The 68,960-nt window shown below is 34.8% G+C and overlaps 3 protein-coding genes across 3 annotated transcripts; all 3 read right to left on the bottom strand.

The window, feature by feature from the left end:
• Positions 1-8,244: 8,244 nt before the first annotated feature.
• On the bottom strand, positions 8,245-8,661 carry LOC145265258 (uncharacterized). Its single transcript, XM_080121041.1, has one exon. The coding sequence runs from the start codon at positions 8,659-8,661 to the stop codon at positions 8,245-8,247; it is 417 nt and encodes a 138-aa protein (XP_079977167.1).
• Positions 8,662-12,579: 3,918 nt separating this feature from the next.
• LOC145265257 (S-crystallin SL20-1-like) lies at positions 12,580-37,018 on the bottom strand. The gene is made up of 7 exons (XM_080121040.1): positions 36,849-37,018; positions 24,764-24,945; positions 20,345-20,440; positions 17,193-17,308; positions 16,073-16,126; positions 14,621-14,728; positions 12,580-12,744 (listed from the first exon to the last, which is right to left on the bottom strand). The coding sequence occupies exons 1-7, from the start codon at positions 37,016-37,018 to the stop codon at positions 12,580-12,582; spliced, it is 891 nt and encodes a 296-aa protein (XP_079977166.1).
• A 14,223-nt stretch (positions 37,019-51,241) lies between these two features.
• LOC145265684 (S-crystallin SL20-1-like) lies at positions 51,242-65,750 on the bottom strand. Its single transcript, XM_080121744.1, has 6 exons — positions 65,536-65,750; positions 61,819-61,914; positions 59,781-59,896; positions 57,904-57,957; positions 54,833-54,940; positions 51,242-51,552 (listed from the first exon to the last, which is right to left on the bottom strand). The coding sequence occupies exons 1-6, from the start codon at positions 65,666-65,668 to the stop codon at positions 51,388-51,390; spliced, it is 672 nt and encodes a 223-aa protein (XP_079977870.1). The 5' UTR covers positions 65,669-65,750; the 3' UTR covers positions 51,242-51,387.
• Between the last annotated feature and the right edge of the window lie 3,210 nt (positions 65,751-68,960).

Below are 68,960 nucleotides of genomic sequence, written 5' to 3'. Positions count from 1 at the left end.
CAATTGACATCAAATGAATTTATCATAGTTCTTCTAAAATAACGCAGTGCTTCTCGTTTTAAGCATCTATTAGTTTATGTCGTCTGCAATGTAATTAAACATTTTCTTGGGACAAACGTTCATAATCCCCTGCATGAAATTTCTTCTTCGGTCCTCATTGTGATCTTTCCTGGCACCGGCAACCAGATGTAGACCCTCAGCGATCCCTAAATAGGGATCTCTTTGTCATATACGGGTCGATCCTCGGTCACGGACCCCAAGGTGACCTGTGATCGTTCTTTGCAGGGAATTCCTTGCAAGATCTCTCGGCACAGCAGGACTCATTGTTCGATTCAGTCGAAGTCGATTTCATCTTCGGGTTAATATGCCGCTGTCACGCTGCAAGTGTATAGATTTTCATGCATGCAAACGAAAGACTCAGATATATCTATTCTACTTGGTTTATTCAAGTTAGATATACAAAATATGATATAAACTTATATACAATTGTTCAGTTGTTGATTTCTTGACAAAACACTATTGAGTCACAATTAGATTTAATTACTCTCAGTTTTGCGGTGGTGATGGATGTGAAGCGAGGGGGCCGACGACTATTCGATTAGTATTAAGTTTGCTCAAAACTCAGATCCCACTGCCGATTCTGCGCGCGGGAACTCGCTTATGTACAAAGGTATCGGGGTAGGTCTGGCTACCGCCTAAACCAATCACCAGTAAGTGCGTCATTGCTTCTCGATTCTCTGCATGTATCTGTGAATCTGCGCACGTTCTCAATTGTGTTTCAGCCACTCGGTCTAGTATTGTGCTCAGAAACCAAAGGTCCCTGAGTTTAGGCTCGCTGGCATCGGAAATGACATTATATTTCGTTATGTTTCTAAAAATTATATCAAATTGTCACTTTCACCAAACAATCAGATTTATATGCCGGTTTCATAAGAATAATAAAATATATATCTTAGTTCTTGCTTTAAGCAGGGTCGACTGCTGTTGCCCGGGCATACAACAATACTGAACAAATTGCAGCTGCCCAGCATTCTCAAAAGGTTCGGGAATCCCAATCTTCCCCAAATGGGGAGCCCTAGCGCTCCCGGAGACGGTCACGTCACACTCGTCACGTTGTTCACTTTTTTATCGCTTTCCCTTCTCTTTGTCTGTGGTGACGTCACATTGTCGACTGACTCGGTTATTTGCATATGTGTAATGCGGCTGCTGCTACTACTAGTGGCTATGTTACAAACAAGCGCATTCAAGTGCAGCGGCGATTGGTATATGACAAAGTAACAGGTGCACATAACCAATTCTTGTCAAAATCTTGCACGTGAGCGGTCCTGAGAGAAGCAAACAGGTCAGGAAGCATTTATGAACGACTGTGCAGCCTTATATATATATATATATATATATATGTGTGTGTGTGTGTGTGTGTGTGTGTGTTTGTGTATGTATATATATATACTTTTTATTTCTTTTAAGATTAACATGAAAATATCACTGCACATTCATGAGAATGTTTCAGCAATGATTTATAAACAATTAGACATCATTAGGACATGTTGCTTTAACCATCAGAAGTCTCATGATAATTCTAGTTGTTTTTTAACATATAATGTAATATATATATATATATATATATATATATATATATATATATAAATTTCTGATTCAATGAATTTAAAAAAATTATGACGTAAAATGTTTGAGTTTCCTATCAAAGGTTTTTATTATTATATGTAAGACAAAGAATACATTATAAATATGTTAACTCTTTATCTGATAGGGTTTAGATATCTACCATCTCTTCAGATGAGAACATATTATAAAATAGCTATAATGGTATACACCCTATTTGCTAAAGTCAGTATGGGAAATTATTATTATAAAAATATATTAAAAATTGAATGAATCATTAAAAGTCATAGAGTAAGAAAAGTTAAGGAAACAGATATAAAAGTTTACATCCAAATTACACGGTAAAATCCGAAGCGACTGTTCTTGAAAGCAGTGTGGTAAAATTATCCTTACTGTATTTTGGGTAATCCGCATCACAAAGTAATTATCCGAGTTGGACATATTCCTGGAATAACTTTTCTTTGTTGTATAATGGGTCAGGTAAAAAGTTATTTTAAAATAGGTATGGTGGTTCTTTTTTATCAATAAACCTAAAGTATTAAGGGAAGTAAAGTTATAAGCCTAAGTAGAGAAAGAAAAAAGAAAGAAAAAATAGTAAAGACAGAAAATAATAATGAAGAGATAGAGGGGAGATACATATAGAGGGTAGAAGGTGAACTAAGTATTCGAGGTCAAAAAGACGTTTTAAAAGTTGGCAGGCCGCGAATGTAGGTCAGGGTGGGCCCAGATATAGGAAAAAAGCAAGAAAAAGAAACACAATAAGAACAATAAAAAAGAAAAAAAAGGAAAAAGAAGCAAATGAAAATCTTAATTTTTAATCTGTTTAAATCAATTAAAATCCAGCCAACTCAAATAATATAATCTAATGCAGACGGTACTATTCTTGTTTGTTTTATACGTATTGATAATATTCTTTTATAAGAAAATTAAACTGAAATTTATGACTATAATAATCTGTGTAAGTAATTTGTAAGATAAAATCCAGGCGCATTAATAGAATGTGTTGTGTTAATTTTATAATTCTAATGATAATATTTTACTGTAAAATAATAATAATAATAATAATAATAATAATAATAATAATAATAATAATAATAATAATAATTAACTGGAAATACTTTATATATATATCTATATATATATATCTATATATATATATATATATATATATATATATTTTTTTTTTAAAGCCAAAAACAATGCGGAGGAAGACCGGAAAAGATGAAGTAAAAAAGAAAAACAAACAGATGTAGACGAGTATGGTTGAGTAGAGGAGTGTCTAACCTTTATTAGACTATCATTCTTCACTTCAGTGTATAATTATTTGTAACCAAGTTGCTGGTATGTCCGGTGTATGTAAAGTCCGTTGGTGGTGTGGAACTTTGATTAATTTTGAGAGAAAGGTACCTCTCGTTTTCAAAATAGAAGACAAAAGTGGATTCAACATCGCGGAGAGAGCGTGGGCGTCCTGCAGAAATATTTTATGTTACTTATATATTTATTGTATTATTTGTGTTGTAAGCTTTGGTTATATATTTATATATATGTATTTTTTAATTTTTTTATACAATATTGCATAATTTATTATTATTATTATTATTATTATTATTATTATTATTATTATTATTATTATTATTATTATTATTATTGTTACTGTTGTTTTTTTCTCTCGTTTATCCGATGCTGTTGTTGAAGTTTTTATGTATTTATTTATTTTTTGTGTTCAGTTTTTACTTGTTTTTTTAATGTTTTTATTTTGTTTTACTTTTTATGTATCTGTATTCGTGTGTTGAGAAGGTGATAATACTCAGTTATAATATGATAGTTATGATCCTCTGTCTATGTTACGTGTATAAGCGCTTATTTATATATTTTATTATTGAAATATGTAGTGCCGGCTAGATTATTGTCACCCCTCTAGTACGAACCGGGCTCAACGTTGCTTAATTTCGGTGATCAAACGAGAACCGGTGATCAAACGAGAACGCGATTATGGCATATCAACGCGCCTGCGATCAATGATTCAATATACCTCCGTTCGCTCAGGAACTCAGCTACGGTGGACGGCTGGTATTTGCTTCTGATATCAGAGAAGATAATCACCCTCGCCCTCCATCCAGGTAGGAAAAAAGTACACACGAAATTTTAACTACTTCCTAACATAACCACATAAGGCGCTGTTATGAGGTCGTTCATTGGATGTACGTCTCGTTACTACCGGCATTGGTTGGTCAGTTTTGTTTTAATTAGGCCGAAGTTAGGAAACTTCACCTCGAATTTGATTATCACGCCGAAACACACAAATTAGAGGGGCAATTTAAGGTTAAAACAAAATAACCAGTCTGGAACAGTAGGCTACAACAAAAAATCTTAAAACTCGGAAAGGAAACATCCCAGATATCTGCCTTTCTGTTATGTGACAGTCCAGGGGAAAAATTAAAAAAGAAGATGAATAAACTTAAAACCGACTATTCACTTCATAACCAAGTGCAGCTAAAAGCTAAGGTAGCAGAAAATCAAAATTAAATAAAAGCTTTAGCTGCACAAATGAAAAATAAACAAAAGATAATGGAGTCCAAGTCATTGAATAGGTCGCTTGACAGGAACCCAAGGATGGTACACATAAATTTAATTCAAGAGGAAATCCAGGTTAATTCGCCACCGTCACAGGAAGAAGTGGATCATCCTGAAGGCCACTGTATGAGGACCCCAAACAACACCAAAAGGAGGAGTGTATGCATACAATTAAAGAGTCTGTCAAGGAAAAACAAGATATGCCACCACTAAAAATAACGAAAGATTCTATAAAAAAAATATCACCCACTTTAGCAACTTTAAAAGCCCAGGAATTGACAAAATTCCAAATTTCTGCCTTGAAAACTCAGGGAACTTCATGAACATTATGCGCAGACATTTACTGTATTGTAAGTGGCGAGGAAGATCAACCAGAGTGGTTAACTCTTAGCAAAACGACTCTGATACCCAAGAGCCAAGACACTCACTTGGCCAATAAATACAGGCCTAGCTGCTGCCTCCCAACCACATACAAGTGGTTTACAGGAATGATTGAAGATACAATCTATGAACACCTGGCTGATGGCAAATAACTTGAAAACGAACAAAAAGGATGTACCAGGAATAGACTTGGTACAAAGGATCAACTTCTTCTCAACAAAACCATCCTCGAGGACTGCAGAAAACGTCAACGGAACCTGTCAATGGCTTGGATAGAATATAAGAAGGCATTCGATAGGGTGCCTCACTTCTGTATACTGCGATGTTTGGAGATATATAATGCCCATGAGAACATAAGGACATTCCTTAAAAACAAATGACTATGTGGCAAACATCAATTGCACTACACCACATGGAAGGGACAATACAAACTTCAAATCTCAGTGTCCAGCGAGGTATATTTCAAGGTGATAGTCTGTCACCACTGTTTTTCTGCCTTACTATTGACCCACTCAGCAAACTCCTCAAAAAATGTGATGCTGGGTACAATCTTAGTAAAGGAAGGAACAAATAAAAAAGTAAAAGAGTACATCATCTACTTTTTATGGACGATCTCAAACTCTATGCAGAGACAGAAAACAGCTTGTCTCTCTGATAGAAAATGTAACGACTTTCACAGAGGATGTCTGCGTGGAGTTTGGGTTTAACAAATGTGTCAAATGCACAATAAAAAAAGGAAAAAAGACGACATCTGAAAATATTCGGTTCAATGATGGCTTCATTGAAGATCTAGGAAAGGATGCCACATATAAGTACCTCGGTATAGAGGAAAATGTAACTGTGGAGCATGAAAAAATGAGACATAAGGTGGAACAAGAATACACATCACGCTTTAAAAACATCCTCAAACCTGAATTAAACCCGAAAAACAAAATAAATCAACTATTAATGAATTAAATCCGAAAAACTGCCATAAATCAACTTGCAATCCCTGTCATCACATATGGGTTTGGTATCATTGACTGGCCTCAATGCAATATCAATAGGTTAGATACAAAGACCAGGAAACTCCTAACGTTACATAAAATAATATATCGAAACCAATGTATGGACAGGATATACCTATCACGAAAAGAGGGTGGCCTCGGTCTCACTGAAAGAAACCATGCATATCGAACCGCCATAGTAAGCATGCGACAGTATATTAAAAGCTCAACAGATATGTCAATAGAAATAGTGAGGGACCACCATGAACGCCTACCCCAACAAAGCTCAGTCACAAAGGTATGCATACTGGAAAAATACTGCCGAGGTATATGATGAACTAGCAACACAGGTTGCAAGAAAAAAGAAATGCACCGAAATCGAGGTAGACACAAAAAATAACAAAGATGGGAACAACATAAAAGAGCAGGAAAGTTCCTAGAGGAGCTTAAACAGGAATATATAGACAAAGATGCTTCACTCCAATGGCTCAAGAGCGGGAGACTTCCATTTGATGAGGAAAGACTCATTTTAGCCAGTCAGTATCAGGGCTTACTCACAAATGGATTAAAAAGATGGCGAGCGTACAAGCACATGGGCAATTCCGGTTTTGCCACTCAGCAATTGAGAGTCCAAGCCACCTAATGTCTGCATGTCCAATCTTATTGGTGGATGGCCTTTACACTGCCCGTCACAACAAAGTATGTAAGTACCTCCATTGGAAGATCTGTGGAGAAATGCAACTTGACAGAGCAACGAACATTTGGGAACATGAACCACCACCAATACCATCAAATGGAAAAGTGATTGTGTTCTTCGACAAAAACATACAGGAGGGCAGATACGTAAAAGACAAAGCTATCAAATCAGATATTGTAATACGGAACAAGCCTGAAAGAACTGCGTTCATTATCGATGTCATAGTTCCAAATGATTTTGGCCTTAATAGAGCTGAACGAGAAAATATAATAAAATATCAGGACCTAAAAAATGATCTAAAAACTACATGGTCTCTGAAGGAAATAAACATTATACCGGTTGTGATAGGAGCAACTAGTTTAATAAAAAAGAATCTTCAGAAATACTTAGAAGCAATCCCTGGAAGACCAAGCTGTAACGAGATACAAATAGCAGCCATAAGGGAACAGCATCTATTCTTAAAAGAGCCCTCGGATATAAATTTAAATCATAACAGAATCAAGTGTTAGCTCCAGGAGGGAGTCCCTTGATATCTTAAAACTTACTGAAGTTAAATAAAAAAAAAATAGAAAAGTTAAAAACAATCACAAGATTCGTGGCAAAATGACTGAGATTTAGCTAGGTCTCGGTATAGATCACCCCCATCACTCCTTGCGGCTTATGTGAGCTATTATTCTGGGTTCATGTTTCTTTACTAAATGTATTTCGATCTCTAGACCCTATAATCTGATTTGGTACAAATGGAAATCTGTCTTCAGACAAATAGTTCAATGCAGTTAACTCAATGTAATTCCCATTTGATAATTATTTTTTAATCTTTATTTTATTAATTTATTAGAGCAAAGATTCTGTCAAAGAGCGGCCAGGAGAAACCACCAACCCCGACGTATTTCATAAAAGTTAAGTTTTATTTTTTTTGTTTTGTAATTAAGATATCCTTCATTTCTAAGTGTAGTAATAGTTATTTAAGGATTTATTAAATTGAATGGTCATTCAGATTTAATTAGTTGGAGCACCTAATTAGTGTAATTTTATACAAAATGAATGAACTAAGAACCGTGACTTACATTAAGTCAATGAAGTAGTACGTTACTGTAGTTGTGTAAAGGAATGAAGACGTAAAACAAACCTCTTTCCAAGGTTTTATTGAACAAAATTCACAGATACGAAAGAGAGACAGAACTCAGTCTTTTAAAGAAAAAGGAACGCGTGCAAAATCACGTGGCAAAAAATTAAATTTGCATATGTTTTTAATAGGAAAAACAAGACACTGTAAATGAAAATATTTTAAACAATAAAAACAAAATAATTTAAATGAAAATATAACTATCTCCGCCACTTGTAAAAGAGATTGTAAATATTTTTTTTGTTTTATAAATCCAGTCGCTAGACTGGTCTGCGGATTTTGTTAGATCGACATGGAATTATTTCGCTATTTGAAGGACCGGTGGTCCTCTGGGAAGGTTGGTTCTCATGGTTCTGGCAATTAAAGGTCAATTCATCTTCTGTATTAGGTGTAGTACTAACAGGACTTGTTTCGGTCAACTGGGTCGGGTTTCCATTTGCAATGTCGGGTTGAATATTTTAGTAGGATTTTGAGGTCCATAAGAGGGTGGAAAGCGGGCTAGATGTCTCAGCGTTACTGAATCTTACCGGCCATCATTATGTTGTATTCTTGCAAGTGTAGGATAAGTTTCGCGGAGTTCCACTACCTCGACAATCGGGTCATATTTACTCCTGTTGCAAAACCGTTTTAATAATACCGCCCCATGGCCACAGAGCCAAACAGGTAAAACAGTACCAGTAGAAGAGCGCCTTTCAAAGTTGAACATGCGTTAGTGCGGAGTTGCATTTGTAGTAGTGCACAGCAGGAAGCTAATAGCATTTAAAACATCCTGTAGAACATCCTGCCAAGCGCTAATGGGTGATCGTCTAGATTCCAGAGCTAATAACAGTGTTCCAATTAATGCCGCTGTAGCGATATCATTGACTATTGCCTGTTGCGTTGTATGAAGTAGTGTTGCTAAATCCAATTCCAAGTGGCGTCAAAAATGTTTTGAATTCTTCCGACATAAACGAAGTTCCTCGATCGGAATGGATAAATGAAGGGATTCCGAATATGGAGAAAATATTTGTTACGTACTGGATTGCGGTTTGCGAAGAACAATCATGACAAGGGAAATCAAAATGAAATCGACTGTATTCATCGACGACAGTAAATATGTAACGATATCCCGTCGGAGATACAGGAAAAGGGCCTTTGTAGTCTATGGAGCGACGCTGAAAGTGAGCAGTAGAACGGATCAGCGTAGTATTAGTAGAATCGAATTGAGGTTTTATTTTGCCACGAGTCGTACATTCAGATGCCACACGCCGGACTTCATCAATTAAATATGGCATATTTCGTGACATTACAAAATGTCAAAAGCGCTGTACTTTAGGATGTACTAATGAATTGTGTAGTAACTTTAGTTCCTCCAGGAAAGAAGCAGCAGCACCACACACTCTCGATAATGCATCGGCAACATTGTTCTCACTTCAGGGACGGTGTTTTAAGTCGTATGACAACGGGAGAAGGTTCATTGTAAACCGTTTAATTTTATCATTTTTATTTTATAAGGTTTAAAAATAAAATATACGGCTATATATATATATATATATATATATATATATATATATATATATATATATATATATATATATATCAAAATCTAAAGTCGGAAAGAATAGTGCTAGCTCAAAAACACACCATTAATGCCATATATATATATATATGTATATACACATATATATATATACATATATATATATGTGTGTGTGTGTGTGTGTGTGTGTGTGTGTGTGTGTGTGTGTGTGTGTGACATTAACGGTGTCTGTTTTTGAGCTAGCAATATTCTTTCCGGCTTTAGATTTTGATGGGAATTGGTCAAAAGAAAGACCATATAAATACACATATGGAAACATAATATTTTAGCCTGGGAAAATTGTGGCGCTTGATTCCCGGGGTGTTTTAAGGATAAAAAGCACCCGTTCTTGGTCTCATTTTTTTGTCAAAAATTCATACTTGTGTCTAAATAGGGGGTTCAAATTGTACAGAATTCAAATAAATGCATCGGTTCTCATAAAACAGTGTCATTTGGCTGTTTTACCCTGATTTTTTACATCAGGCCAGGGGTGTAAATGGGGAAAATAGCCCTAATCAGCCGTGGGACATAAAGTTTTTGGCTTGTGTTTGTTTGCGTGTAATAATTATAAATTAGTTTTTTGCTTTGTGTTAGATACTTATTGCACCCACTGTATAAATTATAAGCTGGTTAGGTAAATAGAAATCTTTGATAAAAGATAAGTGTTAGTTGTGGTTTATACTGGATTTATAAAACACATAATATAAATAATTGGTTTTAATAGGAAGTTATGTCTTGCTAGTAATATCCGATGTAAATTGTATTTAAATATGGAGATGTATATGAATCCTGAAATATAGTAAAAGTTAAAATAATCATTCGACGATCACAGAATGAATTTTGAAGAACACTATGCGTGTAGGCCTACCCTAGTAATAAAACAACCAATAATCGGAGAGTTTTTTACACAAGTTAACCTCTCTAATTTGTAAGCCAACCTGTTTCCTCTCGTTCTCACCAGCCATGTGGCACGCATTCATTTTACTAGCTCACTACGGCACACGCTTGCAGGCGCTCGCAACATTGTTCCGTTTTTTTTTTTCGCTTTCTTTTCTCTTCCCTTCCTCCACTGTTACGTCATCTCCCGCAACTGCGTGGTTATTTGCATATGTGAGATATTGCTGCGTGTGCTGCTCCTGCAGCATACACGTAAGGTTACAGATTATGGTAGAAAATATGTTATTTGAGTTCGGTTACTTTAATATAGGAATTTAAAAGACGTATAGCAATGTTAAATTGAGTTTTTGTGGATAATTATTGACATATTGGCTAAAATTATTAATGGTATCTAATCCGTTTGTTCACATAAAGAAAATATCCCTCTATCTGCAGTAGTGAGTTGTTTTTATTAATTTTATCGCTAATACATGTATAAATAGATTAGTAAAGTTACGCGCTACTTTCTTGTGGTGCCCATTGTTCATTTTTTTTAATTAAGGGAAACATCACTTTAAAGGTCTTGAAGCTACTCTAGCATAAGAGTTAATAAGTAGATAGTGATACAGCACCCCTGGTAGTATTGAACTTGAGCAGGACTTAATTATTTTCGAGGACGGCTCAACAGGAACTTATTAACATAATATTTGAAAATGACCCTGCTGTAGTTAACCGAGAAGTAGTCTCACAGTATTGGGCTCTAGAGACTGACAGTTATAGGAAAGAAACGTTAATTTAATTTGCTACACTTATATTTCTCTTGGCATAATCGGAAAAACAAGGAGCATGAAAGGAAGTCCAACGTATAGCGGTTTTAGAGGGGAACTATTAAAATAAAAAATAATTTTACATTTCGGGACTTCTATACTCAAAGGGTCTGATTAACATATGTACAGAATATTGTGTTAAATTGAGCCACATGGAAGGAATATGTATTTTATCGTCAAGTTTGTGTTTTTTTTCTTAATTTTGTTATATATCGAGTGCTTTTCGGTAAGTGGTATTCCTTTATTGTTTACCCATGAGTTCGGTTATCGGACATTTAAATATCATTCATCCTCGATTTCTAACCTCTGAGGACATACCAGAAGTTAGTCAAATTATGATACGTAAATAGAAAAAAAAACCCTGTATTTCATAAAGAAAAATATTATATTATTGGAAAATTGAAAAAAAATATAATCTATTATAATAAATAAAATGTTTATTAAAATCATTTTTTACATGGTAGTCACCACTTATCAAGGCCTGGAAGCCACTCGGAGATAAGGTTTATTGCGTGTACAGTAATCAATGGGATAATGTCGTAGTGATCGTTAGTAATGGAGATTTGATAAAGTGTCTTACTTAAGAGGGCGGTTTATCAGGAATCTGTTTATGTTGGACATGAAGACATCCAAGTTCTAGTCAGGTGGGAAACAGGCAAACGGAACAGAGTTTCACAGGCGTTCACTTCTTAGAAAGATGCTTTTTTCATGGAATCTACGTTTTGATTTTAGTACAGATAAAGAACGAAAAAAAATATTAACAGTGGTTTTAGCTAGACGGGTGTTTTTCGTGAAAGATTGGCGAGGGGGCAGCGATTGGAACTCAGAGGAGCATTTGCCATGGAAATAAGGATAAAACAAAGACAGGCTCGCAACGTCTTTTCTGTTGGGGAGAGGTTGCAGTGAAGAGAAAAGGGCACTCCTCACCAAGCCACGAAGTCTATTTTGTACTCTGTCAAGACAGGATAGGCTGTTTGTAGCAGCTCCTGCCCAGATGTGGCAACAGTACTCTATCCTTGGACGTCACTCGTCTGGTCTTTCAACGTAAAAACTTAAACTTTAATATCAAGTAATTTTCAAACAGCGGATTTCCTATTATTAATAGCTAGCTTGGGTGACCAGCGTTGCCCGGGTGTTGGTAGAGTGTGTTGAGTAAAAAATAAAAAAAAAGTGGTAGTAGGCAAGCAGGATCGAACCCGTAACGCGAAGGAGGAAAAAAGAGGAACAAATAAGTGACAGCTTTTATGTTGTGTCCATCGTCCATGTAAAAAAAAGCTCGTCTGAGAGTGAAGTAATCAATGTTTACGCCGATTTTTCGATATTTGTCGTCCGAAGGTTCAAGTATCAAAACGATACCGACTCTTGAAAATCCGTCGCCTCTGTCGAAAGTTTTAGGCAGGCATACAAATATACATACATGAATACGTATATTTAAACAGACAGGTGAGATTGATATTATAAATAACGTATATTGTTTTCGTGTAATTTGTCAGTTAAGACTTATAGCATATCAACGTCATATTCTGAGTGTTTAATTGAAATGAAACTCGTCGATGAGGGTCTTATTCAAACGTTACACTTTATGTGATATCGTAGTCTCAGATGTCATAACATGCTTAGTGATTTCTCTGTTCTTCTGAACTAGTAACTGAAAATGGAAGACATAAAGGTGAATAGAGTGATGAGGGAAAAATGTTACATTTTTCCCCAGGAAACGCCCTGTTGCCTGCTAGCACAAAGACAAAACAAACAATGTTTTTAATGGGTATATTTTTTTATTATTATTTAAATTAGATTCGATGTTAGCGCATACATTTGCAGCAAAGACTTACTAGATGTAAGGTACCGGATTTGACTTACATAAAAAGGGGGTTCTGTAAACCGCAAATGATAATAAGACAAATCGCAATGTTCGGTATGTCAGACAATTTCTACCACATGGTGTTGCAACGGCTCTTCAGGTAACTGCAAATCTTAGGATGGCTGGAGAATCGATTGTACAGGCCCATCATCCTTGGGTAGTTGCTGAACATGTTAGGGTAGTCTCTGTACATATTTTCCATACAACAATAGAACATCATGTCACACCACATCATCTGAAAGAAAAGGAACAGATAAAACTATTAAGGAAATTTCATATAAACACCATTTTTATTACAAACAACCTTTAATAAGGTTGGATCATCTAGATGTAATCTAATGCGATCAATAAGAATCGTTAGGAATGGTAATCTATCTACATACCTAGAAAGGTTAGTTTTTTCTCTCTCTCAGATTGATATTAAAAACCTACTTTTTTCTATTGGAATTTATTTGCTTACAGACGAGAGCAAAATGTGACGCGAGGTCGATTCTAATCTGGGGTAAACTAGCTCACCACAAATTAGCTCTCTGGAAGTAGGCAGACATAAAAAAATTACCTCAGTAAAGAGGGTAATCGCTCCATTGACCAAGGACAAATAAAGTTTAGTGCATAATGACAACAGATACTACACTGCGATCTGAGCCCGAAGGCCAGATACGTTTTCTATTTGCATTTATTTGCTTCCTCACGAAGGAGAAATGTGACACAAGGTCGTTTTTAATGTGGGGGAAACCAGCTCTTCAAAAAGGGGCACTCTGGAAGTAGGCAAAAATAAAACTTTCCTTAGTATAGAGGCCCCTCCATGACGAAGGGCAAATTAACTTAAGTGGAGCATGAGAACATATACTACATCTATCTAATTAATTCATGTTCTGCTACAAACCAGTCAGAAGCCCGAAAGCCGGATACGTTTTTTATTTCCAAAATTATTAAACAATTTTCGTAATATACTGTCAACGATATTCTAATGACTACATGAACATTAACTAATTTGCATTTCCTATTCAAAATAACGAACATTCGTCAGTGAATTATTCATTTTTTGTATTGGATTATTGTCTTTAGTTTACTATTCCGCTGAATTCCATTTATGCATAGTTTCTACGTTCTAGTACACACACATACATACATATATATACATCTGTGTATATATATGTGTGTATATATCTGTGTGTGTATGTATATATATATATACTTATATATACATATATATATATGCGTTTTATTTTTTATTACCGTATCTTTCTGTTAAGTTACAGTATTGTTTCGGCTACACGGCCGTTGTTTTGGAGACGGCCAAAAAAAAAACGGCCGTGTAGCCGAAACAATAATGTAACTTAACAGAAAGATACGGCAATATAAAATAAAACGCATATTTGCTCTACAACAGTGTTGAGCACTTTCTTCAGTTATTATTAATTACCATCTCCACTATATATATATATATATATATATATATATATATATATATATATAAGAGATTTTGGTAGTGTGTATGAAAAGTCTCTATCAAACTCCTCTCTGAATAGTGTGTCTCCAAAGTTGAAGTATGCTCGGTCTTTCGGCTTGTCTGATAATAAAACTTTTCAATGTGCGTGTTATGTTAGGCTTATTAAAGCGTTAACTTTAGTCCAACTCGCCTGTTCCTTTATTTCATATGATTTTTTCGATTATTGATTATCGATACTTAGCGAAGACATTCTAATATAAAACCTATTTAAGAACACCGCTAGGCACATAAAGTATATCTGTATGAATTTTAAATAAATTGGCCCAGCCGTTTAGGAGTCTATTAGGAAATAACTCTTACACACGCAGACAAAGTTTTTTTTTATATAATAGTATATATTTATATAGATATATATATATATATATATTTCTCTTCATCTGTGAGCCAGAATTTTGTAAACGTGTTAAATACATTGCGACATTTGTGTCATATCAGAATTATCAGAGATCTTTTATATACGTTTATAAATTGAAAATATTGAACTATTAATAAATAATAAATTAACAACAAAGTGGATATAAAGACCAAAACTCGAGACCGACCTTTATTGTCTATTGTCACATCTAATAACTGTAACCCATATAATGTATTAACTTACCTGGTCACCCATGAACCACTGGCTGCCATTGTTTCGCATGCACAGGCACCTCTCCATGAAAGGCATGATCCTGTTAAAGGTGTTCATGTATCTCCAGTACATGTAGTTCTGCAATGAAAATGAAAATGTTATTTAAAGTAAATTTATTCGTTGCATTGGGAGTTCAGGTGAATAAAGTTGTTGCATATCGTATCAGGTGTACAAGAAATTTAATAACACGAACTTAACATAGGCGCACGCTGGCTAAACAATAAAAACACACCGTGGGCCCAGTTGACATGTATCATTGATATAGAAATTACAACTCTACTAAAATATTTCAAGACTAAGTAAAAGCCTCTCCGTTGTTAAATACTGTCTCTAAGAGTGTGGCTACGTTGACAGCAGAGGCGAAATCCCATAGTTGACGTTTACATATTGATGCGTGGGAATCTTAGATTAGTGTAACTAGCCTAATCGCAACCCAAATGCCTGTCTTTATCCAGACTCCAGAAATCACAAGAGGTTGCTCTCAAAATAAAATCATTGATGATGACCTGTGTGACTACACTTAGGGAGTAAAAATAATAGTAATAATAAAATGATGTTGCAATATTTTTTTTAATTATAATGAGGTATAATCCCGCACAGTCGGGAGTTTCTATTTATAAACGATGCTGCTAGGAACTGACGAATCGCATTAATTCATGTTCTGCCACCAACCAATCAGAAACCAGAATTGCTCCATAAAAATGAAATCTTTTCTGTAGCAACTTCTCATATGTTTTCTTCGTTTCAATACGGGAAGAATATTTGCTATGTGGCTTCCAACTCAAGAGCTATCTACAGAGAACCAGTTCCCTCCAGGACATGTATAGAACATCTAACCATCGGAAACTGTTCTAAAACTAAGCATAGCTTACAACTCTAGAAATGATATACCTGAAAAAATTATGCATGGTTGCCTTACACTCATATTGGCTGTTTCAAAGAAAATTGAGTTAATATTTTTTCTATATTCTTAAATTATAAAAAAGCTCATAAATTTGTTAAGTAATGAATATTATATTTGAACCCCGACCGAATAGCCATCTTCGTAAGAACATCAATGAGTTATCCCTTAAAAACTATTTGACTTTGTACTTCAAAACTCACCGGCGTTTTAAAAAGAAGATAATTCTCACAATATTAATTCTTATGATTTTAATATTACAATATGTATATTTGGAATGCAGCTACTAAATATATTATTTTCCGCAAAATAATGAGGTTATATAAAATCTGGTCGCATCATAAAATGATTAAAGAAATTCATGTACAGATCATCGTAAATTATAATTATTAAACGTGCCATAATCTTTTTGTGTTTTAAAATTTAATCTGTGTATAAATATTTTTAACAGTTCCAAAAAATTATCAAGAAATGATTCGAAAATTTTTAAAACATAAAGAAAAATAAAGATTTAAACTCACATCGTAGTTGCTGCAGTTGCCTTCTCCGCCAAAACCGTAGTCGTTCATGTTGTACTAGAGAATGATAAAAAAATGGTAAAAATGGCAGGCATATATATATATATATATATATTTGTTTTTTTTTCAATGGCAGGCATATATATATATATATATATATATATTTGTTTTTTTTTCAAACAGTAATCTACGTACATACATGTATCAAGGTATCATCCTCTCTTCAGCCTACAACCATGTGTATCACAGTCACATTTAGACTATTGTTATAATCTCCTTTAAATTATATATATATATCAGATGAATTCTTCAGATTAAAAAACATAAAGCAGTGCGAAATATTCAAATGGTTATGTTGCCTAGTATATTAGTTAGCTAGCACATATTAACGATGTGTTCGTTTAGATTTTTGCAAAAATAATAGTTGCGTTCAACGATTTATTTATATAAATTTAGGTTAAACTCATCAAAATGATTATAGAATGATACTAAATCCGTATCTTCAGAATCCTAATTCTATCTTTGATGAAATCGAGTATATAATTTGGATTCCAGCAAATACCATGAATTTTCGGTTTAATGTGTCATAATAAAAATTTTACATGGCAAATTTTATTTAATTTATGTGTAATATTTATAGATAAATTTAATTGGAAATCGATCTTTCAAATTTCACATTTAAGATTTAAGCTATATTAGTTCTGCTAAAGCACTAAAACTGGTTCCAAGATTTAAATATTTGAAATAATGTGAAATTAAAAAAAAACAGAGTAATCTAATATCTTATATGATTGAAATACATTAAAGTAAACATACCCCACATTATGATTACTTATGTCTATGAGCTGTGTGCAAAATTGTATATTATCAGTTAACTAGTTCAGAAGAAAATATTGTACTTGCAGATGCATAGACATATAATTATGCAAAACTTATATATATACATCTATATATATATATGTATATATATATGGATGAACTTATATATATGCATATATATATACATATATATGTATATATATATATATATATATATATATATGTATGGATATCTATAAGTTTTGCACATACACACATATGTAGGTTCAGAGTTAATATTAACACGATAAAATAATCGACTTACTCTGAAGCGTCCATTCTTCCAGTGATAGTACCTCATGTAATCGTGCATGATTTCATAGAAGCAATCGCTGATGTAGTCACATCTGAACATGTCCATGGGGCTCTTGGGGTAGAAATCTACAAAACAATATTAAGTATGTGTTTATTCGTCGAATAAAATAGTGTTTGCTCCCTTTATTATAATATATTACGGATAATCATCGGTGATCAAACATATACGGCTATTCATGTTTAGAAATCTTTCTATATCACATGGAATCCAAATGATACATCATATGATTTGTATAGTAATAAGCCAAGGTAATTTCATGTTCGTGTGTACGTTATCACCTTTCACACATGTTTTTATTTTAAAAAGAGATCGGATGATTGCCGAATATGCACGAATTATGCATTTTTAAATAAACATCGCTCCAGAGAAAATAGGAAGCCACTTAAAATAAAAAATAAATATAAAATAAATAAATAAAAATACTACTTCAAAGTGAGAAACTTGCCAAAAGGTGGGGTTTTTTTTAGGTATTACTCAAGTATATTTTAAAGGTAAATGTACATGTTAACGCAGCATTTTTTCTCTTACGCATCCCCCTCGCTGTTCTCTTATATCCCAATTTCTTAAACGTCACTCGCAAAAATTCAGAAAGCGATCACGTTTTTGTTTAAACGGTTAATTAAAAAAAATAAGTAAATAAATAAGTCTTTTGGGACGCTGATATTAAAGCTAAAAGTCTTTTCATATCAGTTTGCACTCTGGAGACGAATGCGTGTTCGAGATAAGTGTATTTTAATTTTTATGTTTAATTTCTAATATTAATAACTACATTCTATTTCAGAACTTAATTTATATTTTTATCTCCTGATTGTTTTATTTAATGATAGTGTTTTCTCGTCATAAATGTTTATTATATCTACCAAGTTGATCTTAAGGATAGCATACTCAACCATTTTATATTTCTCTCAGACCACCCCCTCGATTTCTGTTTTTTTTTTTCATTTTAAGTTGAATTTACTTATAACGGCACTAGTTAAATTTCAGAAGACCCCGCCCTCGCTGTTCTCTTATATCCCAATTTCTTAAACGTCACTCGCAAAAATTTAGAAAGCGATCACGTTTTTGTTTAAACGGTTATATATATATATATATATATATATATATATATATATATATATATATATATGTGTGTGTGTGTGTGTGTGTGTGTGTGGATGTGTGTTATATATGTATTTATATTTGTATATATATTTATATATATGTCTTTATATGTATGTATATATTTATATATGTGTACATATATGTGTATATATATATATGTATATATATATATATGTGTGTGTGTGTATATATATATTATATTAATCTATCCCAAATTTTCTCAAATTTACACTATTAACGATTATTATGATATTGTCCCATTGACTACTGTACACTTTTAACCCTTATCCTCGGGTGGTTTCTGGGCCGTGGTGAGTGTTGGCGCTTATGTAAAAAAAAAGCACTGACTAGAAAGTAAGATATATTGGAAAAAAACTCGGACTTAAAACATATATTGCGATTACATCAGCAAGATATTGACAGACGTGAATACGGTTTGCGGAAGCTGGAAAGGATCAAAAACAGAATTATGATTGGTTGTTGGTTGGTTGTTTTTATTTTACGGCATATCAACCCTTTTAAGGTTATTTAATGCCGAATCCAAAGATTCAGAAGAACATTTTTTTTTAATAGAATATATTTGTTGTTTTCAAGTCGGTTTCTATTTAACCCATAGTTGGGGCCCTAACAGATACTACCACTCCGGACAAGATGGATCTGGGATCAATGGCAATTAAAGAGTGGCTCAACACTCCCCCAAAGCCCGCAACCACTGTATATACTTTATCCAGGACCACAGAATTATTAGACAAAAATTACGATTTTATTTAACGAAATATGATTTAAATGTAAATGTATATGAAAATATCCAATAAATTATTGTATAAAATTATATCTTTGGAATATTTGCGCTAGGCGCCCATAGAATGGACGCTTATTTAAGCACAATATTATACAACAGATGAACAACAAAAGTAGAGCATTTTTACGGGTCTCGCTTGAAATTATTTGTCTGCGACATTAAGGATTATATTTTTCTAAAAAAAAATGTTTTGTCTCATGGATATTTTATATGAATTAAATATGTGGGTGAAAAGAAGTTTATGTGAGCTTAAAGTTCTCTGCCCCAAACAAAATAATAAAGATGGAATAAAACAAAATGACACCTTCTCCTCGTTTAAAACGCACCACATTTATTTTTCAACAAAAATGACAAGATGAACAAGCAAAGGTCAGATCGGTAAGAGTTCTTGAGAATCATTATGATTAAAATGATCAAGGTAAGTGAAAAAATCATTTGATGAGTTATTAAGATTAAAAGGTCATGCTAGATGAAAGTCCTTCGTTGAGATAATAAGGTTACAATGTGAAAGTCTTTTGTGAAAATAATGTCCTTATTTAAGGGTGAGTGCTTTAACTGGCGAAGTTCGCCTTATTCAACAGTCCCATGAGGAGAGCGGTCCTTTGTTATTAATTCTTATAGAAAATATATGGGTGCGTGTGTTCATAAGTGTGATTATAGTTTCAACAGATTTTAAAACAACGATGAGAAGAAAACGTGAGGCATGTTCTTGTGTCACGTTAGAGTGAGAAGAAAGGAAGAAAGAAAGGAAAAAGAGTGGAAGAAGAATAGTTTGTTGCGTTTAAATACTTTTTGAACCAGTTCCAGCACAAGATTGTTGGTATTTGTTTTTTTGGAAAAGTGTTAAAAGGGCAATCCTCTTAATTTTCTCATTGGTCGCTTGTGTCACGTGGTATTGTTTTGAACTATGTCCGCCAGAAATATGTCCATTTTACTTTTGTTGTTGTGATAAAAGCGTGTGGGCGTATTATGTCGTTGGTGGAAGAACTTTTTTGTGAAAATGCGCGTGGAAATTAAAATTAATAAACGTTCGTATATTTGCGCCAGCGTGTGTGTGAGAGTGAGTGAGTGAGTGACAGTACAACTATTATATGACGCAATGTTCTAGTATAAATTATTTTTCCTTTTTTTTAAATAAAATAGGTCCATTAAAGCAAATTAAATAATCTATTAAAATATATAGATAACATGTACTTACTGTATTCACGGGCCAAATACCTGCAAATGGCCATGGTCTCAGGCATCCTCATGCCACCGTCCATCTCAAGACAAGGGAGGTAATTGCAGGGGAAATCTGTAAAAGAAAACAATATTCAAATATATTCGGTCATGAGATGCTAACTTGTTATTTATCTGGAAAAAAAAAGTTTCTAATATGCTACATTTTATTAAAACAAAAAAAGTAAAATCGTCCAGTTAATAATTGTGGGTGTCTAATTTATAGTTTACTAACAGGAGGTTCCCGGGGTTGCCCGGTAGTTGATATGCTTAAATATGATATTTTAATTGATGCAAATTTCGTATTTATCACTATCCAGTTAATACACTGCTAATTATTTCACATTATTTTATAGCCAGTATATAGTCATGATTTAAAAAAAAAAAATTATGACTATTTTACTATTAGCTAAAATCGAAACCGAAATTATAATTTATAACGCTCCACCCTGAGACGTTATGGAAATAGTCATTGTCAGCTCGATAAGTAATAAATAAAATAAAATAAGATTAAAAAGTTAAATCGACGTAAGCTTGCCAATGTTTTAAAAATTTCTTCCAATTTTAACACATATTTTGACCAGTTAAAACCCCCCAAAAACTGTTCACAAAACTGAAATAATTTTAGCTGCCCCACGGTGCCCCACGCTGCCCTGTCTTGGAGGAGATACGGTTCGAAAAATTGAAAAAGAAAGAGAAATAGACAGACAAACATAAAGTTTGTAAATTGACCAGTGTGAGTTAGATAGCGAGATAATTTTTTTTTTTGGGGGGGGGGGTACTGAGTATAAGTGCCGACCTACTGATCGGCGTAGCTTAAAGCCTAAGTAGATAAAAACACGTCACTTCCGGCCTAATGCTAGATGGCATTCTTTCATGCTGAACCCTGAATCAATCGAAATGATCAACCAGAACCAGAACCAGAACCCACACCATGAGTTACGTACAGTGTAGCTAAGTAATATATGTTTCCCTGTCTCTCTCTCTCTCTCTCTCTTATCACACATAAGAATTCAATTTGTCCTTTGTCTTTATTTTAAATAATTCCGGTTTAGAAATCTCTCTCTCTCTCTCTCTCTCTCTCAATATATATATATATATATATATATATATATATATATATATATATATAGTATATGTATGTGTATATATACACACGCATATATATACATATATATACGTATATAAGTGCATATATATGTATATATACATATCTCTCTATATATATATGTATATATACACATACATACGTACACACAAATATATATAGAGAGAGCGAGAGAAAGAGAGAGCAAGAGAGAGAGAAAGAGGGAGAGAGAGAGAGAGAGGAGAGAATGATAATATGTTCGCCCTATAATAGACGACATGATTTTCATTCTGTTTGAAAAGAACATGGGTTTTCTTTTACATGAGTTTCTCAATTATAACGATGAGAAAGGAAGTAAAATATATGCAAACCAGTAATCGTATACTTACTGATAAATAACCTTTTATTTATTGGCGTTTCTTACACACGCAAACCAAATATATATGCATTTATATATATATATATATATATATTAATTTTATTTATACAAACATTAATGGCTACATATGTGCATACATGTTTCTGTAATCACCCACGTTGGGGGATTACGTCTTCAGGCCAAGAATTACCGTCGAAAGTCTTGGCCTGAAGACGTAATCCCCCAACGTGCGTGATTACAGAAACATGTATGCACATATGTAGCCATTAATGTTTGTATAAATAAAATTAATATACCTGCTCTGTTCACTCATTGAGCACTATTTTGGTAGACACATGTTGTTTCATTGGATGTACTTCTAGGAAACTAAACTCTACTGGCTATATATATATATATATATATATATATATATATATATATATATATATATATATATTCCATATTTTTATATTTTTATAATTTTTATATTTTATGACTAAAATTCGTGAAATTTGTTGGGTTTTTTTCATCTAATGCAGTAACCAGTAAATGCATAGACATGCTAATATCTAGCATCCCCATCTGATTATTTTTCTAACAGGTTTGCTCTGATGAGGATAATTAGTATTCTTTGAAATCCCGCAGATTTAGGATTAAAAAAAAAATTTTTTTACACAGTGATCACCACTTATCAAGGCCCGGAAGCCACTCAGGGATAAGGGTTATTGCAAGTACATTACGTTAGTGTGGAGATTTGATGAAGTGTTTAATTAAGGGGGCGGTTCATTAGGAATTTGTTAACATTGGACTTGAACACATCCAAGTTGTAGTCCGGAGGGAAGCAGGCAGACGGAACAGAGTTCCACAGGTGTGCAGTTCTAAGAAATAAGGATTACCTAACACACCAGTTTTGGAGTATTCTACCGAAGAATAAAAACTTCTATATTACAGTTTAGTTCTCACTATATATATATATATATATATATATATATATATATATATATATATATATGACAGAGTGAGAGAGAAAGAGAGAGGCAGTGAGAAAGGGGGAGACATTTGACGTTGGTAGGCAGAGCGATACAGACAAACAAAATAAGGCGGTCTAAGTTTGCCATATTGTTATAAAAAAAAATTAAACTATTAGTCGAGATGACCCAAAATCAAAAATACATCTTCAAACGATTCTTGACGGAGAATTCGTTACTCTTGTCTCTATATTTACGCCGGTTATAAGAAACGTGAATATTTGTCATTTTGGAGTGGTTTTAAGTTAGTTGACTATCAAAATATTGAAAGAGTTCTTATGGTTAGAGTGACTTCAACTTTCGGCGACGTCTTGCGCCTCTATATTCATATTGTACCTATTTACTATGCCTCCCCACGGGACAGAGTTAGACACCAAGGTCGTTTTTTAACGTGGAGAAAAGATACAAAAATAAAAAATGGTCTCAGTCGTGAAGGACTGATCCTCCACCGAAAGAGAACAAGAAATGGAAGTGCAGCATCTGAAGAACAGATACTACACTTTGTTTATTTATTTGCTTCCCCACTGAGCAAATTAGGCAGGAGGCCGTTTTTTAATGTGGAGATAGGGGGAGGGGGAGGGAAATGGGGATCCAGCTCCCGAGAGGAGGGAAGTGGGAGCCGGATTAGAAACTGTTGGTATGAAGGGTTGCCCCTTCAGTGACCAAGGTCAGATATGTGGGGTTTTGTATTTATTTGCTTCCCCACTGAGCAAATTAGGCACAAGGCCGTTTTTTAATGTGGAGACTGAGGGAAGGGGGGAGGGAAAGGGGGTACCAGCTCCCGAGAGGTGGGAAATGGGTTGCTGGATTAAGACCTGTTGGTATGAAGAGTTGCCCCTTCAGTGACCAAGTTTAGATACGTGGGGGTAACCCCACATATGGTCTTTGCTAGTCATAGCTGGCCTTTGCTAGTCATAGCTTTGCAGCATCTGCCGGAACAGATGGTATTTATTTGCTCCCCCACCGAGCAAATTAGGCACAAGGCCGATTTTTAATGTGAGGAGTGAAGGGGAAATGGGGACCAACTCCCAGGGGAGTAGGGGATCTGGATAGTGACAATTGGTATGAAGAGTTGCCCCTACATTGACCAAGGTCTTATATGTGGGGTCGCCCCCACATATGGTCTTTCCTTGCAGTATCTGCCGGAACAGATGGTATTTATTTGCTTCCCCACCGAGCAAATTAGGCACAAGGCCGATTTTTAATGTGAGGAGTGAAGGGGAAATGGGGACCAACTCCCCGGGGAGTAGGGGAGCTGGATAGTGACAATTGGTATGAAGGGTTGCCCCTACATTGACCAAGGTCTTATATGTGGGGTCGCCCCCACATATGGTCTTTCCTTTCAGTATCTGCCGGAACAGATGGTATTTATTTGCTCCCCCACCGAGCAAATTAGGCACAAGGCCAATTTTTAATGTAAGGAGTGAAGGGAGGGGAAAGGGAAAAAGGGGACCAGCTCCCGAGAGGTGGGAAATGGGAGCTAGTTAAAGGTCAGGTATGTGGGGTTGCCCCCACATCTGGTCTTTGCTTGCAGTATCTGTCGGAACAGATGGTATTTATTTGCTCCCTCACCGAGCAAATTAGACACAAGGCCGATTTTTAATGTGCGGAGTGAAGGGGAAATGGGGACCAACTCCCCGGGGAGTAGGGGAGTTGGATAGTGACAATTGGTATGAAGGGTTGCCCCTACATTGACCAAGGTCTTATATGTGGGGGCAACCCCACATATGGTCTTTGCTTGCAGTATCTGCCGGAACAGATGCTACACTGTGATCTTGACCAAAAGGCCAAGTATTATTGTAACTCATCTCTCTAATGACTAAACTAATGATTAATCCTGTTTTTTTTCCTACGACATTGTATGCTTTAACTTAAATAGTTCTATAACTTTCTCCAAAGAAATTAGAAAATATTAATGCCCCTTACCATTCCTGCAACGATCCCAATCGGAGAATTCGTATCTCTTGTCCATGTATTTGACGCCGGCCATATGGAACATCATACGCATGCACTCGGCACGGCCGCGGCCATTGAAGTAATGGAGGGTGTAGTTAGGCATGGCTGGATTTGTTGTTGAACTTCTTCGAGCAACTGCAAGTTCGTCTTTGCTGACAGCGACACGAAATCTTCTGTATTTATACTCTCCAGTTAAATTAAGTTGTTAGTGCCAATTCAAGATTACCTGGCAGACATTTCAAGGTTCTCTATACAATTCTATTTAGTTAACAATGTCAGTTGCACTTTAAGTTTTCAGTTTACAGCTTGAAGTAGATTTTTTGTCTAAGTGTTTTTCGTTCAGCATTAATTAACCTGACACTGTTAAATAGTTACAAACTATCTATTCTATTTTTCGTTATTAGTTCACACAAGTTAACACGTTTGTTTTCTGTTATTACTCGGTGTAAATAACAAAAGACATTGATAATCAAGTAACCTTCTGTTTCTATGGAAGAACTGGCAGGCCACCCGGCGTTGCCCGGTCGTAAGACACGATTTAATATCAAGTTTTACTTCAAGAAGATTACGTATTTATTATTATACTAGCGGGGGTACCCGGCATTGCCCGAGTGTTTGTTTCCGGGACGGGGGGGGGGGTTAAAAAATGTTATGGTAGGTAAGTAGGAAGGATCAAACCCGGAGTAATGAGTAAAAGTAGGAAAATACGGTGTGAAAAAAAACCAAAAAAAACTACTGCAACGTTAACAGTTCGGCCACCAAGAAAAGTCCATTCCAGTTGTTTAGGAAAAAAAAAAAAAAAAAAAAAAACGACTACGGTAGGTCGGCGCGAACGTGAAAATATAATGTGAATTGTCCAGCACGCTAACCACTACGCCACAGAGCACTGCAGCTTAGTGATTTTAAATAACTTCACATGAAAGAACTACGAAGCCAAACCGGTGTTCTCTTCTCAACTGTTCCTTGTGAACGATCCCCAAACGGTGTTAAATGGTGGCAGGGGGAGGAGGAATTTATTAGAGAGAAAATATTTTACCACTTCCATTGATCTTAACCGATTTTGGCCGTGACTTCTCAGCAGAAAAAGTATAGAAATCTAAGATTATCGAGGAATTTGAGAAATAATAAGCCTATAACACACCTCAGATATTGTTCTATCGTGTGTGCATATTATATTTGCATGAAATATCTTGATTTTTAATCCTATTAATGTCAAAATCCGACGGGAAAAAATGAGTTCATTTTATTTATATATATATATATATATATATATATATATATATATATATATATATATATAATAATATATATATATATATATATATATATAGAAGAAAGAATAGAAGAATAGAAGAAGAAGATAGATAGAATAGAAGAAGAATATATAGATAGATAGAATAGAAGAAGAAAGAAAGATAGAAGAAAAGATAGAAGAAGAAGAAGAAGAGAAGAAGATAATATATTATTATACAGTGGCAATTCTCTAGCGATTGTTTTATTGCACCTCATATATAGTAATCAGATTAAAACTTATATTTATTATATGCATATATATAACATGAGGGGCATCAGCAAGAATCGAATTCAAAACATACATATCTCCACCCTCATATCTTTTTTATAACATTTTCATCCCAAACAAGTCGCATTGTGATTTTGATGTAGGGAGCTATTATCAGGGACATAAGTTACTCGAGTACTATGTAGGGAGTTGGGCAGCAAGATGTCGATACAAGTTACACTTGAATTTTTCAATTTCAGTACAGTTGGGGAAGCAGGGACCCGAAAGGGAATTTCAAAGTCTAGTAGTTCTGGGGAAGTAACTACTGGAGTACAAAGCTCTCTTATATATAGGGATATTTACTGTGTAGAGGTTGGGATTTAGCTTCTTGTCGGGTTTGTCGGGGGTATTTATGTCAACGGGGTACAAGTGCTTGCAGTTCGTCGGACCATTCACCATTAAAATATTTATAAAACAGACAGAGGGATGTAGATTTTCGTTGATGGGATAGAGGCTGAAGCTTACATGACAGTTCCGGACCTATCAGGTTGGCGACTCTCTTTTTTCCTCTGTATGTATATAATATATATATACAAGTATATGAAATGTGTGTATATATATATATATATATAGAGAGAGAGAGAGAGAGACAGAGAGAGACAGAGAGAGACAGACAGAGAGAGAGAGAAAGGAGAGAGAGAGTAAGAGGAAGAGCAAGAGTAAAAAGAGAGACAGAACGAAAGAGAGGTTTTGATGGAATAATTGACATTCTCGATTCCGATACAATTACCGATTCTGAACTAAATTACTGATTGCAAGACATTTTATCATTCTGATTCCGATTCTTTATAAAACTCTAACTCTTTTACTATAAAGTTTTTATTTTACTGTAAAAATACATGAAGATATTTTCTCAAGCGTAAAAATACACTTTTGACGGTGATCTACGATTTTTTTGTTTTACTGGTTGTTTAAAACCAATAAATATTTATTATTTTATCCCGATTACTAACGATAAAAAAATAGTTTTAAATAAAATCATATAAAAACACAATTATAAGAATCGTTTTTGGCATAAAAATATAGGCACATATTCCTCCGACGACCATACTGATTCCGATACCCGGAAAAGTTCTGATATTCCGATCTCGATTCCGATTAATCCTTTCAACATTAATATATATATATATATATATATATATATATATATATATATATATATGTAAAAGTACCCGTCGTTGACTAGGTTCAAAAACAGACTACAGAAAATGGATTCTGATTTATGAAAGTGTGATAGGTTATGAAAAGGAAGAGTTGTAAAGAGATAGCTTCGAATTCGGGGGTATTAAAACCAAAGCCAAATATGATGAATTAAAAATAAAATAGATAAACCCCATCATTTATTATACCATACCTCTTCACACTGAAACACTTATCACAATATTCTGTAGATCTATATTAAAAAACCTTGTTAAACTTTGTGACATATTTCCATTTTATGGAGTTCAGGCGTGAACGAACACCCCATAATCTTATTATACCATATTTCTTCAAACTGAAACAATTATCAAAGTATACTTTCGTAGATAGATATGAAAAGTCTTTATTAAAGTTTGTGCCTATTTCCATTCTATGGAGACCAGACGCGAACGCAGACCCCACAATTTGATTATACCATCCCTATTTCAGTTAAAACGTACTTATCAAAGTATTCCGATGTACATCTATATCAAACACACTTGTAAACTTTAAAAAAAAATGTTTGTATTCATACTTTGTGGACCAGGCAGGTAAGCAGATCCAACAATTTTAATGAATCATCATTATGCCAGATCAAACATACTCATTCCGGTGTCTCCATACAGCTTCTATAATTATATGTGATCAGTTTTCTATAATAGTCAACCATATAGGAGCCTATTCGTGACCAGACACACACACACACAGACGTTCAGCTTTAGATATATAAGTGCTTTTTACCTAAATGCGAGTTGGGAATAATTTTCCCTTTTAACCAATTTGGTACCCCCACATGGGAAGCGGTGTGTATATATATATATATATATATATATATATATATATATATATATATATATATATATATATATATAATTTTTAACATATAATTATCCACTGGCACGTGTTTCGTCGTCTACGACTCATCAGACTGACTGAATCTAGCGAACTCGAATCTCGCTAGTTTCAGTCACTCTGATGAGTCGTATATATATATATATATATATATATATATATATATATATATATAGTCTTTGAAGTATTTAACCTTTAAAACTATACAAAAAATATGTTTTATCATTCGTTAGAAAACCATTTAGTCAGTAAGTCATTTAATCACCTGCAATCATTGCATCAACTCGCTCTCGAATTTACTATAGTACTAATAATTTCTTTTTTAAGGGATCATCAGTTGTTTACCATGAAACACTCTTTCGGGGATTTAAAAACAAAACAGTATATTACATCATGGCTCCCCAGCAGTGTTGATCAAACACCACCACCCTTAATCTTAGGAAGAAGACATGTTACAAATATTTGATCCAATTTCCTATTCTTAATTGCAACTACTAACCTTTTCATACTATAAAAATGGATTTCTTACCTGTGCGATTCATCAATTTCCACATTTAAAATGGATACATTTTTTAATTTTTTAATTTATCAGTCTTTTATTTATAAGATTAGGATTAATCCATTTAACTACTTATCACCCCCACTATGATTAGTATTTAGTATATTTACATTATTATTTATTTAAAAATTAGATATATAAAGGTTAAAAATATTTTTACTTATATACATTTTATTATTATTATTATTATTATTATTATTATTATTATTATTATTATTATTTTTATTAATATAAATTTATTATATGTAATTATAAATACATTTTATACATTGCTAATATAGTTTTGGATTTCCGTAATTAATATAGTCTGGTTAATCTTAAACGATTCAAAAGCACCAGGATAACGAACAAATGCTTTATTTAACTGTTTAAATATTTTATTTTTATCTCCACCTTGTTTTATCATCCTTATTACTAAGCTAGAATCTGGTGGTATAAAATCTGTTAATTTTAAAGTAACGCGAGCTATTCTCAAAAACTCTGACATAATGGTTCCATAAAACATAAAAACAGGGCAGGTGCTATCTTTATAGGGCATACGTACTATTTTAAGGGGAAAACGTTTCTTTTATATACAGGGTATCCGTAACGTTACTATATATTCTTACAAAAAATATTTATTTGTAACAAAAGAAATAAAAAGAAATAACACCTTTATGTTTATAAAAATCTCAGAAAATACACGTGTTACATCCGAAAAGACTGTAACAATCAAGGCAAACAATTTCTATGACAAATATTCCTGTGCATTTTCTGTTTTCCAATATCGCTTCAAAAAAAATGTGCGCTCTTCCAAAATTAGCTTGCGTGGAATGCTTGATAAAAGAAGCCTGTAAAAAATAAATATTAAGTATTATTACAAATATAATACAATAAAACAATAAGACTGTATAGTTACGGACACCGTGTGTATATATATATATATATATATATATATATATATATATATATATATATATATATATATATATGTATATATATATATAAAACATAAACAGATGGGACAATACACAGAATATTACGACCAGTAATATTTTGTAAATTCTTATAATCACAGGTGTCCATACAAGCTGATTGTTGGATAAATCTATCCGGAAGTGTATGTGTGTGTGTGTGTGTGTGTGTGTGTGTATATATATATATATATATATATATTTATTTTTGGTGTCTTTTCAATTCAATAGAACTCCTCCTAAATTTGCTGATGAGGAGACCGTGCTTACCAAAAAAACTATGTATAATTATTCTACGTGACTTCATGTATACCACAAATAAAAAGCACGGATTTCCGAAACGATCGTACAGATAATTGACTTTGTTGTTGTTCCTTCTTATGAAACTGATTTTTAATTTAATTAAATTTTGATTGTTAAAGTTAAAAAATTTTAAAACTTTTAAATTATAAATCACATTACTTAATATATATATATGTATATATATATATACACACACACTTCCGGATGGATTTATCCCCACTATATATATATATATATATATATATATATATATATATATATATATATATATATATATATGCATATATATATATATATATATATTTAATAATTTATTAAATATATATGGCGATTAAGCCACACTGAATATTCGGCGTTTCATCCAATCTAGGATTCCTCAGGCTTATGCGCGAATTTTGTGGTTGTTTATCGTTTTTATCTGTGTGTATATATATATATATATATATATATATATATATATATATATTTTATATGTATATATATATTTATATATATATATATACTTGCTGTACCCGGCCACGCGTTGCTGTGGCTCTGTTTGTTAAAATGGAACACATGTGAAAGTAGAGAAAAGTTTGATTCTTTTTTTCAAGAGAATGTACACATTATTTATTTTTTTAACAGATGTTAATAAAATAAACAGAAAAATACTTCCATCATTTATTATGCAAAAAAATAAATAAAATGTTGATTTAGTGTTTCAATATGCTTATAAATTACGATAAAACTTGCTGAGTATGTACTGTTTTACGGTTGTTGTAAAAATGGAACGGAAACTTAAATTTCGCTTCATTTTAATCTTTCTTAATTTTTTAATTGTGCCCCCCAAACGAATATAATCAAAACAGTAACATTCAACAATTGTACTTTATGTATATAAAATACAAATTGGGTGTTTGTATTACTGTACACATAGATTCGAAAAAGTTGTCAAAAAACAAATATATAACAAATAAATGTTATCAAAGGAAAGATAAGTTACTTTTCTGCCAAACTGGATATATTTTTTGTGTTTTTATTCAATTTAACATATTTATTCAGCTCGAAAAACATACAGTGTTTACCGATGTATTCGAAAATTCAAGATGGCGTCTCACACCCTCTTTAACACCGTAAGTATGGAAAAAGGTGTTATAAATAAAAAACTATACAAAATACTATTAAAAACCCGCCGAATATATGTCAACCTATGTCACGGTAACATATATTGAGCGAGTTTTTAACAGTATTTTATCCGTTTTTTTTTTTATGTATAACATCTTTTCCCACACTTACCGTGTTAAAGAGAGAATCAGACGCCATCTTGAATGTTCCAATACATCGGTAAACACTGTATGGTTTTCGAGCTGCATAAACATGTTACATTGAATAAAAACACGAAAAATATATCCAGTTTGGTAGAAAAGTAACTTATCTTGCCTTTGATAACATTTATTTGTTATATATTTCTTTTTTGACAACTTTTTCGAATCTATGTGTACAGTAATACAAACCCCACAAAATATTTATTAAAAAAAAAATTAAAAAAAAAAAAAGTTAATAGCGAAAGGGAAATAATTCCATTTTTAAACGAAAAAGTCAGTTTACCTAACTTACTGTATTAATGTTTTTTTTTTAAGCAAGAAAAAAAAAAGGTAAATATCCAGATACGCTACTACAGAACACCGACCACTCTAATTTGTTTTTTTATAGGTAATAAATGATAACGAATCTGATAGTCAAACTTGGGGCAAATTTACCGTTTGCATGGTATTTACCCCTGAACCCACGAACTTCTTTCCACCATTTTGCAGCATCCGTTTATGCTACGCGCATGCACGCTGTAGCATAAACGACGGCTTCACCAAGCAAACTATATTGGGGGGAGGGGATTTTTTTTTCCAGGACATAGAATTTTCTAATTTTCAAAATTACATTATAGCGCTTTTTGGGTGGAAAATTTAAAATTAGCTGAAAAAGAAATAAAATAAGAAAAGGAAAGCACACCAAGTTGGAGTAGGGAGGTAATTTATCTGGGTCTTTTTTTTTTACCTGGAACATCGAATTTTCAAATTTTCCGTAAGTAACGCACCGACATTTACCAATTAGAACACCATTTAACATTTTCCGAAGATTTAACTTTGTACATTGGGGGCGCGAGCGGGGGGAGGGGGGAGCGCGCGCCCGAACATCACATCCCCCCCAAAAACAAATTAGAGTGGTCGGTGTTCTGTAGTAGCGTATCTGGATATTTACCAAAAAAAAATATTTAGGTTTGGCTATAAATTCCTAAACTCATTTCACCTTAAATAATTTAGGTGACTGAAATAGGAATCTAATCGAATCTTTAATTTCCTGAATAGTATCCGATAATTCATTTTTCTTCGAGTTATATCGAATACATTAATACGGAGTTTAGGGGCTTTTTTCGTAATGTTACTGTAAAAATTATTTTTATTGTTACAAATTACGATGCTTTAAAAAAAGCAAAAATAAATTCTTGCGTTTTTTATTTACTACTGAAAACCATAACTTTAGTAAAGGTATTTTTTGTTTAAACAGAATAACACATTTTCACCAAGAGTTAAGTAAAAATAATTAGTTCATTATATTCTGCGATCATTATTTAAAAAAATACTGCAATTTTCATTAAAATTCGTTAATTTCCTGATTTTTGGTGAATTTTTAAGTAAAGGGAGGAATCAAAATGTGTATACACTTTGAGCGTCGGCATTCATTTTTCGACCACGTGTGGTTAATTTAAATTAAAGTTCAATCACATGGTTACATTATCAATAAACCTATTGAAAATTTACCATATTGTAAACACATTCTGTTTACATTAAGCCTGTGGTGTTTTTTTAGTGATGCAATGTTGTCAACTGAGATTAAAAAAAAACCCGCGAGATCAGGAGAAAGAAATGTCCAGAAAATCGCTAGCCAGTTTGGCAGAAAAGTAACTTATCTTGCCTTTGATAACATTTATTTGATATATATCTGTTTTTTGACAACTTTTTCGAATCTATGTGTACAGTAATACAAACCCGTGTACAGTAATCGGGAAGATTGGAATGCCCCCCCACCTAAAATGTACTTGGAAAAATCGATTTTATAGTGAGATTTAAGAATGGTTAGTCGAAAAAAAGGTGAAAAACAAAACAAATAATCAATAAATAATTGTTTCCAAAGGCAATAAATGCTACTTTTTTTTACTTACATGAATGAGTTTATTTGATGTTTTAAAGTATTTTCAAGCAATCTAATGCGGGTGTATCTGGGTGCCAAATACCTCCAGATTTTCTAGAATTTCCCGCTAGATTGTAAACGAAATCTCCAGATCTAGCAGGAAAACCGCTAAATTGTAACACTGGTCACGTGACAGGAAGGGGTAATAAATAATTGTCCCTAAATAATAAAAAAAAATCGCCTCTCGGTAAAAAGAAATCCACCTATTTATCATAGAAAAATTAAGTATAATGTTATAATTAAAAAGGAATATATAAAAACACACATGGATATAGTAAACATATTATACCAAAACGTGGAAGCCATCCGTCCAGTGGTTTTTTAGACAATTAACTCCGAACGAACCAACATTTACATGTATATATATATATATATATATATATATATATATATATATATATATATACATGAATTCACGTACTATCTTTTTTTTAAAGATGGAATCGTCCGATTGGCAAATACAAGATTCAAGCAAGCAGGCAAACCTGGTATTAATGGCTATTATCGATAGTCCGTCCCACCGAAAATAATTTCTATAGTTAAACATTTAGTGATTTAAAAAGGATCGTAATCAGAATCGCTAATTTCTTTGGAATGTGAAAAGCCTTGGATTGTATCATCACTCGAATATACTGAATTTATCATTTATGATTTTCATAGAATCCTGAAGACCCGGAGACATGAACCATGAATTTAGCATTTAATTATTTATTTTTATGTTCTTAATTATTAATTGAGTTTTTACTTTGAAAATTTTGACTATTTAAAAAATATATAATATACATAAATATATGTTTTAATGCGCCCAAAATATAGGGGAAGACAACACCGATTTCAAACCATCGCTATCTCCAGGTTAGCCTCAAAACGGGTGAAACTTAGGGAGTCATCCTTAAGTTTAGTCTGGAGTCTGAGTCCTGAAGACAGTTCGTTGCTGGATATAGCTTCGTTCTTGCAGTGTTTGCAACATCGTCAGTTGCATAACTGCATGGAACCCAGTCTTTCACTCGGCTAACACTGACGACGTGGAGAGGAGGAACCTGCGTCATGGGTTTGCCCCCCCCTCTAATACTTTGGCCAAGCACTGTGTCCTGGAGAGGAAACTCCATTCCCTCTGAAAGGTTCTGGCAAAGCAGAGGAAATGACGCAATTACTGTGGGTAATTGCTCAAACTGGCATAGAGCAGATGTTTAATGGCTCATTTCTTTTAGTCAGAGAAAATATCGTAGTTCAATTGGGTAGGTACTGCCCGTTTCATCCAGACAGCCTCGAGTAAGTTAGTTGCTATACCGTCATTAGCCATTTGTCTTTTTGCGTGTGTAAGGTTTTGGACTTGAAAAAGTGAAACAGGTGGTCTGTAAATCCTTAATACCTATGAATAAGAATAACTCAATTCATAAGCCTGTTTTAAAACTCGCTCCATGGAATGTGAGGACGATGCCAACAAGTGTAACCACTTATGTGCAAACAGCAGATGACGCTCGCAAGACAGTCGTCATAAACAATGAACAACTGAGTCTTTGAGTGGCCATTACTACATTGCAGGGGTCTCGCCTTATGGAGATGGGTTCAAATCAAGGGAAAGATTACATCTTCATTTGTCATATCAAAGTGGCGGATGAATCACAGTTCACGCCATTCGCTTCGCTGTAAGGTATAAACTGCTCGGTATGACCGAGCTTGGTAAAGAAAGAAACAGAGAGGATCCAATCATCCCGCATCAACACGACCGAAAGCTTGGTTACATTTCTTATCGTATACACTCCAGCCCTCCGATCCAATCCAATCCCGTGGATTAGATGATTAGATGCAGTTGCAGCCCGCCTTAAACCAGACGCTGCTCTCTGATAACCTGGCGATACTTGGTTACTTCACGGCACGATTAAGAGCAGACATCATCTCTTGGCACATTAGTTTTGGGGTCTTTGTCACTGAGAGCGTGGGTGCAAATGGTCGGTAGCTCCTTGAACTCTTTACTGTTGACAGCCTATGTATCGCAAACAGCTTTTTCCAAACGAAATCTACTGGCCACACCGCCGTTCAAAGTGCTGAAACCAACTGAACTCGATTCTCACGCAGCTTTTTCAGCTAAGGGACATTATTTTCTTCAACCAGCGCTGATTTTGATACCGGCCACGCTTTGGTGTGTAGCAAGATTTGGACGAAACAAAACGGTACATCGAATCGGACTACCAGGTAAACGAAAAATTGACAGGTCTGAAATCCAAAATTATTACATGATGTAGTTGCTTACCAAGGGACTTAGTGAGACCGTAGAGGCAACTCCACACAGAGAAATGTAGAGCAGAGGTGGGAACAGATCCGCAACGTGATTCACACTACATCTTTCTCAATCTTCATCCCAAAGCATAGCACGACCCATGGTTTGGTTTGACACTGGAATTCACTGCTGTAGGATAGGCGTACGGTCCTACTTAACTACGAGAAAAAAGCTAATAAACTCCACGATGCAAATGCAAATGCAAACACTCCGTACAGCCCACATCAAAATCCAGCGTGCTGCTGGGAGTTATGTCAACTGATACTTGACCAACATCTGTCAGGCCGCTGACACTAATAACATCAGGTGTGTCTACTAAGCCATCAAGAAGACACTTGGGCTGACATACAGCAAGCCATCTTCACTAAAGTCAACCAATGAGGAGTCCATGATTGACAGGAACAAGCAGATGGACAGATGGATGGAGCACTAATCTAACTTCCACAGCAGAGAGAGAGAGAGAGTGCCATCTCAGACGCCAGACGAGAGTTCATCAAATAATTTCACGATATGAAGGGGGCTGGATGACGAACTCGCCAAGCTCATTGATAGAATACCAAGTGAAAAAGCACCAGGATTGGAGAGCATCAAAGCAGAAGTACTCAGAAAAGATACAGACACGCTCCTTCAACACTGCTCTGAAATACTCTGCACGGAGAAAGGCGAAGTTTTACAAGATATGAAAGACTAAAACATCATTGCTTTCTGCAAAAACAAAAGCGGCCAGGGTGATTGCAACAATTACATGGGAATCCCTCTGTTGAGCATCGTAGCAAAAGCCTTCGTCCTTGTGATTCTGAAAATACTCCAAATCTGGCAGGGAGTGTACTTAGTCACATATCGTTTCAGGACTAAATGTTGTTTAGTCGAGGTGATATTCTCTCTCCTACAGTTACAGGAGAAATGTAGGTATCAAAAGCTGTCCCTACACATGGCATTTATCGACCTCACCAAAGGCATCAGCCGCGTGGGTAGAGATGGTCTTTTCAAGAAACTGGGCAGGATTAGATGCCTAGAGAGTATTTTCACATTATATAAAGGGCATTGTTAAGTTCGATGGAGCAACATCATCGGGGTTTTTTTATGTGACAAGTGGTGTGAAACCGGACTATGTGGTCGCCCAGGTATTCGTTGACATTTACTTTGCCGTCATGCGCAGCAAACCTTTGGTGACTCCACAAAGGAAGTCTACCTCCACACACGTTAAGATGATAAAATCTACAAACAGAGGACAAAAGCCAAGATCGGCAGTGTCTTCCTTCATGGCCTCAGGTTTGCGGTTGGCATTGGATGCCAACAACAGTGAGGACATTATGCGTCTCATGGGCCGCTTCTTCCAGGGATGTGATTGCTTTCAACAGATCATCAGTTTGAAGAACACTAATATCATGAGCCAGGACACTGATCTTCAATCGTCATAAACATCAAAATACATCGATCGTCATAAAGCTATAAAAGTGTTCACGTACTTAGGGTCAACTGTAACAATCTTAATATGGGGCAAGAGCTCAACCAACGCATAGGCCAATCAAACTTCACATTCACCAAACGTGTCCCTAGAGTGTTGGAGAATAGAAAAATAATAAGCAAGGCAAAAATGACGGTGAAGAAGGCTTGCGTTCTCTGGCACGCTGATGTGTTGCAGCTAGTCTTGGACGCTATATGCATATCAGGAATGGTTCTTCCACACTTTTGACATGCACAACCTAGAAAGGATCCTGGTCGGATCTCATTGCAAATACCGAACTCTAGAAGCGTTTTAATGTGATCAGTATGTACATTCTCTTGTGTCAACATCAACTGCACTCTTTGGACATGTCCGCTGAATGAAAGGCGGCAGGATCCCAAAAGAGATCATCTACTTATACTTGATAATCGAAAAGAGAAGTCGAAGTGACCCTTTGCTTTGTGTCAAAGACATATGTGAAAGAGATATGAAAGAGTTCAGCATAGATTTTAGAATCCGGAAGGGTCTTGCTGATCAGTGCGATCTCTGGAAACATTATGTCACCAGTGGTTTCGATAGAGGCGATGATAACCTCCATCAGTCGTAGCAGGAGAAGGAGCTCGACGCAAGGAACGATTGTGCAGCCTTCAACCAGCTCCAATTTCAGGGCACAGAACAAAGCTTATGCATGGTCAATGAACGCAAATGGTGAATACACACAATTACATAAGCGTACATAGTCTTGCATAAATAATGCATTTAATGTGTCGTCTCTGGCCAATTTTTTTTGTGCTATCGTTTTTATATAGCGAAATTTTCTTTTTGAGAAAGAATCGACCAATATGTTGAAAATAGAAGATTTTTAAGAAGAAACTTAATTTAATGCTAATAAAATAAATATAAAAATATTTTTGGTCGATGTAAACCTTACAACCATTTATTACATTTATTTATTTAATTTTTTTTCTAAATCAAATATCCTCAGAAACTCTTAAATATTATTACACCATGTGCTCATTTCCACCATATTTCTTTTATTAACCCACGTACATTTGGAATAAACATCACGGCTCGGATTTTTCGCGATTAATGTATCGCACCAAAATATGTTCATTTTAGTGTGGCGGTAATATAAATAAAATTCATTTTTAATATGGAATACCCATACAGCAACCCTTCTCCTCAATAGAACATCTTTTTTCAAACTATGTGAATAAATTGCTTGTTCATTTTTGCACACAAACTATGTGTTAAATTGCTTGTTCATTTTTGCACTTCAAATATTTCATTTTAAATATCTTTAATTCTGCATCTTTGCTGACATTACACCAACATTAGGCTCCTCGTTTTGTAATGAAGCAGTGCGCTCTTATGGTAACAGAGTATCGACAAAAGAAATCAGCAACATCCCTGATGAGCGGAAATATTAGCAGCAGCAGCAGCAGCTGTTTTAGCGATTTGCAAATTTGCAAGTTCGCGCGAGTTTGCATAAAAAGCAAAGGAGAGAAAAATACACAACGTGGTCTAGATGAAGCAACATGCGAGCCGGGGAATATGTACGTATGATTACGAGGTCGGGAAAGCGTTGCCTAACGGTTGGCCTGAGTGACCGGTGAGAGAGATTTATAAAAACACACATGTTATACGGCAAAGCTTTGTAAAACACATACGTACGCGAAAAGACATTTGAAAGATAAAGAAATGCGTTATTTTTGATGAACCACAAATATATGCATTAAATATGCTCTTGAAAATTCCGTCTCGAATTTTTATTTCTTTCATTTTTTGTTTGTTCTTTTATGACGGAGTCTCAGACAACGTGATGGTTCGAGTGGCTTACATGTTAAAGTGCTACAACCACTTTATATTATATGTATGTTGGTTTCCAGTGTTCTGGCCTGTACAGAAAGTAGATCAAAATGAACACAAAAAGAAAGAAAAGCAAATGTTACCACGAAAAAAAAAACTTGGGCACAAAGAAATGACTTAATAAAAAAATAGGTGAAAGTGGAGAACTTGGAACAAAAAGGGATGTCCGTGAGTCAATTGTTTAATAACTTACTACCTTGCTCTACATGCGATGACGTGACGAGTTCTCAATATAGTTTTAGATGCAGTCTGGGAGAAGAGTCGCGGAGAGAGCCGAAGGAGAGAGGTCAGAGAAGATCTGACACCGAACATTGGAAGCGAAGGTTAGAGAAGAAAAGTCATGTAAAGAAACTTTGAATTCATCGAGCGAAATCATGGACCGGTCATGAAATAAAGGACGTCATCATCTCTGTGTATCTGCGTCTTCGTGTTGTGATTCAACAGAAAAGGTATTGTCCATTTATATTATAAGAACTTTGTGAAAATCATCATCTCAAAAATAGGTAAGAAATATATGTGTCATAAGTTATAGAAACACTCCCGTTCATACAGAACTGTCAAACGTATAAATGCCAAACGCACAATCTCTCAGTCTATCTATCAAGATATTCATAGATCTCCTCTCGTTATATATAAGAACTGTCTCTCTCTTTATATATTTTTATTATTCAATTTTCACCCCAAACAAGGCACAGTGCCACTTTGAAGCAGGGGGCTACTATTAGGGAATTAATTAGCGGGTCATTATGAAGGGAGAAGAGTAGAAAGATGTTTGTTAATATTACACTTGAACTTCTGCATATCATTGCAGTTGGGAAAGCAGAATCCCGGAAGGGAGTTCCAAAGACCCGCAGTTCTGGGGAAGAAACTATTGGAGTAAAAGGCTTTCTTGCACCTAGGGATCTCCACTGTAAAGGGATGAGACTTAGTAGCTTGTCGGGTTTGTCGGGGGTAGTTACGTCGGGGATGTACAAGTGTTTGCAGTTCGTCAGAGCATTCACCATTAAAGTATTTGTAGAACAGGCAGAGGGATGCAATATCTCGTCGATGGGACAGAGGTTGAAGCCCAGATGACAGTTCAGGACCTATCAGGTTTGCGACTCTTTTTTGAACCCTGTCCAGGAGCGAGAGACAAGCAGCAGATGCACCAGCCCAGATGTGACAACAGTACTCCATACATGGGCGAATGGTTGCCTTATAGAGGTATAGGATACTGGCAGGCGTAAGTAGTTTTCTAGCACGGTAGAGGGAGCCAACCTTCCTTGCAGCAGCCTTGGCAATGCTCTCAATGTATCTATTCCAGTTCATATTCCCTGTAAACGTTAGGCCGAGGAGTTTAAAAGAAGTACTTTCAGGCAATGTGTTCTTGGCCATTGCTATTGGTGGTAGAGAAGGTTTCTTGTAGTTATTGAAGGAAACAAGCTTAGTCTTAGCAGCATTGAATGAGACCAACCATTTTTGTCCCCATTCCACTACGGATTGGAGGTCATCCTCTAGTGTTTCTGCCATTTTCTTGGATATGTGTTCATTTGTTTTCCCCTCATATCTGTTATAGAGAGTGGTGTCATCGGCAAATATACCCATCTCCGAAACAATATTATCAGGGAGGTCGTTTATGAATATCAGGAACAATAGAGGTCCAAGGATAGACCCCTGAGGCACTCCCGCATTTATGTCATATTGTTTGGATGTACGTCCGTCGAGGACAACTTTGATTTTTCTATTACTTAAGAAGGATTTAATTACGTTATGAATTCTTCCAGTGATTCCATATGATCTAATTTTCCTTAGAAGACCATCGTGCCATACTCTGTCAAAAGCCTTAGATATATCAAGGGCCACCGCTCTACCCTCCCCTGTTTTATCCAATGAACGGTATATACGTTCAGAAACTACAGTTAAGATATCTGCTGTTGAACGGGCTTGCCTGAATCCATATTGTTTGTCAGTCAAGAGTTTAGCAGCTGTTAGGTGCTGGACTAGGACTTTATTAACTAAGGACTCAAATATTTTGGCGAAAAGCGGGAGGAGGCTAATGGGGCGATAATTTAGTGGGTCAGTTCTTTCACCAGAATTCTTGAAGACTGGTACCACAGAGGCGGTTTTCCAGCAGTCGGGAAAACAAGATTCGTTAAGGTATTTATTGTAAAGTTTGGACAGAATTGGAGCAACCTCGGCAGAGCATTTTTTTAATAGCACAGCCGGGATGAGATCTGGTCCACATGCTTTAGAGGTGTCTAGGTTTTTTATAATAGCATGTACCTGAGAAGGGGTGATTTTCAAGTCGTCAAGTGTGGCGTCTGTTCGCAGAGGAAAATCAGGGAGTGAGTGGTGTACCGAGTTCAGTGTGGAGTTTGAGGCAAACCGACTGGCAAGCAGATTAGCCTTGTCAGTTGCCGTGCAAGCAACCTCATGATTGTTTGTTAGTGGGGGAATAATTGGCTGTCCATTATTAACTACGCTGTTGTAGATTTTCCAAAAATCCCGGGTTCCTAATTTCTGTGCTTCGATGCGCTTTCTGGTGGTTTCAGAGTAATCTGACTTAGCTGTGTCTATCACTCTCTTACAATTATTTCTAGCTTTTATAAACTTCTGTTTATTTGAGCTGGACTTATGTCGGTTGAATCTGCAGAACGCATGCTGCCTTTGACAAATGGCAGCTGCACAAGCAGAAGTAAACCATTGGGGGGAGTGGGGCTTGCTATAGTATTTCCGTGTGGGAACATGTGCTTCAATAGCAGTTTTGAACCATTCAGTTGTCTCATTTGCACACTGTTCCGCTGGAAGAGTAAAGATATTTTGCCATGGGGCATCTCTGATGAGCTCCCTGATGGCTTCCCAATCAGCCTTTTTATAATACCTCGTTGTTTTGAGTAGTGGGTCTTCAGTTTTAGGGCGAGAATTTAGGCTGATTTCTACCATTATCACAGCGTGATCAGCATTCCCGAGTGGGCTATGGGCATTTGTTGTACAGTCATTGGGAACTGTTGTCAGAAAGAGATCTAGAAGTGAGGCATGTTGATCGTGCTGGTCTGGGAAACGTGTCGGAAATGTAACCATCTGAGATAGGGAATGAGATATAGAGAAGCTATATGTGGCGCTACCAGCTACGTCTGTGTGATTTGAGAATCCTAGCCAGTTACTGTGGTGGACATTGAAGTCACCAAATACATGTATTTGTGCGCTAGTATCGAGGGAGAGTGCTATATCTATGCTGTCTGAGACTTTGTTTATTAGGGTACAGTCTTGGTTTGAGGGAGAGCGGTAGAGAAAATATAAGTAGCTAATATTGTGTTGCATATTTAGTCTGAAGCACATAAAGGCCTGGCCCTCTGATTCTAGTTTTATTTCTCTAGTTAGGGGGAGGGTGTTACGAATATAGACTCCAAGTCCATGCATATGTCTGTCCGAGTCCTTACGGTAGAGTGGGAGATAACCAGGCATGTTAAAGTGGTTAGAGGGTATGGAGGAGTGAAGGTTAGTTTCACTTAATGCTAAGATATCCGGGGTGTTTACAAGGAGAAATGACTCAACATCATCTAAGTTAGTTCTAAGCCCGCGGATATTAGTAAATGCAAGCCTCAAGGGAGGAGGCAGGTTGGTTTTCTTTGAGTTTGGTCCTGGTTTAAACGTAACTTTTGCTTGAGCTGTCATTTCATTTTATTTTATTTAAAAGTTTCAGTTAGGGTGGATGAGTGAGGGGGTGCTGGACAAGTAGTTGTGCAGAATACCAGACATGCAATACAAGTAGACCATCAGCTGTCCTCGCCCACAGGATTGTGGCCTCAGGAAAGCCCACCGGGGATGAGTGCAGGGTCCCTTTCCATGCGCGACATGGCACTACAAACATCCGGATATTTTACAACTGTTGATGGAGCAGCCGCTCTAAGCGCTACCAAAGAGTTAGGGCTCCTGTACTATCAGTCGGAAACAGCAGCCAGGAACTGTCAATCCGGTACCCTCAATCCATTAGGCAAAGCCAGCCCAGTCCAACTGCACTGACATATATGGCACTGAAGCACCCCACTGTGTCCAGTTTAGGGGGATGGGATGTGGCAGGAGTGGGGAAAAGCGGCGTTCATTACCCTAGTCAGGAAACAAGGTCAACCACTGGGTGATTCAAGCGAGTCCCTGTGATAGTACCTCTACGCCTGGCCAATAGGCAAAGAAGGAGTATGAAAGCCGAGCGATAGACAGAGTCTATCTCCTCCTTAAGCAGTTTAGGTTTGCCAACCGGTGATTTGTTTGAGTCACCAGCTCTAGGAAGGTTGTCGTCCAGGACTGAAGAGACCTCCCTCCCCTAGGTTTAGTTTCAGAGTTTTCCTTCTCCTAGACGGATGGCCCGGGAAGACCTACGGGTCCATCAGCTCCGAGGGGGTTCGCCCCGCGCCTGGGTACTAATCCAGGTATTTCTGCGACCCCGCATGGGTAGTTAATATTTATTGGTTATTTAGGTTAATATCTCCTGGAAAATCGGGCATTTAGGTTAGCTTCTACAGAAGATTTTCACTCCTCAAGTGTGGTTTAAAAAGGGCATTATTATGCTGTCCATTTTCATTTATACTGAGAGAGGGTATACGTAAAAATTCATGCAGTGGAAGCAGTTAAATTTGCTACAGTATTGGATCGAGAGAGTCGAGTTGATGTATGGTTAGATATAGTTTTGTAAGTTTAGCAATGTATGGTTAGATATGGTTTAGTAGGTTTAGGAATGTATGGTTAGATATGGTTTAGTAGGTTTAGGATTAGGATAAAGTGTTAGAGTATGATCTACTTTCTATTAGAAATTCTGATTTGGTGCCCAAACCGGACATTTAGTAAGACTGAAAGATTAGATATGCTTAGTATAGAGACAAGAGAACATTTGATATGGAGTACAGTTATACCTGATAGATATAGGTTATTGCATAATTGTCTCTCTCTTTATAAGTACCCTGTCTCTAGATATCTCACTAAGACGCTCCTAAGACTCCTCTTAATACACCAGTACGTAACATGCAGAAATATATGTTAAAAGCACAATTATATAATTATATTCGCCTCTTTTTCTCGCTCGTGCCTTAAAGTAATATTCTGCCTTCAAATAAATCGTTCTTTATAAACTAAGCGTTAGTCGACCTGTCGTAGTTAATTTTATTTCTGTTAGAAATACCTTGAAAAACAATCGTCGATTAACACTATTAGCCATGGAAGATCTTACTGATGAAATTGTGTCCGATATAAGTATATTTGCTTATGAGAAAATGCTCTCTAATAGTCATGATAGAGAAACAAATTTACAAATATATAAGGCAACAGCAGAAACTATGAAAAACGACATTTCGATTCTAGCAGAATTATTACGTTTAAGGAGATTTTGCCTTTTGTTATTGGGTCTTCTTCTTCTTCTTCTTCTTCTTCTTCTTCTTATTATTATTATTATTATTAATAATAATAATAATAATAATAATAATAATAATAATAATAATAATACGCATGTCTCTTATTACGTGTCTATGTATGCGTATGTGGTTGTTTTACCTCTGGCGTATATATATATATATACATATATAAATATATATATATATATATATATATATATATATATGTGTGTGTGTGTGTGTGTGTGTGTGTGTGTGTGTGTGTGTGTATACATGTTTCATTGAAGAGCCGCGACAACGCTTGTTTGTTTCTCTTACAATCCATTATTTTTTTCATTTTGGCGGGCTAATTTCCGAACATTCTGTATGCCTGACGTGCGCCTCCCAATCATTGTAGCCCTGTAAATCCGCATTAAATACTAGCCATTAAGTGGACTCAATAGGAAGCGGATGCTACGCTTAGATGCTTTTAAGTATTTTAAACGATTTTACTCGTCTTTCTATTCAATTAACTACATCATTTTTCATGTTTTATTTTTATTTTTCATCACTCGCCCCAGGACGATTATGGAAGAAGAAAACCTTCGCGAACACGGCAAATTTCGTTTCATACTCCAACAGAAAGTTGGGAAACTACCGCGCCAAAAAGAAAAAAATGGCTCTGCTTTTCAATGAAACTTGCATAAAGGAAAAGTACTGCCCAAATATACTTATATATATATATATTCTGATATATATATATATACATATATAAATATATATATATATATGTGTGTGTGTGTGTGTGTGTGTGTATACATGTTTAATTGAAGAGCCGCGACAACGCTTATACAATGATTAAGTCACTATACTTTTTCTTTATCTTAGTCTTCTCTGAACGATTCTTCCCGTACCTGGACGATGCTGTAAAATGAATATCTGACGAAAATGTAATGGCATTGATTACGTTATTTGTCTACGAGTGAACGCATTTTCGACTCACTTCTTTTTTTTTGTTTGTTTTCTTTTTCCTCGACGGATTTTCCCTTCTCGCCCGGCACGTTTGCTCTGCCCGAAACCGGAAGCTAAACTGCTTGCATGCGCGCGAAAACATCTATTTCTATCTATCGTTCATATCTTCTCTATTTTTCTCTTTTAATGTTTTCTTTCACACGAACTGAATCAGATTTCAGGTGTCACTGTCGAGCTCAACTACAGCAACTTTCCAACTTACCGGCGTAACCAGGGATAGCTTATATATCAGAATGAGATCATAAATTGATAATAACAGTTTAACAATCATAAATCCTTCTAAACCACCGATTTCCATGACCAATAATACCCTTCCTCGTGGGTTGAACATTCGATCCCATCATGGTTGGAACATTAGTAACGTTAGTGCTACATTGTCTGCTTTCTATAGTTTCTTTCTATTTAGTCTTAGCATATATTGGCACAGAATCTGAAAAAAATATCATTCGATACGGACACGACAATGGAAGACTAGATAAGGTCTCAAGAATTGGATTTAACGTTCACAGGAAACATGAGTTGGAACAATTATACTGAAAACATTGCCAGGGCTGCTGCGAAGACGGTAGGTTCTCTCTACTGTGCTATAAAACTACTGACACCTGAAAGTATTCTGTACCTCTATAAGGCCACCATTCGCCCATGTATAGAGTAGTGCTGGCACATTTGGGCTGGTGCATCTGCCGCTAGTCTCTCGCTCCTAGACAAAATTTAAAAGAGAGTAACCAACCTAATAGGCCCTGAACTGGCATCTAAGCTTCAGCCTCTGTCCCATCGACGAAACGTTGCATCCCTCTACTTGTTCTACAAGTATTTTAATGATGAATGTTCTGACGAACTGCGGATACTTGTGCCCCCACGAGGTTGACACCCTCGACAAACCCGACAGGCAGCTAAATCCCACCCCCACACAATAGAGATCCCTAGATGTAGAAGATCTTTCTACTCCAGTAGTTTCTTCCCCAGAACCGCTTAACTCTGGAAGTCCATTCCAGGTCCCGGCTTCCCCAACTCTACTGACATGCAGAAGTTCAAGTGTAACATGAACCGACATCTTGCTGCCAAAATCCCAACATAGTGCCCCAGTAGTTGTTGCCCCTGATAGTAGCCCCTACACGATAGTGGCAATGTGTCTTGTTTGGGGTGAAAAATGTAATTTAAAAAATACAATCCAACCGAGATCGCCCTTCGGGTCCTTTGGGACAGTGGAGCGAAACATTGAATTTTAAGTGAGCATTTTCTGAAGTCAGCGGTTTCAATCCTACACAAAGCAGATCAGACGTTTAGTTGGTCAAAAACGGAGTGAAACAACAACAATTATGAAACAACAACAATTACTAGGGATGCAGTTACAAGAATTACCATTCTTATCCCGTCACGAATAAAAATATGAAGTAAGCCGAAATGTTATAAAACAACTATTAAGAAACCAGTCCGCAAAATGAATACACAAATTCTACGTTCAGTACAGTTAGAGAAGATAAAAGCAGGGCGAAATTCCAAAGCCTAGCAGTCAGATTGAAGAACTATTTAAATAGAGGTCTTTCTGGCATCTACGGAACCTTTACATTAAAACAGGTAAGGTATTGCTACTAAGTGGGTTCGTCGAGAGTATATACATGGATGGGGTTCAACTGTAATGAGTTCGTAAGACTACATACCATTAAAATACTTGTAAAACAGGCGCAGATATACCACACTGTGGCGATGGGACAGAGGGTTAGAGCTTGCTTTATAATTCAGAGTCTATTAGATTGTAGACTGGTTTTGGGGCACTGTGTAAGTTGGAGAGAAGAGTGGTGGATACACCATCCTAGATGTGGCAACGATACTTCATGAATGAGCTACGTACTGGTTTGTATAAATACAGGATAGTCTAAAGCGTGAATAATTTTCAGGTACGTTAGAGGAAATCCATGTTCTTTGCACAGCCGTTTTAAGGTACCTAATGTACTTTATCTTGATTTGGTACAAATAGATATATAAACATGTACACATACCGAGCTTTTTGTATATATATATATATATATATATATATATATATATATATATGTATATATATGTATATATATATATATATATATATATATAGAGAGAGAGAGAGAGAGACTAGCAAAAGTACCCGTCGTTGTCTGGGTTCAAAAACAGCCTACAGAAAATGGACTCTGATTTATGAAAGTATGATGGGTTATGAAAAGCAAGGGGTGTAAAGAGATAGCTTCGAATTTGGGGGTATCAAAACCGAAGCAAAATATAATGAAAGTAAAAATAAAATAGATAAACCCCATAATTTATTATACCATACCTGTTCACACTGAAACACTTATCACAATATTCTGTAGATCTATATTAAAAAACCTTGTTAAACATTGTGACATATTTCGCAGACTCCACAATTTTATTATACCATCCCAATTAAAGTTAAAACATACTTATCAAAGTATTCTTATGTAGATCTATATCAAAAACACTTGTAAACGATTTTTTAAAAAAAATTTTTATTTCCATATTTTGTAGACCAGGCGTGAACGCAGGCCCCTCAATTTTAATGAACCACCGTTCTGCCATATCAAACTACCCATTACTGTGTCTCGAAACATCTATCATTATATGTGATCAGTTTTCTATAATAGTCAACTATATAGGAGCCTATTCTTGACCAGACACACACACATTCAGCTTTATATTATATATATATATATAAATATATATATATATAGAGAGAGAGAGAGAGAGAGAGTGAGAGATAGAGATAGATAGATAGATAGATAGATAGATAGATAGATAGATAGATAGATAAACCATAAATTAATAGCGCAGGTAAAAAAAATCGGCCATTGGTGAACATTTATTATAGTGTAAAATTGGCACTGACGGATACACGGATAAAACTTTCTCGGTTTTACACAGAGCGCGCTTGAGAACTTACTTAAAAATTCTCGAAGCAGTATCCATTTATTTGCGCCAACCATCTCTGTGTAAGCAAAGAAAGTATACTCATAATTTAGAACTGATGGGTATTCGCTGCGATTTCCTTTCTTTTTTTTTACCCTCGCTATTAATTTATGGTCTTTTGACCACGTTTATAAACGATGTGTTCTCCTCTGTTGCCAACGTTAATCTTGAAAACGGTTGGCTGAAAGACGTCTCGATAGGTTTCTATTTTCTGCCCCACCCCTAAGTTATCCCTTTTATCTAATTTTGCTTAGGAGAAATATACTTTAGAAATGTATTTATGTCTTCTTTTCGAAATCTTTTTTTATGGTTTAAGTTTAAACTATACAAAAAAATATAAACCCTCGGAAATTAATTATGGCACTACTTTCTGTGTTCTTTAAATGTGTTATAAAATTATGTACCCATAAAAATCTTAGATATATGCATATATATATATATATATATATATATATATATATAATAAGAGATAAGTATGAAATGAAGACACAAAACTATATATAGGTAGATATAGAGTGGATCCTTTATTTAATTGTGGAATACAGGAAAAATTTGGGGGATAGACGGGACTCTTTATGCCAGGGCATTTCGAAGCCTAACGCTTCTCATAAGAAGAGCAGAGAAGGTGCTAAGTAGCTTTTATGGAATTGATCTTTCTCTTTTCCTTTTACTTAAAGCTATATATACAGTGATGATCATATTTATTGGCACGGTAAAATAAAAGTTAAATTTTGTCTAATAAATTCTAAAAAAGGGATTAAATTAAAGAAAATAACAAAGTATATTATGTATTTTTAACTGGCCTTTCCGATGCAGCAATCGGATTTTAGAAAAAATAAATAACAAAGGAACAACAAACATAATTGCAAAAAACCCTTGTTCACAATTATTGGCACGGCTTTGTTTTTCTTTTAGTATCAGTATAATATCAATCAATTTCCGGTTTACGTGCTTTCTGAACTTTTTTATAGCCATATTATGCTTGTTTAACGCTAATTCAGTGAATAATTTTTTTCAGATAATTTTTAGATAGCGATTTATTTAAACTATTATAAGTGACTAAATTATAATTTTCAATCGCCATGGTTAAAACTAAGGAACACAGCGAAGACGTCATGAAGCTTGTTGTAGCATGCCATACCAATGGGGAGGGCTATTATAAGATTTCAAAGAAGCAAAACCTTCCCAAATCCACTGTTAGAGCCATAATAAACAAGTTCAAATCGCAAGGCCACGTTATGAGTTTAGAGTGTAGAGGGAGAAAAAGGATTCTTTCCCCAAGAGATGAACGGAAAATTGTTCGACAAGTAAAACAAAACCCAAGGATCTCTGTTGGGGAGATCGTTGATGAACAGAGCACCTCTGGAGTGAATGTATCTCGACATACAGTTGGTAGAGTTTTGAAGAGAGCTGGTTTAAAAGCATGTCGTCCGAGAAAGAGTCCCTTATTGAAGCCTATGCACCTGAAAGCAAGGCTAGCCTTTGCAAAACGTCATATTGATAAAGATGTTGCATTCTGGAAACGTGTTCTATGGACTGACGAAACGAAAATAGAGTTATTTGGCCATAATAAAGTGTCTTATATTTACAGAAAATCTGGCGAACCTTTCCTGCCTAAGAACACCATACCCACAGTGAAGCACGGTGGAGGCAGTTTGATGTTTTGGGGATCCTTTGCTGCCTCTGGACCAGGGCGACTTGTTAAGGTCACAGGTAGCATAAAAAAGGAAGATTATGTTAAAATATTGGATGAAAACCTGAAAGACTCTGCTAAAGAGCTCTCACTTCGTCGTCGTTGGTGGTTCATGCAAGATAATGACCCAAAGCATTCGGCTAAACTGACTAAGAAATGGCTTGAGGACAATCATATTAATGTTTTGGAGTGGCCATCACAAAGCCCAGACCTTAATCCAATTGAAAATTTATGGAGAACATTAAAATTGAGGGTAATGCAAAGGAAGCCTAAGAATCTTATTCAATTGGAGGATTATTGTCAGGAAGAGTGGGCTAAAATTACTACTGAAGATTGCAACAACTTGGTTGTAAACTATGAAAAGCGACTGAGGAAGGTAATCAAGGCCAAAGGCTATACAATTGATTATTAAATAAATCGTGCCAATAATTTTGAACAAGGGTTTTTTGCAATTATGTTTGTTATTCCTTTGTTATTTATTTTTTCTAAAATCCGATTGCTGCATCGGAAAGGCCAGTTAAAAATACATAATATACTTTGTTATTTTCTTTAATTTAATCCCTTTTTTAGAATCTATTAGACAAAATTCAACTTTTATTTTACCGTGCCAATAAATATGATCATCACTGTATATATATATATATATATATATATATATATATATATATATATATATATATATATATATATATATATATATATATTTATATATATACTAGCCTGGGAGACCAACGTTTACCGGCGTTTCGAGGTGTGTATAAATAAATAAGTGGTAGTAGGCAGACTCAAACCCGTAACGCGAAGTAGAAAAAGAACGTGATAAAAAGTGTGATGCGTTTGCTGATGCGCCCATTGCCAAACACTTTTACGCAATCGAAGAGAGAGGATGACTTTCGAAAATATTTGCGACAAAAGCGACCCCTCCCTGTAGAAAACTGCCCAGTTGAGTATGAGGCAATTAATGTTTTTGGCAAATTTGTCGATATTTGTCATCCGAGGAGTGGAGCTTCAAAACGATACCAGTCTCGTGAAAATCCGTCGCCGGTCTCGAAAGATTTAGGCAGACATACATACATGCATACATATATACATACATACATACATACATACATACATACATGCATGCATATATGCATACATTTAAGCAGTCTGGTGAGATTTATATTATAGATATTTAAGAAAGAAAAGACCAAATAGAAATTATATTTGTAATGTGTTTTATTTATTTACTCTAAAATGTTAAGTTCTTTTAAAACATCGATTTCCTCTTCAGATTTTTATTTTCATTTTTTATATATCAAGGAAAGAATAGAATCGTCAACAAAGATTTGCTTCTGTCTTGACGTCTACCACATGGTGTTGCAGCGGCTCTTAAGGTAACTGCAGATCTTAGGGTGACTAGCAAAGCGGTTGTACAGACCCATCATCTTGGGGTAGCTGCTGAACATGTTGGGGAAGTCCCTGTACATGTTTTCCATGCAACAATAGAACATCATGTCGCACCACATCATCTGAAAAAAAAAAAGAAAATGTAAACAGTAGTATGTGAAAATAGTACTAAGAAAGGATAAGAAAAGATTAAAAAATGCCTAAACATACATACATGTATATATGGGTTTGTCTGGTTATAAATCTCTCTAGTTCGGACGATGTCAAAACATCGTAAAACTCATGACTCACGCAGCAGCCGCCAATAGCGTAGTGGTTAGGATCCTTGACTGTCGTACAGACGGTTGGGTTTTAATCCTGGCTTGAGGTAGTTGCCTGTCTAGCCGAACTGATGAGCTGTGAAACAGCGAAACAGTACTGTATGTGGATGACTATAATGCTCCTTATCTTGAGTTGAGCATATTGAGAAGTGATACATGAATTACCATTAGCGTATAAGCGATGCTCTTTGTGTAAACAAATCGAGCAGAGGTAGTTCGGACGATGTCAAAACATCGTTAAACTCACAACTCACGCAGCAGCCACCAACAACGTAGTGGTTAAGTGCCTTGACTGTCGTACAGACGCTCGAGTTTCAATCCTGGCTTGAGGTAGTTGCCTGTCTAGCCGCACTGATGAGCTGCGAAACAGTACTGTATGTGGGTGACTATATATATATGTATATATATATATATGTGTGTGTGTGTGTGTGTGTGTGTGTGTGTATTTATATATTGCTATAAATGTGTTGTTGTTTTTGTATTAATATTCATAATAAACTCCTTTTTTTCTATATAAGTATTTATTTGTTTCCCCTCTGAAAGCAAATGTGACACAAGATCGTTTTTAATGTGGGGGAAACCCAGCTCCCCTACAATAGAGCAAAAAGGGGGAATCCTGGCAGTATCCAAAAATAGTAATTGTCTCAATATGAAGATTTCCCCAACATTGACAAAGGTCCAATTAATTTAACTTAACTTGAAGCATCAGAACAGATACTACACTTTGCTCCTAGCCCGTAGGCTGAGAACAACAGAAAAAAAAGCAAGCCTTTTTTTCTGTTTAGTTATTTATTTGCTTCCCCACTGAGCAAATTAGGCGCAAGACGTTTTTTTTAATGTGGAGAGTGAGGGGAGGGGGGCAGTTCCCAGAAGAGGGAACTGGACTATAACAACTGGTATGAAGGGTTTCCCCTACATTAACCTGATTGCCTAAGAGCAAAAGAATGATATGTGGCGTTGCCGCCACATATAACTTTGATTGCAGTATCTGCCGGAACGGAAGAAGAAAATAGGCGTACCTTTTTTCTGTGTATTTAAAATATTACAACTTTGTCATAGATAGATTGTGGAATTGCATTCATCTGCAAAAGATTAAGCTAATTTGCATATTCTTTTAAACATTTATTTTCGTTTATACCCTATTAGTTTTTTTTCAGTTTCTCATAGGATGATCATCTTTAATTAACTATTACGTGTAATTATATTCATGCAGATATTCTGCATGATTGACATTTGCATAATATTTGCGTAAAAAGGTTATAGTAAACACAAACCTCTTTAAATATATATCTATGTATGCGTTTATATATTTGTTTTTAAAAAAAATCCTACCATACTCCTCTGTCAGTTTTTGATCTGCAGACATGAATCTTAATATATAGAATATTCGAACCGATGCTAAACTTTATATTTGGATTTAAACCTGGAAAATCGGTACAAAAGAGTGAAGGTCAAATGACAGCATTTTGCCTATGTATGCGTAACATAGTAGCTATTTGTTCATGTTTTAATTTTTACTCTTACAGCGAACAGGTTTTCATAGCTAACGCCTTTATATCAAAGAAAATAGTAAACCGTAAGCTAAACATTTTTGTATGATTCGTTTTTTTTTATTTTTTAAATAATCACTATGTATTGAGTCCAATATAATACAGTAATAATTACGAAATCTGCATTAATCAAAATATCATATTAAAGCGTATTTTACGATCAGAAAATTCTCAACTTTACTTAAACAAATCTTTCTAGAGTGAGGCAGCTTTTAATACGTTTTATTTTTCGATTAAACTGCCGAAAAATTAGGTTAGAAATGTGTTTAGCTACATATTCGTGTTTTATCTCTGCTATCATTTGTCTGGCTGGCTATATCGATTTTTTGCTTACAAATTTTGCTTTCGGCTTCAATTCTGGCTAAGGGCACTAAAGTCCCATTTTTTTTTTAATTGACACGTTTATAATATATACGAAATTTCTATAAATTAAAATATCATATTTAATCGAATTTTACGACCGGGCAACGATGGATACCACCTGCTAGTCTATAATATAAGTCTCAGTTGTCTGTGTGCTGTGTTTTTGTAGGTGTGTATGTCCAGCTAAAAGTAAAAAAAAGCATAAGAGTAACCAGGATCGATTTCTCGGACGTGCAATATCGTAAATTCAGATTTTTTTTTTAATTTAACGACTGCAAAATTTGATTGGGTTATTTTGTATTTATTCGCTTCCTCACCAAGCAAATTAGGCGCAATGTCGTTTTTTAATTTGGAGAAAAAAGGAAAACGACTAGATCCCTCGATATATAACAGAAAATACACTTTGATCTTTGCCTCCAGGGCCAAGTATACCGCGGGGGGGACTCGTCTTGGCTAAACGATTTCAGCAACTTCGTATTTGTGAACCGTTTATTGCTCGGATACGTTAAATACATAAATTTGCAACCTCATGTTATGATCCTTACCGTAGCCGAATGGGTAGAAAGGTTGTCTCATAACTATTAGTTTTTGCATTCATACCCGCCTTACGGCGGACGTTCTTTTTTTGTTCTTTTTTTTATTGTATACATATTTTTGAAAATGTTTATTTCAGTAAGCATTTTCATTCAAAAAAGGTTAAAATATATTTTAATTTTTTTTCTTTTGTAATATTTAATTAAATTAAAAGAAACATCACTTTTCTTATTTCGATTTTTTTTATCGCCGATTTATTTTGCTGGAGGTAGATTTAGAGATCAGATTACTATTAAAAGCGTGCCTATTACTTATGTAAATCAGAAATATTTTTTATCGCAACTGCTTTATACTTTTTTCGAATCCGTAGCTGTTCGCAGACATAAGTAGATTTTTTCAAACAGATATAAATTATTGCACAGTAAAAATAATTTAATTAAAGCAAAAATCATTAAGTAAGTGTAGTAAGATGCAATGTCATGTTTTTATATAACCCAGGCAACGCCAGATACCCGTGCTAGTTTAGATATAAGTGACATGTGTAAAGCAGGTATACATATATGTGTAAGATATGTACACACTCGATTCAACTTTTATAATCAATCCCATGATTGATATAAGACGTTCAAACTTACCTGGTCACCCATGAACCATTGGCTTCCGCCGTTGCGCATACATAGACACCTTTCCATGAAGGGCATAACGCGGTTGAAGGTGTTCATATATCTCCAGTACATGTAGTTCTGGAAAAAAGAGAAATCTATATGAATAAAACAGTAAAATGATGTATGTTTGTGTGGAAATATTCACTGGATAAACAATTAAACTACTAGTCACATAACATTGGAATTAACAGGAAATAGAAATCATTAGGGATGTGACAACAGCATATTCTTTTCCTTGTTTTGATTTTCAAGTATATATATATATATATATATATATATATATATATATATATATATATATATATATATATATATGAAACACTAGTGTCTGTAGGTAGGATGAAACACTAGTGTCTGTAGGTATTTAATTATTATAGTAAAAAAATAATTATGACAGCCCCTTTAAGAAATTCGTTTCTTATCGTTGAGCACTTTCAGTTGAATTAAAAGTCGGTCAATTTAGCTCTTATGCGTAGATCATCGTATAACGATTTGATCACTGTCTGTCTGACGTAATGATCATTTAAATTAAAATGTTTAAAATTCAACGCTATTTCACACGGTTAATGGTAGCCGAATGGATACGCCCTCCGCTAATCGAGCCAGAGATGTCGCGGGGTTCGAATCGTTCGACTAGTAGTAATCGTGACACCCTGCACTGAAGAATCCCGAAAGGATGAAACACTAGTGTATGTAGGTATTTTTTTATTATAGTAAAAAAATAATTATATATATATATATATATATATATATATAATTATTACAACAATAATTACAACAGAATATTCTTTTCACACTTTGAACTCTCAAGTACATATCCGACACAGTAAGACACAGTCAATCAACCGAGAGCCATATCAGTGTATATAAAAACATAAGATATTAACGGATATATACTCAAGAATCAAAACAATAAAAAAATATGCTGTTGTCACAGATATATATATATATATATATTGATATATATATATTGATTTCTTATATGTTTTTATGTGGAGTGGTGTGGTTCTCAGTTGATTAATTATGTCTGTGTCGGATATATACTCGAAAGTCCAAACAATGAAAAGATATGCTGTTATCATAGCCCTAGTAATCATTAGGTCTGTGACAACAGCATATTTTTTTATTGTTTTGATTCTTGAGTATATATCCGTTAATATCTTATGTTTTTATATACACTGATATGGCTCTCGGTTGATTGACTGTGTCTTACTGTGTCGGATATGTACTTGAGAGTTCAAAGTATGAAAAGAATATTCTGTTGTCACATCCCTAGTAATCATACACCAAGGATGGTTTATAACGAGTAACATCTTTGTTTGGATGGATAAATAATGCGTACGATTATATGTCGGCAAAGTGAAATGCAAAATATTTACTTCAACTTGCCGACATATTTCTATTACTTTGGTGCATGCGCAATTTTATTCAGAGTTTGAAGTAGTTTGATTTAATTTTGTTTTCTTATGTATTTGTCGATAGCAGGAATGTAAGGGAACGCTGCTCTAGGGTTAGATGTTAAGGTTTCGAGTCTAGCCGATGAGCCTCAAATCTTTTTTTTTTTTAATCTTTGGAAATAATTACTATATATTAGGTACAATATAATATTCAATAGAAAATTGAGTCTCTAATAATAATTATAAATTCTGCGTCAATTAAAATATATTTTTAAATATTGTGCAGCCGGGAAGTGCCGAGCAGTTCTCGCTACACATGAATAATTGGATTGATATCCATGACACAGTAAAATTGTAATGCAGTCAACTCAAGAATCACACATTCATGGTTAGATACTTCAGAAATTAGAGAGGTTGTCATTTACATGCGAAACGAAAATTTTAGAAATTAACACGCATTCCAATTGTAAAAGTCGCCCTAGAGAACATCATTTTTTTTTTTTCAAAAAGTGTTTGAACATGTTTTACTTGGTAACCCATTTGTATTAGCGGCTTTCAACTCCTGACACAAACATGAAACTTCTACAGAGTGATTCATTTTTTTTTCTTGATAAAGGGGTATAATACGAAAAAGTAGGAATGTTACACCACCTAACGTATTGCTGCGACTTATATATATATATAAATAAATGGTGTCCCCCCCCAAAAAAAAGGAGCCCAACTATATTTAGGCCCGTTTCTTAGCATTTTGTCCGAATGAAATCAAACTTTGGTGATAACTAGTTTATTATATTCAAAAATCACAACTCTAGGGTATTTGTCATTTTTCTCTCCGTTATACAGCATATATTCTAGATGGCCTCCATTTAGCTTTTTTTTTTTTTTTGGTGGGGGCGGTCACCCTGTATATATTGTGTTGGTAAATATATATATATATATATATATATATATATATATATATAATGAAAATAATGAAAATATTATACCCACGATGTAGAGAGATAAAAAAGAAATAAACCAAGTTATATGGCCGTGAACGTTTTTTTCTTTATTGTAAATTATTGTAAGTACACTATTTAAAAATAATAGTAATGTATTATTATATAATATATTATTATAAATTAGATAAACAAAAAATACACTAATTTAATTTCAGTTACACATGCAAATTTGAGATATACCGGGCATATTTATACCAAATCGAATGTCAATTACGTTTATATGACGTTTCAAAATATCTCACTCTTCAGAACCCAATAACGATTTTTGAATTTTCAACATTTTTTTCGTTCTAAAATAAACAAAGTCAAACTTTTGAGAATAAATGTATTTTTATATATTGTACTGATGTATTATTTTCTTCGTTTTTCTTTATTCACAAGAGTTTTAGGGTTTGGGGATTAGGGTTAGGGTTAGGCGTTAGAGTTTAGAGAGTGTGTGATTGTTTTAGGGTTTGGGGATAAAGGTAGGCTACTGGTCAGGAGTTAGGATTTAGGGTAACGCGTAGGGTTTTATGGTTAGGGCAAGGGAAAAGATTTGAGGTTAGAATAAGGAGAAAGCTTCGAAAGGTGATAACGTACGTACGAACATGATGTTCTTTAGCGTGTTGGTGTAATGATATGGAGAGAATAAAATATCACTTACGTCGTAGTTACTGCACATATTCTCACCACCAAAACCGTAATCGTTCATGTTGTACTGGAAAAAAAAAGAAAAATAGCATAAATGAAACTCTTCATGGAAAAGTAAATATTAGTTCGTTAAAAATATTTCAGTCTCGAGGCTTGGAGAAACAATAGTGTTTACCTGATATGCGCAATGGTAAACTTCACTCTAATATAAATACCAGTATGTATATATAGATAATTTACTCTGAATTGAATAAAAAAGCTCAATACGCAATAGTGAGTAACGCTTATTATAAGAGAAAGAAAATTAAAACAGTAAGTTGAAATTTACAATATTCGTTGGAGAATACAGTCGAACAATGAATTTTGATTGTAAATTTAAACTTACAATGTTAATTTTCTTTCTCTTACACACACACACACACACACACACACACACATATATATATATATATATATATATATATATATATATATATATATATGCATATATATGGCATATTTTAATAAATAAAATAGATGTTTTTGGTATATTAATTCTATTTTCAATCATTTCAAACCTCCGAATAACAGTCTGCAATCTAGCGGGAACTTGCTGATATAATCACCATATTAACCTTAATTCCGAGTATATAATCAGCAGATTTAATACAACATATAACAATCTTAGTAGAAAGATCGATATAAAGTCATTATTGTGGATTTAATGAGTGCCGTTATCTGGCTTGAATTTAAACACTGATTTCTTATTCGCTAAAATTAAACCAAATCATAAGTTAAAAAAATACTTAACAAAAAAGTGAAAATGACAATAATATATACATTTTTTTTACTCGCCTTACTTATAATTAATTAGTTATCGTTTGGGATCACTTATGTGGTTGGTTTCCTTATACAGCGTTGCTTGATCATAGGTATATATCAATAATTCCAATTACAGGCGTGCTAGACCCTTGGATTATTTTAGTTAATCGTTTTCAGGTGTTTAATTATAATGTATAGAAAGTACACTCATATATATATATATGATTAGTATATATAAAATATAATAAGAAATAAAAAAATAGTATTACTTATAATTATACTAGTGTGGGTGTCCGGTATTTCTCGGTGTTTGGGGGGGGTGAGGAAATAAAACAGTGGTATTAGGCAGGCAGGCTCGAACCCGTACTGCGAAGGAGGAAAAGAACGTGATAAAAAAAGCGTTACGTCTTTGCTAGTGCACCCGTCGCCGTCCCGAAAGTACCGTTGGTGTAAATTAAGGCTATTCAATCGCAAAGAAGGGATAACTTTAAAAAAATATCTGCGAAAAATCCACCCCTACCTGTAGAAAAGTGCCTAGTGAGGGTGAAGGAATTAATGTTTTTGCCCAATTTTTTTATATTTGTTGTCCAAATGGTCCAGCTCCCAATCGATACCAATCTCGTGAAAATCCGCCGATATTGTCGAATGTTTTAGGCATACATACATACATGCATATATTTAAATTCATATTCCTTGTGAATTTAAAGCCCAGGAGATTGAAAGAAAAAATGCTCAGGTAAGGTGTTATTTGTCATGGAAATAAGCGGTTGGAGAGGCGCCTTGTAATTTAAAGTGAGCATTAATAAGAGTTATGAAAATAGATAAGGAAACCATATGCAGCTAATAAAATTTGTCTTCCGGTTCTGTTTCTTTCTATTTTCTTTCAAACGACATTCTTTAGTCTCTCTCTTTCATTTTGAAAAAGAAATATAATTCTCGAAATATTAAAGACTTCAACCATCCCGGTTAGCTCAAACAGTATGTTTTTATTTACTGATTGGTATTTCTGGTATATTTTTGGAAAATAAATGACTATGCGATATATATAATCAAAGTAGTATATACTCGTAATTTAAAAAATCCACTTACCCTAAAGTTTCCATTCTTCCAGTGGTAGTACCTCATGTAATCGTGCATGATTTCATAGAAGCAATCGGCGATGTAGTCGCACCTGAACATGTCCATGGCGTTCTTAGGATAGAAATCTGTAAAAAAACGATACATATATATATAATTTCTTTTTCACATAAACATTTATATATCGCTACATATACATGAGTATATTACGGTCAGAAAGTTACAAGTAACTACAGCCTTCTTCATGCGGTATTATTTATGCCGTAGTAAAAATTGAAAAAAAAATTGAAAATTTGTCATTTTTCTTCAGTACGAATTATACTTATAACACCATTATAATTCAGTGAAACAAAAACAGAAAACCCCTAAGATGTTTACCTTAAACAACTAATAAAGCACTATTTTGGACAATTACATCGTTCATGTAACGGATACACACTCCTGTTTCTTTCTCGTTTCGAAATTTTTTCGAAACGAGAAGGAACGGCAGATAAACTTTTTTTAACATGGCATCATATTTTAACAATCATTTTCATTTGTGAGATCCGGATGGAATAGAAGGTTTTCTATAGATTATAAATAATACCATCATACATAATACCACCATACATAATACCAACTAACTACATGAAATTGAATCGTATGAGTTCTTGTAAAAAGAGCGCTAAATAACATGATATAGGATGAATTGCTAGCTCGGCAATTGTACCATGATATTGTCTGATTTCTTAATATATTTGGAAGCAACAGTGAAGCAAACTCATCTATACATGTTAACCGGCTTGTTCAGGGACAATAAATCCTAGACGACTAGAAGCAATTCCTGAATAACAACAGAGCTGTTTTACATAGTTAATAGGTATTTTACTGATCACCAATTAAAGACGTGCTTAGACTATGCCTTGCTTAATTGCGGTGAACTAATGGAAACCGTTATGTCTACGTGATTATGGCGTGAAACAATTTATGGCGTCAGGTTAAGTCTACAAAATATATTTAATCACGTTGGCACACCGGTTCCCGCTGGATACCCAAGTTAAGCAACGTTGAACCTGGTTAGTACTAAATGGGTGACCACTTGGGACTTCCAGGTGCTGTATGTGATCTCCGCTTATCTCGGCATTGTTTCAAGTCGCCCTGGTCTTCTCCTTGCCACTGGACCCAAACAGTGTCGATTCAGGAGAGGTGTGGTTAGAGATTGCGGGACCCTTGCCTCACAATTACACGCATAACTGCCCCTACAAGGGTAACCTTTATCTTTCAAGACTGAACGGAGGCATCGAATCAACAAAATATATTGCTTACAGACACAAAAGAACGTCGGGGAGATTCCCTCATAAGAAAAAGAAGGGGTTCAAATCCTATTCTTTTTTTTAGAGATGAATCATAACTTATCAAGGCCCAGAGGTTACTCGAGGATAAGGGTTAAAGAGTGTATAATAGTCAAAGGTACAATATCATAGTAATCGTTAGAAGAGTAAATTTAGTAAATTGGATTAATTAAGGGGAATGACTCATCAAGAACTTGTTTACGTTGGACTTGAAGACGACCATATTGTAGTCAGCTGGAAAGCAGACAAGCGGAAGAGAGTGCCACAGGTGAGTAGTTCTATGAAAGAAGCTCTGTACATGTAATCCACGTTTCGGTCTAGACACAGATACAATGTGAGAGAAACCATTGAAAGTATTTTAAGCTAGACGTGTGTTTCTTGTGAATGTTTGGCGAGGGGGGGCATAGATTGTAGCTCAGACGAGCACTTGCCATGAAAATAAGGATAAATCAGAGCCAATATCGATTGCGATTTCCCATGCTGTCATGGTTAATGAAAGTGCAAAATGCAACCATCTCAAAAGATGCACATAGACAAATTCAGAACTAAATCGAGTCTAGTTACTTCAACATAAGACAACTCTCGTGCTCAGACGTTATTTTCCTCTTCGAAACAAGTTAATCCTCAAGGGAGATAACCTACTCGAAACAAACTATTCTTGAAAATATATTGTTCCGCGCCTACAAATGTTATATTTTTTAAATTAAAAATATACTTACTGTATTCACGGGCCATATATCTGCAAATTGCCATAGTCTCGGGCATCATATCACCATTGTCCATCTGGAGACAGGGCAAGTAATTACAAGGAAAATCTGGAAAAGAGAAAATAAAAATAAATGTAAATATGAATAAGTAATTCATTCGTTAAGTAAATTAATTCTACTGTAGCATAAGCAATGCCGGACGATGCAAGACATTCTTGCTAGTCTAGGCTAAATTGGTTGTTAAAAATTAAATCCTAGCTGAAATACATGTTTATATAAATATTTACTAGAAAGATAATTCTTAGAGAAATAGTATAAAAACGGATTTTAGAACGTTTAAATTAATAACAATAAGTTTAACTTAAATCTGAACTCTTCTAGTTTGACGTAGTCTGACGTTGAGGTAGCGTAAGATTACATTGACCTTAGACTGACACATTGAGATTTCATTTCCTGTATGAATTATTATCTATCCTCACTTTAGCCGTATTCATAAATTATTTTTTTATATATAGCGTCTAATTCCTGTGCTGATAAAGAGACTTGTTGCTCCCCCGACAAATGAGGGTTGACCTGTAAATTCACCCTGGTCCGTTCGTCCGTTCGTCCGTAGGTCCGTCTGTTAGCACTTTTCTCACATTTGGAATTTTTTTTTAAATTTAGCACAAACATTAAGCATGATATGAGTAAAAAGCTTACAGACAGGATTTTCAGGAAAAGCACCGGTTGTCTCCTAGGTGTGTTTTTCGGGTTACAGGCTAAAATTGAGACTTTTGTGCTTATTAAAAAAATAATTGATGCCTTGGATTTTTATAAAACATTCTGAAAAGTTGTACATACCCGATGTCTGTATAATTTTGTTTGTCGCGATAAATTTTGAGTGTGCCCAAGGAACTCTTTCAGGACTAATAAAAACACTCCATTTTTGAACTATTTTACCATATTTGTTCAAATGTTTCTGTGTATGTCTGTTTAGCAGTTTTGCATGGTGCTGAACTCAAATTTCAATATTTAAAGGCATTGGAGACTTTTAGGGCTTAATTGGGTGGGGGGGGCAAATGACGGACTTAGTCAGATCTTTTTTTTACATGGTGCAGAACTCATATTTACATATGGTAAAGCCTAAAACTGCACCGTTTGTTCCTTTTCACCAGGATCTTACTCCCCCTGAGGATTTTTGTGCTAGATGTTTGGAAGAAAATTTTGAACTTTGTCATTTTTATGCCTCATTAATTGTACACTCAGATGGGACCATGCATGCTTCACTTATTTTAATAAAACTTGATTCGTTTCAGAAACGATCGTACTGAGATTGGTTGTTGATATGGAAATTTTCTAGTCTAATTATGACAAAAAGCGCTCTGGATGCATAATAAATTAAGACAAATAAATTCTGTTTTAATTGTTTTATTAAATTAAATTTAATTGTTTTAATATATCTATACTAGCTGAACTAATGGATTTTCCCGGGCGTACAATACGCTTAAACATGATATTTTAATTTATGCAGATGGCATAAGTATTATAATAGAATCAATACTTTATTGATTATCAGATATGATTAGGGATAATTTGTTCGGTGGACTAATTCGATAAAAAATAAGAATTTAAAAATAATAATGTTAATGTCGTTCACCAAATTCCTGTATTGTTTACAACGTCATGTCAGGTGATATTTGGGTTTGACGAGGAATGGTGTAGAAAGGTAACTTCTGGTCAATGTATGTTTTAAATAATGCAAGCGAGCAAATGATTTGAAACGGTTTTGAATTTTAGTTCTTTATTTATCATAAATTGAGCTCATTAATTAAAATAAAATGTTTAGATGCACGCGGGCTAAAACACGGGATAATTCGATCCGTAATCGAATGCTCTACCACTAAACTATGTCTCCAGATGTCAAAATAAATACAGAATTATTAACAGCTGGAGATATTGATTGTGGTAAAGCATTCGACTACAGAGCGAATCATCCCGTGTTCAAGTCCGAATATACCTCATCATTTTATTCTCCATAAAGAATGAATCAATAAATAAATAGAAACAATCAATCCGTCAAATAGAAATAAAGTGTGATTTGGCGTGATTAAAATCCGAAAAATTGGAGAATATATTTCCATTTTGAATTTGGAATTAAATTCAAGACCATTTTTTAATTTTTTTTTTTTAATTTTTCTTGCCTGATGAGATGTATTATCATCGAAACGGTCTGCACATCGTAGCAAGATTTTATACTTCATAAAGAATAAATAATTCGCTAAGATTTGAGGGTTTTAAAATAAATAACAAACATATCCAGCATCTTGTTTTTATCTCTTCTACATTTGAGCATATATATATATATATATATATATATATATATAGGAAATTTATTACTGTGAGTCCAGAATGAGTTTACAAATTGTTTCAACTAGAGGAAAATCCTCAAAGAGAGGAAAAATCCAACTAGCATCATCAGAATTAATTCTGATGATGCTAGTTGGATTTTTCCTCTCTTTGAGGATTTTCCTCTAGTTGAAACAATTTGTAAACTCATTCTGGACTCACAGTAATAAATTTCCTATATACTGCTCTGACTACACATTGAGCACTTTAGTCCGGTTTTTTTTTTTTCACCACTGGTAAATATATATATATATATATATATATATATATATATATATATATATATATATATAGAGAGAGAGAGAGAGAGAGAGAGAGAGAGAGAGAGAGAAAAGAAGAGATAGAGAGAATAAATGACAAAAACTATATTAAAAAATTCATGATATCGACCATCTTATAATTTATTCCTTTAATTCAGTTAACAGTTACAATTTTTGACAGTATCTGTTTCGTAGCGCAGAATCAATCACTTAATTATTATATCAAGCAGTGAATCTATTATGCCTTTAACTCACCAGAATAAATAGCAACAACTAATCCGTTAAAAAGGAAATAAAGTGTGTTTTTACATGATAAAAATCCGAAAATTGGAAAAGAAGCTGCAAATGCATTTAATATATTTCCATTACGCCATTTTGAATATTGAATAAAATTCAAGACCATTTTTAATTTTTTAATTTTTATTTTTGCTTGATGAGATGTATTATGATCGAAACGGTCTGCATATCGTAGCAAGATATGACTGTATTTACATAAAGAATAATATATGTGTATATATATATATATATATATATATATACTTCATTTCTGTTTAATTTTACAACCTCAAGCATTAACTCAGTCTATTACAATTCGTGACGAAGAAGTGAATCCTCTTTTTGTAGAAAGAATTGTAATGAACTGAGGTTAAATTGTAGATTGTAAAATTAAAAAAAAAACATATTTAGCTCTACTAACGTATTGAGCTCTTTTGTTTGTGTGTTTATTACTACTACATCTGAGTATATATATATATATATATATATACATATATATAAGGGGTCTTATGTTGAAATTTTTCTCCAGTGTAACTCTATATCTTAACAGCAGAAACGTAAAAATGTTCTACCTTGCGTCTACATATATCTTAATTCACTTTAATATTTACAGACAGATGCAACAGGAATGCTCTTCCGACAAATGAACATCCTGTACAACTGCAGTAAAATATTCACATCATTAAATAATATTATGTATGTTGAAAGTAAGAAATCTAGATAAAGAGAAAGAAATGGAGACAAAGAGAAAGATAGAAAGAGATTGAGAGAGAGAGAGAGAGAGAGAGAGAGGAGTTAGGTTCCTTACCATTCCTGCAACGATCCCAGTCGGAGAATTCGTATCTTTTGTCCATGTATTTGACGCCGGCCATATGGAACATCATACGCATGCACTCAGCACGGCCGCGGCCATTGAAGTAATGGAGAGTGTAGTTAGGCATGGCTGGATTAGTTAGAGAAATTCTTGGAGCAACTGCAATTTCGTCTTTGCTGACAACGATACGAACACCTCTGTATTTATACTCTTTGGTTAAATTAAGTTGTTAACGCCAATGACGAATTGGCTGAGGCGCATTCCAAGGCCGACTATTTAATATTCCTCGGATGACATCAGTTAATTTTATGGTTTATTTTTAAGTACGTTAAAGTACGTTAAAAGTGCAGCTCTTAAATAAGTCTCTTTGTTTAAGTATTTTCTTATTAGAGTTTAATTGATCTAAGAATGATCAGCTATTTCTAACCATTGATTCTACGTCTGGCTACTGGCTTGTCTGTTTAATAAAGTGTAATATTTAATTCAAAACGGTAGAAAGAACGAAAGTTAGCATTTGAGTGGTTCCCCCGAGAGCAATATATGACACAAGATCGTTTTTAATGTTAGGGAAAACCAGCTCCCCAAAAAAGGGGCACTCTGGAAGTAGGCAAAAATTTACTTTGGTATAATAGGGTTACATATACATTGCTTAAGGGCAGATAATCATAAGTATAGCATAAGAACAGATACTACAGTTTAAATGACGGCTAATATTTTATGTTGCTAAGTATCAATAACAACTATATTTAGTTTTTTATTGAAATACTTTTTGGGTCCGCGGCACAGTGGATAGAGGCGTTGGTTCTCCACAGTGCCGGGTGATAATTATCTGAAGATAGCGGTTTCAATTCTACCCATAATTATATCATATGAATCCGAAAATTCTAGCTGGTACTGATTTCCACGATATTTTTCTATTCAGAGTGTTATAGTCTAGAAAGGCATCTAGAAAGAATCTAGAAAGACGTCTAGAAAGACATCTAAAAAATATATAGAACTTGAAGGGCGAGCCGCAGGAAAGGTTGCAAACGTCTAAAGTATAAGTGATTTTTGTGGAATTAACTGGATTTGAACACCCAGTTTATCAAGATATATATCATAAACGTACAGCGGAAATCGGAAATCGTAATAAAAATGCAATCTTGATTATACCCTATTTTTTTTTTATTAAAACGAACGCTGATTAACTCAGCTTTAATGCCAAAAATAGAATGCGTTTACTTCTGGCTGTCGGTCTTTGGATAGATAAATACTGAATATCGAATATTTAAACAAGCGTATTATTTCGTGCGAAATTACATCCGTCAATTTTATACGACCAAATTTCTCATCTGATTAAAGCAGATTTTTTTTTTCATTTTACTTTAATTTGCCCACCAAAAGCCGACTTAGACGTTAGAGGCTGCTGTGATGAAGCGTCAGAATGGTACGATAAGTGTCGCCAAAGAAAAAGAGCACTACAGATTTATTTTTTAAAAGTTTTATTGAAAATAATCAATTCAAGAAACTTGATTATGTTATAGAACTTCCATCTTTTTAATGTAGTAGTTTTCAGCATCAATTACCGCCTCCATATGAGTCCGAAACTGGGAGTATGATTTTCCTCAAGCGGCGGTGAGAGCTCGGTGAATACTCGGTGGATGGCGGCGATCAGTATAGCTTTGGTGTTGTGAGATGTCATGCCGGTTATGTTCTTGATGTATGATCAAACGAAGTAGTTCATTGGCTTAAGGTCGGGCCAGTGAGAGAATGGTATAAAGTTGTAGCACTGCTTTAAACTTGTAGGCCGGTGCCGAGTCTTGCTGCCACACTCAGGGTTTGCTAGTGGCCACCTGGCTGTATCACTCTTCAACACACTCTTCAGCACATTCAGTTACACTTTGTTGTTGACTTTCAAGTCGACTTCGAAAATGTGAGGTGGCATGATGTGCCCCTTACTTGAAACAACACCAAAGGCCATAACCGTGGCCGGAACATTTTTTTCATAAACCTGGGCACATCCCTGTTATTCCTGGGAATCGAGTTATGCATTTTGAGCGTGCTGGCAATGGTTCTGTTGTGATAACTTTGACCAGTAAAAGAATGATTTTTACAGCGGTGCATCTTCGATCTTACTCATTGGAAATCCTTTCACTTTCAGACATGATAGAAGCCTCCTATCGCTCTTAGAATTTGTACACAAATTGCCAACTAGTAGTAGGTTCGCAACAAAAAATCAAGCGGAAATGGAATCATATCGTCTTTTCTACGGCGATAATTTTCCACTTTGCAGAGGGTATTTTTCAGCAAGAATTTTTGTTCTCGTTACACTGAAAATTTTTGCATGCTGGTACAAATATATTTCATTTCTTGCATCAATTGAAATGGATGGCTCCTGTCTAGGGAGTTTCCATGTTTTGATAAGCTTCTGGGATTGATCTTTACTCCTGACCTGAAATGGAACGCAAACATCAAGCCTGTTGCCAAGGTCGGTGAAAAAATCGTGGGATACTTCTACCGCTCCAAAAGATATCTCACTGCTGATTCAATTCTCTATCTATATAAAAGCCAAGTACGTCCTAGGATTGAGTACTGCTGCCACATCTGGCCAGGAGCTGCTACAAACAGCCTATCCTATCTTGACAGAGTACAAAATAGACTTCGTGGCTGAGTGGGGGGATGCCCTTTTCTCTTCCCTGCAACCTCTCTCCCACAGAAGAGACGTTGCGAGCCTGTGTGTTTTATCGTAAATTTCCATGGCAAGTGCTCGTCTGAGCTTCAATCTAAGCTTGCCAATCTTTCACAAAAAAACTCCCGTCTAGCTGAAACCACTGTTAATAATTTTCCCCATTCTTTATCTCTGCCTAAATCAAAATGTAGATTCCATGAACAAAGCTTATTTCTTAAAACTGCACGCCTGTGGAACTCTTTTCCGTTTGCCTGTTTCCCACCTAGCTACAACTTGGATGTTTCAAGTCAATATAAACAACTTCCTGATAAACCGCCCCCTTAAGTAAGACACTTTATCAAATCTTCATTACTAACGATTACTACGATATTATCGCATTGATTACTGTACACGCAATAACCCTTATCCCCGAGTGGCTTCCAAGCCTTGATAAATGGTGACTATCATGTAAAAAAATAAATACATGAAACAACTGATTGATAGAAATAAGCTAGTACAATAGAAAAATTTCTAGAATCATTTGTGCGAATGTGTCGGATTTTGCTGTCAATCGAGTTTATCAGACAATATTTACAGTAAACTAGTATAATTATTCGAAAATACGTGTAAAACAAGCAAGGGGGTGCAGCATTGCGAAGATGTGAGAGACGCTGGAGCTTTAAAGGCAGTGCGGAACCTAATTATATGAGAATATCTTGAAGATATTTGTCGTCCGAAAATTTAACTATATAAGGATGAAAAAAAGAAGAAA

The sequence above is a fragment of the Euprymna scolopes genome, chromosome 40 (assembly GCF_053919585.1).
Source record: "Euprymna scolopes isolate OS-2025 chromosome 40, ASM5391958v1, whole genome shotgun sequence".
In the NCBI taxonomy this organism is placed as follows: Eukaryota; Metazoa; Mollusca; class Cephalopoda; order Sepiida; family Sepiolidae; genus Euprymna; species Euprymna scolopes.
This window is presented reverse-complemented; position numbering and strand designations above follow the sequence as displayed.

What these genes read in the sequence shown, in the direction of transcription:
- LOC145265258 (XM_080121041.1), bottom strand. Translation starts at nt 8,661, where the DNA reads ATGCCATATTTAATTGATGAAGTCCGGCGTGTGGCATCTGAATGTACG.
- LOC145265257 (XM_080121040.1), bottom strand. Translation starts at nt 37,018, where the DNA reads ATGTCCTCACTGTTGTTGGCATCCAATGCCAACCGCAAACCTGAGGCC. An exon ending in TTGGGATCGTTGCAGGAATG is followed by an intron (nt 20,441 to 24,763) that starts GTAAGGGGCATT and finishes TTTCTTTTACAG; the next exon opens with ATTTCCCCTGCAATTACCTC. An exon ending in GGAAGAATGGACGCTTCAGA is followed by an intron (nt 16,127 to 17,192) that starts GTAAGTCGATTA and finishes ATCATTCTCTAG; the next exon opens with TACAACATGAACGACTACGG.
- LOC145265684 (XM_080121744.1), bottom strand. Translation starts at nt 65,668, where the DNA reads ATGCCTAACTACACTCTCCATTACTTCAATGGCCGCGGCCGTGCTGAG. An exon ending in CTGGGATCGTTGCAGGAATG is followed by an intron (nt 61,915 to 65,535) that starts GTAAGGAACCTA and finishes TCTCTTTTCCAG; the next exon opens with ATTTTCCTTGTAATTACTTG. An exon ending in GGAAGAATGGAAACTTTAGG is followed by an intron (nt 57,958 to 59,780) that starts GTAAGTGGATTT and finishes TTTTTTTTCCAG; the next exon opens with TACAACATGAACGATTACGG.